Source organism: Spea bombifrons, chromosome 3, assembly GCF_027358695.1.
Source record: "Spea bombifrons isolate aSpeBom1 chromosome 3, aSpeBom1.2.pri, whole genome shotgun sequence".
Taxonomy (NCBI): Eukaryota; Metazoa; Chordata; class Amphibia; order Anura; family Pelobatidae; genus Spea; species Spea bombifrons.
The window spans coordinates 112,198,983-112,271,071 of record NC_071089.1 but is presented as its reverse complement, the minus strand read 5'-3'; the positions used below and the strand labels follow the sequence as shown (position 1 = coordinate 112,271,071).

At 38.2% G+C, this 72,089-nt stretch overlaps 1 protein-coding gene across 1 annotated transcript; it reads left to right on the top strand.

Moving 5' to 3' along the window:
- Positions 1-36,721: 36,721 nt before the first annotated feature.
- APOB (apolipoprotein B) lies at positions 36,722-64,224 on the top strand. Its single transcript, XM_053460238.1, has 29 exons — positions 36,722-36,857; positions 37,832-37,870; positions 40,072-40,187; positions 40,293-40,438; positions 40,747-40,891; positions 41,182-41,337; positions 41,833-41,957; positions 42,425-42,510; positions 43,414-43,627; positions 44,518-44,745; positions 45,168-45,285; positions 45,390-45,536; positions 45,722-45,933; positions 46,486-46,726; positions 47,005-47,181; positions 47,902-48,093; positions 48,330-48,497; positions 48,974-49,185; positions 49,298-49,480; positions 49,959-50,080; positions 50,179-50,380; positions 50,568-50,740; positions 51,437-51,636; positions 51,754-51,893; positions 52,014-52,387; positions 52,853-60,469; positions 60,771-60,885; positions 61,361-61,544; positions 62,178-64,224. The coding sequence occupies exons 1-29, from the start codon at positions 36,800-36,802 to the stop codon at positions 63,972-63,974; spliced, it is 13,887 nt and encodes a 4,628-aa protein (XP_053316213.1). The 5' UTR covers positions 36,722-36,799; the 3' UTR covers positions 63,975-64,224.
- Positions 64,225-72,089: the final 7,865 nt, after the last annotated feature.

Here is a 72,089-nt window from a genome sequence, read left to right as displayed (position 1 = left end):
CAGCCGTATGACTTTACGAAGCAGACACATGAGCTCACACACTCCTGTATGCAACCGTGAGTTAAACTCGTATACATAATAGCAATGCCCAAAAAAATCAAGAAATCAACGCTGCGATCGCGTAGTTTTATATCTCGGCAGCTCAGTCCCGGCTGGACTTGGCAAAAAAAACATTGCACAGGAAGAATACAAAGTCATATTCCCAGAACAAAAAATGTATCTACCGTATTTGCTTGATTATAAGACGAGGTGTTTTTCAGAGCAAATGCTCTGAAAAATACCCCTCGTCTTCTAATCGGGGTCGTCTTCTAATCAGACCTCAAATAGAGGTCTGATTAGGAGACTAAGATCCAGATCCCCCGCACCGCTGCAGGGGACCTGGATCCTCCTGTCTCACCCCCTTCCCCATCATACACACACTTACCGGTGCTTCCTGCTGTATTGCCGGGGCAGCGGGTTGACGTCTATGCGATCCGCGTAGACAACGTCCTCTGCAGCCGGAAGGAGGTGTGGCTAGCAGTGGGGGTTGTCTGCGTCCGTCACGTAGACCTTCCCCGACTGTCAGAGATCAGAGTTCCCCGCACCGGTGCGGGGAACTCTGATCTCTGACAGCCGGGGAAGGTCTACGTGACGGACGCATACAAACCCCCGCTGCCAACTCCACATCCTTCCGGCTGCAGCGGAAGGCGACGTCAACCCGCTGCCCCGGCTGGAAGCACCGGTAAAGAGGGCTGAGAGGGGGGAGAGAGAGAGAGTGTGTGTGTGTGTGTGTTAGTTAAATGGGGGTATAGGGTGTGTGTGTGTTAAATGGGGGCATAGGGCATTTCTGGAGTGGCGTTAAGGGGGCATTTAATAGAGCACTCTGCCTCCTGAAATGCCTTATACCTCCCTATATGCCACTCTGCCCCATAATATGCCTTTTAACCCCCTAAATGCCAGAGTGGCATATAGGGGTATAAGGCATTTCTGGAGGCAGAGTGGCACATAGGGGGTCAAAAGGCATACCATGGGGCACAGTGGCATATAGAGGGTTAAAAGGCATATCATGGGCCACAGTGCCATATTGGAGTGGCAAGCCTGGGGGTAGATGTGCGTAACTGGGGGACAGGTTGGAAAATACAAGAAACAAAAACAAAATATTTTTCTCAATCATAGCTTTTATTAAAAAAAATAGTTTACATGAATTAACATCTACCGGTAAAACTTTTTTCCTTTGGGGTCGTCTTGTATTCAGGCTTTTTCTTTTTTTCCTAAGTTAATATTCAGATTTTGGGGGGTCGTCTTATAATCAGGGTCGTCTTATAATCGCGCAAATACGGTAATCTTCCTCCCTATGTTCTCTGCCATTTATACATAATGTATCTGCAGAGTCAAAAAGAACACTAAACGAGACTTTAAAATAAACTTTTTTTTTTTTTTTAATAAATACCATCAAATGCTTAGTGAGGTATCCCGCAATATGCCGCCAGAAACATCAGGTCCGACCGCGGCTGGTAACCTAGGAACGTATTGTGTGCAGTTAGACTCGCACAGACTTACCGTAGTTACAATACAGCAAACTTTCACAGAAGGTCCTTTAAGCAAAAAATAAAACATCAGATCAATGGGAAAAAAAATAACAAGACATAAAACTACAATGTGCTGCCAGGTTCTAGAGTTGACAACTAATAAATACTCGCCACAACAGGCTTGGCGTTACGTCAAACACACATATATACACATAAAATCAGTCGGCGGTCTCGTGTTAGATTCAGGAGCCATATGCCTATCCCCTGCATGTTTTAAATCCCCTCACTGTATTAGCATCTACCACATCTGATGGGAGGTTGTTCCACTTATCTGCCACCCTAAGCAAATTATTGTCACAACGCGGAACAACAAAAATGGATGTAGCTGTACCGGCCCAACAGATGATAGGAATGTTAGTTAACGGCGATACCTTATAATTGCCCAATATATAAAGAAATGGAGTCACATGAGGTTCTGGGAACCATCTGAAGAGGCCTTGTAGATCCTGTAAGCGACTCAATGAGGTCTATTCACTAAAAGCGGAGTTAGCAGGAGACTTGTGGCCTCAACTCCTTGCCTTCACTATACACTGTGACAGTCCAACCCCAAGGAGCTCTGGCTCCAGAAACAGCTTGGCTGGCCCTGTATAATGTAGGGTTAAATCAGTCACGTTTATCCCCACCTATTAAAATTATACATTACACAGGGCTCGCCCAACCTTTTCACTGAAAAAACTTGCAATGGCTGGCCCTTCATAATGTCTACCGAAATCACAAGACTCGCTTCAGTGAATAAACCCCATCTGCTCTATGATGGGCGAATACAAGTTAAATTGTAAAGCTCATGCGATTTCCATTGATACATAACCCCTTCATTAAAATTAAAAAGCAAAAGACGGGGCTGCCATTACGTCAAACGCCTCAGCAGATGCATGTGATGTGACCACACGGGGACCCTAATAAATACATTAGAAGCACTACATTCCCCTCTACCCGCCATTATACTCAGAAGCGCATACATATAAATTAAATGAGACGAACATTAGGATACTTAACACACAGTACCCGGTGACCGGGGCCCCGCACTATACCGCTTGGACAGCCGAAGGCGGGAGCTCTGCCGGGGAGGGACAGCTCATCCTGTCACACGGCTGACACGCTACGTCATCCACTGTGCGCCACCCGCAAGATCACGTGACACGCACACAGTCGGCTGAATGCCAGAAACAGGGAACCCGAATCAGTGACGCGGTAAGTGCGCGCCGGTGGCTCCCTAGGCCTGTGAAGGTGGTGATCCCCGGTGTAAATGCTATGATGATCAGCTAGTCTTTTGTTAACTAGTAGTTACAGGCATTTGTCGGATAACCCTGCTAGCGAGTGCAGTTCAGTCATCTGCAAAGACTCAGCAAAAAAAAAATAAAACTAAATAAATAATTGAAATATGTGCGTATTGTACAATGCGCAGTTATTATTATTACGTGGGGTAACTAACTGATGAACAATTAAACTGTTTGTGTAACTAACTGATGAACAATTAAACGCTGTTATGTAGAACTAGAGCTTGGTCATTGTTTCAGGTTCCTCCTACTCGTATTTGTGTCTGAGGGTCATGGGATTTGGGCAGCTAACCTGGGAAACCCCGATGAATAACTCATTTCCTATTGTGGAACAGTAAAGACAAGGTGATGATAATGCCTTACCTGTGTATATGTAGATGTGTGTTTTTTATATATATATATATATATACATATACTATATAGGGTATTCAGTAGCTACTGATCAGTTAGAAGTCATGAAATCCCTTGAATACGAATTATAATAAAAAGCCATCCCGCCACAGCTGGTTTTTATTTTAATTTTAAAACCTTTTGTTTTATGAAATCTTTGTCCTCCAGCAGGTGTCCCTAGCAATACATACAAAGTAGCCAAAGAAAGATCACATGTCTATCAACATTACTTGGAATGATTAAAAGCCACAAAAGTAATTATCCCCTTACTACTAGTCCAGGCCACTCAGTATTTCTTTTTGTCTCTTTTACATTTGTGACTCATCATAGGGTGGAAATGCCAACGTTGTGTGTTACCACTTTAATGACAAGCACACTATCAAGGACCCCATTGCCAACTACTCCAAATAAATGGGACAATCTAAAAGAATCCTCAGCCCCCCTTGCTGTGCCAAGCAATGCCATGATTTTGCTAAGTTGCACTGATCATCTAGTGGATGAATTGGCACGGTGCAAACTGAGACGGTATATAATATGGATGGGCGGACATGGATAGCTAGATAGTAGTCATTAGCAAAGCTGACCTTTGAACTCAGAGAATCAGGGATTTACTCTAAAGCACAGGTAAATATGGCATATATGTAGGTGGGTGTCATTTAATGCCATAATATAAAACTCTTCTCTGATGAGGCTGGGTATTAATGGTGAATGTTAACTATTAGTACACATGAGCACTCAAGGGCTGTTTTTATTCCAATACTATAAACAAATATTCCTTAAAAATGACTTTTAAACCGATTAAGTGCGACATGGCTGGCTATTATATTCCCCCGGAGTGCACTGGCTACCTGGACATCAGATTGCGTTTTTTTAAAGGTTCAGAATGTCCAAATAGCTTCCCTCTAGATCTAATACCGCTGTAATCAACTCGATCTATATTAGGACCGCTACTATGTTAAACTTTAGTTAAATGGTTTCCCAGGTTATTGTACTTTGCCCTTATTTTGTCTAATGCTGGGCAGCTGCCATGTGAAGCAATAGGAAAAATTAGAAAAAAAAAGCTTTGGTTTGGTGCGTCGTTTCATTTTTGAAACCTTTACTTAATTTAACATTAATTAAGATGACTTATGATCCATTTTAAAGCAATATATCACCAGTTTTGTACTTTTTCAGACATGTGTAAGAGGTACAATCACTACAAAGGAAGCCCATTTAGTGTTTACCGAATGCAGCTATTAATAGAGTTTGATTTGGAAGGCAGACCCTACCAGTAACTTACTTCCCAACATTTCAAATGTTCAGAGACGGCCGCATTTGTCTAACGGGGTGTGATTAGATGCTTTTCGGGAGACCCAATAACATATTTTATTTACACAATTTGATTTAGAATTGTAATAGGAATCAGGGGGTCTAGCAGGGGCGGCATTTTAAACTTCGCTGACGCCATTATTCCCCCCCCGGTACTTACCTTTAAAGAGTCCTGCCGGCGAGTCTCCCTGCTCTGCCACGGTGCCGTTTTGTAATGCTGAGCGCCGGAAATTGACGTCACTTCCGGCGCTCTGCATTACAAGCCGGCACCGGGACTGAACAGGGAGACTCGCCGCAGAGGAGAGAGGGGCGCCGAGCGGGTAAGCGAAAACCACTCGGCGCCCCTCTCTCTCTCTCTCCTCCGCTTCAAAACAAACAACAACAAAAAAAAACGCTTGGGGCGGCAAAGTGCCGCCCCTTCTAAAGTGCCGCCTGGGGCAATTGCCCCAGTCGGCTCCATTGTAGGGCCGGCCCTGTCTGAGCTGGAACATTACAGGAGTTAAGGAGGGACAGAGGGATTTGGGTTCCAAAGAGAGACTGTCTATTGTAGACAGGAACAGAGATCTAAGGCTGCCGTCTGAGGTTTACGATGTCTGGAAAAGTTAATTTCTATAGTAACCAACATTTTAAGAAACACAAATTTTTAATTATGGAATTAGTTGGTTTTTTGGGGGGTTTTTTTATTTATTTTTTTAAAAAAGGACAGAAGGGGAGAGCAAAAACATGTAAAAAATATAAAACAGCTAAATGAGTCATCCATGTCTACAAACTGACCAAAGCGATGTTATTTTGCTTATTCCAGAATCATTTTTTTTTTTTACTGTGAGTTTTGTTTGTTTTCGTGGGCACTCCTGATCTTCTGAATACATAGAAAGGAAAACGGTTAATCATTAGGAATTTCTTGTGAATCTTTCACCAACAGTCCTTGTTTATAAACAGACCAACTGACCTAGAACAACTTGCTTTCATTTGTCACCGGCCAAATAAATAAATACAAAGAAGCAGAATCGATTATGTATGTGTGTATGAAATGGAGAAAAAACATCCATGTAAATATTTAGGGGGAAAAAAGTACTGAAATAATGAAAACAATTATAAAAATTCGAACAAACAAAGAAAAATACTAGTATATGATGGAAATAAGAACCATCTAGTCTGCATTTTTCCTGATGTAAGAACTCAGACCATAATCAGTCCTTGATCTTGTTTTAGATTCAGGAGCCATATGTCTATCTCATGTTTATATCCCTTCACTGAATAATTCTCTATCACTGCTGCTGGAAGGCTGATCCACTTATCTACGACCCTCCCAGAGTTACAGTACATCCAAGTCCCTAAAACTGTTTTTTTGACTGTGACCCCAGCCCTAACATTTCTCCTCGTTTTAACTTTTAAACTTTCTTCCTGTACTTTAGTGAATGCATTTGATTGAGTCTCTTATTGAATTCCAAAAATATATATCCTTCACAGAGGCAATAAATGTTAGTGCTCCAAAATTGTGCATTACATTGCAAATACATTTGCAGGGACAGATGACAGCCATGACATAAGCAATTGAGGACCGTCAACATTTGCATGCATTGCGTCCATCATTTATATCATGTTTTATCTTAATGCCCTCGATAGCTAAAAGCCAAAAAAGAAGCTAAATCTTCCAGGTACAATAACTCTTTGTGCTTAAAAGCAACCTTTTTTATGACAGGTGGACTTTAAATGGAAAATAGCATTAGGAAACCAGTGTTGGCTATTTTATGGCCAAATGCCCAATGCTCAGACCACCTGATGTGAACTGGTCAGCATATGTAGAGAACAAGCAGATCTCTGTAATTTGTTGTATGTTAGAGGGGAATGGAGGTTGATAACATGATATATATACACCGATCAGCCATACCATTATGGCCACCTGCCTCATATTGTGTAGGTCCCCCTTTTGCCGCCAAAACAGCCCTGACCCATCAAGTCATGGACTCCACTAGACCTCTGGAGGGGTGCTGTGGTATCCGGCACCCAGACATTAGCAGTAGATCCTTTAAGTCCTGTAAGTTGCGAGGTGAGGCCTCCATGGATGGATCCCGGTGCCGCGTGTTCTCCAGGTAAGTGACGCACCTGGCCGTTTACTGGGAGCACTTTGGCCTTCGCGCTTCACATCTTCTTTAGTACATCCTTCAGGCCCTGGTACTTCTCCAGCTTCTCCTGCTCTTTCTTCACTTGGCACCACTACATCTAACACCACCGCGCTCCTCTGGTCCTTGTCTACCACCAAATTGTTGGGTTGATTGGCCAGTACCTCCTTGCCCATCTGGATCTGGAAGTATCGCAGGATCTTAGCCCTGCTACACTTCACAACCTTCTTTGGGATCTCCCATTTGGACTTGGGAGGGTTTAGCCAGCTGCTTGGCATTATATTCAATAAACTTTGGTATACCCCAGATGAAACAAGCTGCTTTGCATAGTCTTAAAGACCTTATTTTAGAGCGGTCATTCGTGATAGACCTGTCTTTGATGTAACCTAAGATTCCCCGATGTGACAGCACTTTGAGTCCTGTAATTAAGCGATCGTGGAAAGAGATCACCATCAATAATTTTCTGTAGTGTTGCAGCCCTGCCCATCTGCTGAGAAGGACATTAAGATACCGTTTCCCATTGTATACACATAAAGTGGGGTTTAATATGTTTATACTGGTTACTTTAACTTGTAAACACAGTTACATGGTTTTATTTAGTTTAAATAAGGGAGATATTAATAAATCGACTGTAGAGACAGCTTACTATACCTGGCACCTCCATTAAGGAAGAACACATATTAAACTAGCATTAAGCTAGATGCTGCAGCCCTACTTCTGCAACTGCTTTCGGTCTCCTCTGTGGTCTGTCAATTTTGTCACTGATTGCCTGCTCGAAATCAATGGAAGTTGTTTCCGTCCGGAAGTATATCACACGCAACGAGATGTACATACCTCCTGCACGGCCGCTAGCTGGGCTGGGAAGGGGACAATACATCTTTCATAACGAGAATAATGATCAAAAGAAACTCTATTTTTATTTCAAATATTTTGATGTATTCTTTGGAACAAAGTAACATAGTTTACCTTTTTTTCCCCAATGGCTTGAGATTTTAGAGAATTTATTTAGCTTTTATTTTACTTTACAAATGTCTTTCTTAGGGATTTAGTGTACTCTTAAGGTGGAAAAGTACCAAACAACTGCTTCTGTTAAAAAAAGATTGAGTAATTACTGTTTTATATTTTAATCGTGTGAACATATATTTTTAAGGTGAAATAGTTCAGTTGTTGTGTTTGCCCATTACTGACCTGTATCGGAAAATACAACCTAACAGCATATATCAACATTCCAAACAAACATGGACAATGGTTCTCTTTTATTTATTTTTTGTACGTTTTGTTTTTATGTATCTTCCAATATTTTTTCTGCAAATTAATCATATGTGGAAAGCAGCTTGGCACAGGAGGCCATACTCCTACAAGATTTACAAATGAAAAATAATCATATTGTTGGTGGCACAACAAAACAAGAACCAGAATGGCCTTAAAGAACCCAGATTCAGTTATGGAAACATTGCGCAATCAATGGACACAGTGTGCGGGCAGCCATAATAAACAGCTCCAGGCGGGGGACACGTGTGTGAGTTGTGGAAGTGTGAATAGATGTTTTAATGTGAGTATACATTAGTGTGATTGTGTATGTGGAAGTGTGAGCTGTGTCGGCGTGATGAAGTTGTGATGTGTGTATTAGTGTGTATGAGAGTCTGAATAAGTCTGCATGTGTGCTTTTGGATGAGTGCCTATGTGTGAGTAGAGTGACGGATACTGGCCTAGGCTTGCCGGTCCAGGGGGTGACAGTCTCCTACAGGCCAAAATGGGGGCTCATGACACTCTTCGGTGATGAAGCCCTCCAGGTGCCTGGCTCCACAATGGGCCGGTTACATGGGAGATCTTTGATCACCTCAGCTGGCCTATTAAAACTATGAATGCTTTGCCAGCTCAGCATAGACCACGTTAAAGGGCGCTGCATGCCTAATGTATTCAGAATGGCGGCCGCTGACATCATATCCCTAGGCGCTTTATCTTAAAGCTGAGCCGGTTGATCAAAGATCTCCCCTGTAACCAACGTATTGAGCAGTGGGATACTTGGGGGGGGGGGGCTTGATCGCCCAGGAGTGTCGTCTGCCTCCATTTTTGGAACGTTTGATTGCATGAAAATAACAGAAGCCTTTTTCAGCTTCTAGGGCGACAATCACCGGCAATGTGTGTGTCATATGACAATTAAGTGTTTCCATGAAAAAACCTGGAATAAAGTAGAATGTTATTTGATTATTTAGTTATTTTAATATTTTAAATAATATATTTGAGTCCTTAATATTACTAGGAATACAATACCCAAAGTCACTTTTTTTATTGCATTACAGTAAATTTTTGACCATACTTATAAAATAAAAGTACTGTAAAATAAAAAAATAACCTAGTTGTTCATCGTGTTCAAGAGAAACAAGAATTATTATTATATCACAAACCTAATTCAGTTAACACTAAATAAACAATAATAAAGTAATCAATGAATTGGACTTTACACAAGTCAAGCAAATCACACCAAGTGCTTTATGTGTTATTTCATAAAAAAGGCTTGGCGTTTTTTTTCATTTTGTTTTATCATTCTAGAGACCATATATTAATAGCATTGCTTGGCTCCTGATAGTGTGAATTCTTTAACTTTGCATGGCTTGAAAATGATTTAGATGTGATGTAAGAAAGGTTTACTTTACCAGGAAGGAGGTAGATAAATGTAACAAACTCCCAGCAGAAGTGGTAGAGGGTAATACACTGAGGAATTTAAACATGCATGGGGCAGGCATATGGCTCCTGAATCTAAGACGAGACCAACGACTGATTAGGGTTGGGTTTTTACATAAGGAATAAAAATACTAGATGGGCCAAATGGTTCTTATCTGCTGTCAAATTCTATGTTTCTATCATTACAGTTAGCTCCATCTCACCACACCTACACAATTACACATCCATGCTCACACACACACACTCAAGTATACACCAGTGATGTCATGATTTCAGTGTTTTCAGTGTTCTTGCAGCAACTCTTCCTATTACTATAAGGTTTATACGGTATGAGATGGTAGTGTCGCTTTAAGTAGGGACACCATGTATATTTTAATATTGCAACATATTCTGAGTACTGCAGAACAGTACTTTTTTTTTCGTAACGTATACATGCGATAGTGAAAATTTAGCAAAATGCTGATGGTTCCAGCAGTTGGATGAAAAACAAGTTGTCGGGATCACAGGAGGACACCTGATTAGTGTAGCAAATATTTAAAAAAAGAAAATGATATATACCATAGATGTGTTCTGCCGACACATACCTGGCATCTGATGTATTGCCTCTGGAATTTAAGTTAATGATTGATGACAACATGAAATGCATCTTATGTTAATCTTTCTATACATACTTTTATGTGACATAATTACATTCAGTAAAATCTTAAAGGGACATTATTAAGCATTCTTTGTTCAGGGAGCTGTGTGGGACATGGGGTTGCCCCTTTTATTTGAGTTCTACCCTACTAGATAGTCCCATAAACATTTTTTACATACATTTTTTTTGTGAAATATTATATATTTTTTTTATTATTTTTGTCTCCTAAATCAACTTCTAATAATGCCTTTTAATTGCCGAATATATGTAAATGGAATTATAAACCTCCAGCACCTCCGTAGGTGTAATAAAGTCTCAATAGACTTTATTTCTTTTTTCTTTGTGATTTTTTTTTGTCTGTATGCCATCGTGATTTTGTGGATTAGTTTAATCTACTGTAAAAGTGATTTCTACTTAAGCCAACATATAATTTGTGGATCTTTAATTTTGCAGTCCACTGAACATGATCATTCTTGGCTAATTGCTGCAATATGTAATGCATCCAAATGCATGTGATCTACCAAAAAATACAGAAAGGGAAGCACCATAACAAAATCAGATCCTAGGGTGCTTCTGAAATAAACAACATGTTCACACAACAAAGTAACAAAGTAAATATTGGGGATTCCGTCACTCTGTATGGACATATTCCGCCAGTACGTCAAAGTACCCCAAGTTTGGTGAGTCCTATCTAATTTTCCATGGCTATATTGCTTAACAAGGAGCTGAATCAGTGGGACTGCCCTGCTTCTTAACCTTCTGAGGCTCTCGGGCCTGTGTGGTAGGTCTGGGTTTAACCCTAAGATTTGGTCAGAACCTTCTAATCTCTTTCAGACCCATTTCAGTTCTTAGAGAAACTAACCAGGGTTAGCCTTCCTTTTTCCATCAAAATGTAATCGACTCAATACAACTTGCCGACAAATCAAGGTTGTAAACCCAATGAACAGAGATTGTGATTACGCTAATACTCTATGATTCATTCTGTAATCAACAATTCTCATTTGTGGTCATTTTTAGTACTATTGGCAAAATCTGGAAGCAATAATATTACGTTACAATAAGATGTTTAGACACATTAGCCTTATGATATTGAGTATGTTTAGTGAACAGAGAAATAATGTTTAATGCTAGTAATGGCAATTCTTTTTTCCCCCCAATGGCCAGAACACGTCAGCCTTTTCATGGCTTTATAAAAAGAATGAATAACGAAAGTAGATTTAATATACAAAAAAAGTCTAGCTTCCATAATGCCTTCCGATAATCTGTTTACCGACGTCGATTCCCCATAGAAACAAAGCAACGGCTACGTCAAGTGCGATCAGTGTCATGGAGCCCGAAGAAGTCTCTCTAGATCTCTGTGAGTAATGGGGGTTACGTATGTTAGATCAGCCATAGTCCCATGTGCTATGATTATTCGCTACGGTGGGTCACACTCAAATGTATTGTAATAGCTCTTAAGGTTTATAATTATTGTTACGGGCAAGTGATGTATGGAGTCGCTGATTAGCGGTTACCGTCCCCGCTGTTCTATGCGGTTCCGTGATTGATATGCATGGAATTTTGATTGATATTCTTCTATGTAGCAGGGGCGCAAGCCATTTTCTCATGTCGCCATTTGTTTACCCCGTTATAAAGCTTGAAGGGAAACTGTCACATTCAGAAGTCTGTACCTATGTGCGTACTGTTTTATGGACAAAATGTTGTTAAAATGAAAGGATGATAGGTACTTGGGTAAAAGTAAAATAGATGACTATTTTTATTCAACCATTGAAATGGTCGCCTGCTCCTCCGCATCCACCCATTAAAAAAAATATACCGCTGGAGTAGATCCCCTGATTAAAAAAAATATAGATTTTCAGGTGCATGTAGCGGGGATGGGAATTTTCAGGTACATGGGGATAGGTCCACATCACCGGGGCTGAGGATGAAATTACAAGAATTTGTACTAACAAGATATTTAAAATACGTGGAAATTAGGTAATATGTATTGTTATTGTTATATAGCGCCATCATATTCCATAGTGATGTAGTAAGTGTATATAACTTAACAATATGACTTGAAACAACAGGTGAGGAGGGCCCGGCTCAAACACGCTTACAATATAGAGGTAGTTAATGATATTCATGCGTATAGACAGATCAGTGGCACAGTATACAGGGCACACAGTTGTTAAACAAAACCTATATCCTTAACTAGATCCTAACTGACTAAGCTTATATCATACAGGCAATAACATTGTTTCTTGTTAATTTTAAGAGATGGGTTTTTCTTGAGTAATAGTTTTGAAAGAACATTTTTTTTTTGCATTAGTATAAAACATTTTATTTATAGATTGCCAGCAGAGTATGTAGGGAAGGGTGAAAATTAACGATAACACACTAACACAGACATAGGTCCCTGCTCTTGCGAGCATACCTGCCAAGTGTCCCACTTTTGTGGACAGTGGGAATCAAGGCCCCTTTGAGGAGATCCTCTGATCTCTCCTGACTGTCCCATGGGGCTGAAAAATCAACCAGGCCTCCATCATGGCTCCTACATGACCACCTTTCAGGTGGCCCTGTGGCTGATGCCCCCTACTCTCACTTCTTGCCCCCCTCATAAGGGGTATCTATTTTCATTGTAGCTTTTTTCTCCTTTGGTAGTTACGGTTCGGTTTGCCTGAAAGTTTATCTGAATTGTGCAATTTTAATGGTTCTTCTATACTTCTGAGTTCAAAGTAGGTTTTTGACATGGAGAAATGTATCAAGGACTGTGCAGAAAATACTAAAGGAGTCAACACAAAGATCCGTTTGGTTTCCCATTAGACATTACTCCGCATTTAGCAGTTTGCCCCAGAATTTTTATTACTAATCCAATCAACAAAAATCAGGAACTTATCAACTGGTGAGAGATAACACAATGGGGTAGAATAATCATACAGATCTAAGAAAAGGGAGCTTAGGCACCTTTCCTTGTGGCGTACCCATTAGGTTGTTGGTTTTTTTTAAATACATATAAAACGCCATCACATTTTCTTGGAGTATATAGAAATTGAGAAAAATGACATAACTGCTTTAAGACTAAATAAGCAAGAATTCACAAAGGCTAGAAAGAGAAAATACGATGAAAGATTCAGAGAAGAGATGGAAATAATGAGGGCGAAAGGAGCGGAAGGGCAGATAAGGTCAAAGACACCAAGATAAGGAGCAGCACGTACAACAAGGAGGAAAGGAAGGCAGAGTACAAGAGTCAAGAGGGTTTATTCACTAAACTGTGAACCGTAGATTTGAGGAGAGATACTTAATGCATAAATTGATGAGATTCCTTGAACGTCGTTTCGTTGGTTTAACTGTGTTGTACGGGCAAAATCAAGGACTAATAAAGGTTTGAGTCTTTACATCTGGAAAAATGAGCAGACGTGATGGGCTGAATGGATCTCTTTTGCTGTCAAATTCAGCTTCTAGATAATTCTATAAATACTGTCAAGTTAAGCTGTTTTGTTCTAAGTATGAAGAATTATCTATACGATGGCCTAAAAATATTAAAGCAATTGTTATTATTAATTTATAATTATTACATTTTAGTTACAGAGCACCAATTCTGTAGTGCTTTTTACAGTATGGGGCAATTTAAATTGACCAATAATGTTAAAAACTGACAATATTGAGCAATAACATGAATACACATAGCAGATATTGGTAAAGAGGAGACAAAGGGCCCTGCCCTGGCGGGTCGACATTCTAAGGGGAATGAAACAAAAGGTGAAGGACTGTTTGGGGAAGGACTTGCTTGTAGTAAAGGTTTCATGTAGGAAGCGTACGGCTGGGGCATATCCAGCCAGTGGCCGCAGGAGCAGTAGTTCGGATGGATGTTGGTCAGTGGCCCACAGAGCATTTGCCCAGTTTGCCAGATGGCCAGCCCAGGCCTATGAAGAGAAATCAGTGACTTTGACTAAGGTAGGGGATAGTTTGGATGTTAGGAGGATGAATTGCACCTAAACAAATGGGGCACGCCTTTGCAACCAGTGATGTGCCAAGTACGTCATGAAAATTTGGTCCTACAGGACCCATGACATACCTGGTATGTCAAAGATTGCCACATCTCCACAATTTCGGCGGAACCACTGTTGCTAACCTCTCCATGGCCCAGTCAGTCAGACTACAGCAGGTTCCTGGAACTGCCTCCGTCTCTGTTCTGTGTCTCTCTCCTCGCTGCAATCGTGGACTGTATATACTTTTTAGTTTCTATAGTTAGTGTGATGGGGGTTAGTTTGTGGGAAATGTATTAGATAGGGTTAGGGTTGTTTACAGGCTTAAAGACAAAAATAAAAAAAAATAAAAAAATTGAAAATAAATGCAAATCACACAGGAATATAGAGTAGTTTGCAAATCAGGGAAAGTTAACAAATACTTTTAGTATTTTTCCAATTTATATTTGTTGTTTATAATTTTTTAATTTTTTATATATAATTTTTTTTTAAATTCCTACTTTTTAAAATTCAAAATTTATATATATATATATATATATATATATATATATATATATATATATATATTTATATATAATGTGTATATGGACATTTTTTTTAATCCATACTTATCCTTACAAAATAGATATAATGTGTGTGTGTATGGGTACAGATGAGTACATTTGTATGGGAAATAATAAAATTGAAGAAAGACATAGCAAAAACATGAAATTTGCTCCTGTAGACTAAAATAGCCCTTAAGTGGTTAAAGTAAGAATTATTAGGGAAGAAGTGATAACAGCCGAGGGCAAAGAGGGAGGTTTCAGGATCATTAGGAGTTAATTGTAGAAATGAAGGTGGGTGATGTGCTCTTACAGGCTCTTTAGGAGAGAGTCCGGAGGTAAAATTTAATAACGGGTACGGGGAGCCAGCAGAAGGAACCACACTGTCAATGGTGCCCGGAGTGGATTGTGGTGGCAGTCAGGAAAGGAGGTAGGCCAGTTAGTAGGGAGTTAAAGTCACCCTGATGAGATATGGCAAAGGTCGTTATTTTAGCTGTGAGTAGAAAAGATACATAATCTACTAGTCAATTTGTTATGTTACATACTACTTGTTGTGTCCTGTCCACCCATTGTACAGCGCTACGGAATTTGGTGGCACTATATAAAACAATAAATAATGATGATAATAAGATGAATTATCAATTATGAACAATGGAGTCAGAGCTGTTGACAATAAAATTATTTCATAAAAGTAATTTGTGTATTTTTTTTTGTCTATTCTACATAAATCAACCATGCGGTATTTATATACTGGCCCTGCCGCCACCATGACATCTGATGCTCCAGCAAGAAGAGTTTGGTTGTCCCGGTATAGATTGCATTTAAATAAATAGGATTTTTTTGGAAGTCCCCTTACTGCGTTGCTGACTTAACCCTTGCAAGAATAACTTGTCTCTTGAAAATACCTATTTTTGTGAATGCCCCCCCACACACACAATTTCTACGTTTTTTATCAAATACCTGTTATATAGTCACAGCTGAAGCATGTGATATTTGCAGATGGTAAAGAGTCATATATCATTGGGGCTGCTGACTCAGACACTATTTATCAGTATTGGAAGAGAGCAGGCAGGTTAAGGTTAGAAAGCCCAAGGTGGGGGCAGAATAGCATTAAAACTGAAGTCACTGGACAAGCTGTTTTCCCCGCATTTATCAGAGAAGTTGTAAAGAGACAATTTTATCTCCTCTATCCTGGATTATAAAGATCCTGGGAGAAAAAAAAATCATAGCTTTTATTACTAAATACGGACTTTGCTATAAACAAATCTGTTGGCTTCGACCTTTGGACGATGTAATAAATGAAGTTGCTGCGTGGCACTCGGTTTTTCTTAGCACCTGGAGAACAAAGAACATTTAACTTAGTCATGCAAACTACTCATTAGAACTACGAAAACAAGTCAGATGCTTAGGGCATGCTTTTTTATTATAGGAGGGGGGAAAAAAATCATAAATAAAAAAACTTGTCCTAAGAAATCCTCAGACATCACTATATATCATAAATATGTTTACAAGAAAACAGGCCTGTTCTTCTGCTGACACCGCGTGTGCTTACCACCCCACCAATACCGGCTTAATAGCGTCACTCTGTATTGCTTGTCGATTATTGCCACATACTCATTATCACTGTATGCGGTATAATCAGTATTACTGGGTGCATCGATACCGCTTTTAATATTGATGTCGTCATTTTGGAATATTTTTTAGCTTGTAAAATAAATATGTATTCCCAGGATCACGATTATGCTATCTTTCCTTTTTGTTTGAAGAGTTTTTTTTGTTTTTTTTTTTATATTGTAAAAACAATGTCCTTCATTTAAAAAAAAAATTAAAGTAAAATAATAATAAAAAAAAGTAAACTTAAAAATTGGCAACAAAATCAAACTCTCTCTCACGTGATGGGACCATGACATCATAAGAGATTGCTGAGGTATCTCAAAGGGATCTCCAGTGGGGGGGGGAGTAAAAATTAAAAAAAGGTTATAAGACGTAAAAAGAGGTAGCCAAACACCTTATACCTCTCCTTTGTAGAAATATACCGGTAAATTAAAACAATTCCCTGCCCCCCGCTCAAATGTTCAAAAGTAGTATAAGATCTTGCAGTATGTAAGAAAGCATTCTATTAATTAAGAAAAAAAAACTCAAAAACAAAATAGTGGGGGCTATTATTCTATTCAGAAAATGTTGCTTAACATAAATATGTTTTTTCTTCAGTAGCCGCTAAAGCTGTATACGGCATAACGTGTGTGTGTGTGTGTACACTACATTTACAAAAGGGGAATCGTGACTAAATAAACATAATAAAGATGTCAAAAAAAAAAAAAGCTTCGGTCACTAGAGTGGAAAAACCTCCAGCCATTAAGGGGTTAATCAAAATGGCGCTCCGGATTACAATAAGCAATATGGGATCAATGCCCTGCTTCCACACGTAAGGATCCCCCTCTCATGCACTGGATGTAACATATTTTGCGGAAGCGGTGAGATGTCCCCCCGCTGCTCCACAGCGGGCCACCCTGTCTGAAGACGCCTTGGAGTCTCCTCTGTCAGCTATTGCAAAATACACCATCTGATGTCATCCAACAGATATTATAATAATTCTCCGGCTCTGAGACTCCATAAAATAATACGGGTACAGCGATAAGTATAAGAGTTCAGTGAGAGAAATGTCTTCAGTCACAAACCCGAGGGAAACCTCAAATATTCTAGTATCTTTGCTACACCTTTTTTTTGCATTTAACCTAATTTCTAAATATATTTGTAATTTATAGGCTAGTATATATTGAAGAAAGCAATTTTTAATTTATTTTTTAAAGGTTAATGAGGGTAAATGCAAAAACTTGAATTCAGGTATACTTAGGGTTAATGTACCCGAAAAGCCATTCTTCTCAAGTTGCCAATGCTAATAATATGCTTTCAAGTAAAATCGGGTGTCCTTTAGATCAATGGGATTGTTCCATTTTTATTTAAAAAAGCAGAAAACTCATTATGGTGACAAAATTGTGTAGTTCTGCTGGAAGAATATTTCATGCATCCACTACCCCTCACTGCCAGGACCAACCGGCTGCCTAGGGATGTTTATTTTTATTGCTGGCATATTGTGGCCTATTAGGTCTAGGGTGGCAGTTTCACTGGGGGGGGCAGATCTGGTCTCCCAACATGCCACTTCTTTATGAGTCAGATGGAGATATCAGAGATCTCCCTTGTAACCAGCCCATGAACGCTACGGAGCCCTGTACCGGACTCCATGGTGAATTTACATAGCATAGAGGATAGTGGCCGCCGAGGTAAGTGCTGGTTGATGGATGGGGTTCTGCCCTGGGACAGGACTAGGGCAGTGCCCAACCAGAGTTCACCTAGTATGCAAGAAACCGTAGGGTGAACCCTGTGTACCTTTTCTGTCGTGCCAACACTTTGTTTCCACCTTTGAATACCGACTGTCCTAAACTGGTTGTGTATGAAAATCAGCCTAGTTTTTCTTCTGCTTAAGGTCTTCTGCAGTAGTCCATGTGACCGGTCCCCTCCTCCAATACCCCAACAGGCAACTTCTAGACCCTGTACCAGCAACCCAAGACATGTCACCTATGTGGTGGCCATACCCTCAAGCTGTATGGAATCCAACCACTGCCAGAATGAATCAGTGAGGTTACTACAATGGGTGCCGTCCCAACATTCACCCCAAGCGAACTTGTTAGTTTCGTATCCTGCATTCACGCTAGGTGCGTGTACCGTGTAGCCCTCTCGGTGGAAGTGCGTTAACAAAGAGATTTCCCCATTGTACATACCTTACCAGAAACTTTTGTTTTTGATCAGTTTTTGTCTTTTATCAAGATATTTTCCGTGTCACGGAGCATTTTTTTCTAAAGGCAGATAAATGGTAGAACTTAAGTTCTTAGCGGCTCAGAAGTTTAGTGGCAGAGGCTGAGAAGGCGTCTAAGGAAAGTATTCTTCGCTTAGAGAGTGGTGGATAAATGGATTAACCTTAAAAGAGAAGTGGAAGACTTAAATACAGTGAGGGAATAGTTGCTATTCTATAAATGTTTTATTTCATTTTAAGTATTTTTTTTTAAATAACAAATCTTTTCAGAAAATTGAAAAAGTTTAATTTTTGCTCAAAAATAGTGTTATTAAAATTAAAAAAAAAAAGATCAAGATGTCCTAAATCGCATTATCATTTTGCTGTTCTTTGCAGACCAGGCACACCTTATCTATTGGAGATAGCACAGCCAGGGATTAAGCGCTGAAACTCATCGCGCTGTGCAAGGTCATGATTTAAGCTACCAAGTTTTGTTTTTTCCCGGGAATTATTAGAAAGGTATAAATAAAAAAAAAAATTCAGTTACACTATAAAACAAATAAAAAAAAAGAGACAAACTAATCCTATGTACAATCGACACTCATTTCTTCTATTTGGCTTTTCTATTTGAACTTACCATATGTTCCTTCGTTCGAGGGACGGTTTTCAGAATGTCTCATCTGTCCCCAGTTCCTATTAACCCTCTGGAAGAGTACATTGACATCCTTTAAAGCCTTATGGTAAATTATATATCAAACATAGCTTGTTCTATTACTTTAAATGTCATACAATTGCATTATAGTATCTGGTAACAGCCCAAGCAATTGTGCAACTTCAGCCTTTTATACAGCTATGATATCATATTATATCTGTAATGTCAGTTCCGCAAGTGTTAGCTGCCATTTGTAATTGGTGTTTTTCAGAAAATACATTTAAAAATAAAAGAACTTTGACCCTTCTTTGTGTGCATCATAAAGATTATTTTTTTTTTCTATAACACCCATTTATGTTATAAAATATTTATAGAGTAAAATTAAATTCTTTCTATGCTGATTAAAATCTTATTAACATTTTGATTTCATAAAAATACCCAGGTTTTAAAATATTTCTATGCGCTCTTTCTCTTCTTGTTTACAAACCTTTATTATCATTATTATTATTATTATTATTATTGTTGTTATTATTATTATATCTATTTACTAAGCTTCCGAGCTTTAGCTACTGAAACGATAAATAACTTAGCATATGATAAATATAACAGAGTTCCTTCTAGATTTATACATTGGATGCCCCAAGGGATAAAGACTGAAACTTTAGCACCTTACTCCTAGCAAATTATAGAATGAACAGCAGTCATATAAAATCGATATCCCAAACAAGCTAAGAATGACAAACTTAAAAAAATTACAGAATAACCATATTTTAAGGTCCAATTATTTTAGTGAATGGAAGATCATATAAGTCTTTAATTCCCTTTAGTATAATTACAGTGTCCCACCGCCAATGTTTGACCCTTTAAGGAATTGTCTAAAAAAAAAATAAAACATATAATAGAGTACTGGAAATGGCCCCAATCTACCGCCACAACGATATTGGCGAGACAAGCAACTTCTTTCCCCAAATAAGGTCCTGGCGATAACTTTGACAATACTTACTATAGATTCTTGAGTATAATATATTACAATGGTGTGATTGATTTGATTTTGACATGCATGTTAAAACATATTTTTTTGGCTATGCATGTAGCATTAAATGAGGAATACAATACCTATTTTACATAATTTTGCCGTATTATATATAAATTATATATTTTAATGTATTTTAACTAACATGAGAAAGTATGCAGTTTTCCTTGGGATATTTAGGTTTAGGCAGGGTAGGCGGATGTTTAGCGGTGGTGACGCCATGTGACATGGCACCACCAACGCTGCAGCTTCCACGGCATGCAATAAGGAGGTTAATCAGGCAGCTGATATGTATGTGTAAGGGGGCCATGAAAACTATGTGTAGGAAGCTCAAGGGGTCTTAATCAAATAAGAAAGGGGGGGGCAAGACTACTATGTATATGACAATGTACACAATGGAATATGACAATTTTCCTCTAGCTTGGATTCTAGATTGGCATGGAGACATGATAATGTTCCTTATTCCCAAATGCAACCCATGTGATGGAAACCAGCTCTTCCTTCCACGTGATGGAAACCAGCTCTTCCTTCCACATGCTCCTGGTATACATTTGTCAATGGCTTAAGTCTTGTTTGGTCAGCTTGTAAAAGAATACGCTAATCTTGGTTATCTCAAAGTTGACCAGGATCCAAGGTTAAAGGAAAGACCTTCTGTTTTAGCGGACAAAGCGGATTATCTTTGAGGACGTATTTGGTTTCTATAAGAGATTGTAGCAATTTTAATTGTTAAACGTTAAGTACAAAAAAATATATTTATGAGCTTTTGAGGCTTACTCAGTTTATATGCGTAGACTTTGTTTTGAAAGACAATAAATTGTAATTATAACATAATGAAGCACTGCTTTGAAACAAGGCTGGGGTGCAAGTTTGAGATCTAGCACACTATTCTTAAGCGCCTTCTTGAGAGACCTTAAAAATTCCATATTTATAATGTTGCCCAAACTCTATTCCGTTGTACAAAATTCCATATGTTTCTCTGATTCTACTTCCTGAAATGGAACAATTTTGTTCTTGTTTCTTTTATAAGCAACTGAACATCTGTTGTAAGAATTCCGGGCAGTTCAGTAAACCCAATTCTCCCGTAAATCTCAATTTTTTTTTTTTTGGGTCTAAATTAATTGGTTTTATGAATTAAATTGCGACTTCCTGTAGCGACGGTACAAGGGATATCACCGATGGGGCCTGAGGATCTTAACGGGACCTTTCTTTTAAAGGGACGCATATAATCCAATTTGCTACCACATTAATTAACAGTGCACGTGTGCATGTGAACTGATGAAATCTGTGGCATCTGATGACTAATTGCATTAATTATGCATAACTTCAAGGGCTAATTAAAAGGAAACCAAGTAAATAGTAATTAATTCAAGAATCAGGCTTCCTTAGTGCTTAACCTTGTACCAGCAGCGCATAGAAAAATATTACTTTGAACAGTAAAAGTATAAATTTAACTCTAAATTTCAATAATTGGCACATATATATATATATATATAATATATGCATTTTTGAATGAGCAATACGTGTTGCCATATTGATGGTTGGTTTATATTTTCCACTTGAGAAAATATTTTAGAATAAAAAAAAAACCTAACGCGATTCGCGGCTATACTGGCGCTTACTCATAAGTCTAATGAGTAAGCATCTTTATAGGCGCGAAACGCGTTGTCTCTCTGGCCCTTTATCCATCCAAATAACCATGTACGTGCGATGTCATGACCTGTGTTGATGGAAGTGGCAAGAGCTGGGGACTGACCTAAAAGTGAGCAGAACGGGTGTCAGGGCCACTAGCTCGCCTTAGCCACGTGCGACTTGTAGATGAGGTCTGTGTTGCCACAGCACAGACCACCATTGAGTTTACGGTTCCCCGGAAGTGGTCAAAGGAGATCAGAGGACCTTCCCAACTGGCCTATTACCCCGCTGCCAGCAAAAGCCGGACCGTGGGCAGCTACCCGGGGTCCGAAAATCAGGGCTGTCCTGAAGAAGCACCTGTTGGAAGGTATGCATTAACATGCATGTGGAGGGGCATCTGCGTCCCTTGGTTCTTTGCATGGGCTTGGCTTCTGGTCTGAGAATTATTCTAATTTTCTGGCGTGCTATAATCTTAAAACTTGCGATAATATATCTTCAGCTTTATTTTTAATTATCTCTGTCAGCAATGATCGTATCTTGTATAAGTCATGGCAGTGCTCTGACTCGCTAGTTTAGATGAAGTTCAAGCACAGATTACTCCTAGCTGACCGGTTTAAAGCCACCCAGATAAAACCTGTTATGTCGATTCCAAGTATGTGATAAAGACAAGCAAGTGCACACGATATCATGATGGCTCTGCAATGGACTTGCAATCAAATTCGTTTATCGGTGCAAACATTTCAACACCATCTAAATATGGACACTTCTATTCTTTGAAAATTATTAAAATTATTGGGAAAAAAAACTCTTTTACCTATAAAAAAAAATTCCATCTTCAGTCTCTGTTTGGCCATTGTATATATGGAGTTATAGGTCAACAGTATTGGGCAAATATATTGCACACATTAAGGTAGAAAGTGGCTGTGCTGGCAAACATTGTGTTGGTTGTATTCTTTTGTGAATACCGGTGTGTGTGTGTGGAATATGTTGTGTGTTATATGAGTAAATGTCTACGCACCGTGAGCTGTGTTGCTTTTCGGTTCATTGTGTGTCTGAGAGCTCTGTAAGTTGTGTTCTTTTGTTAGTTCCTGTCTCTGATTGTTGTGAGTGGTGATGTGTGTGTGTGTGTGTGTCTGTGAGCGCTGTGAGTTGTGTTCTCATGTAAATGCAGTGATTATGTGTGATTGCTGTCACTTGTACAGGTCACATGAAAGAGGCATTGCAAGCGATAATGGCCAGGGGTTAACCCTTGCTACCCCAGTTCCTGTCACAAGTGTCTTCTGCAAAAGAACATACAAGGTCCCTGGAGCTCTAAACTTAAACCTCTAGGTCCAACCATCATATGATAGGAAAAGTGAGCTGCAGTTGATTGAAGCTTGGGTTGGATTTTACCCTCCCAATGACATGGACTTTGTTACAGATAAAACCCCAACCACAGATTCTAGCTGATGTATCGGTTTTTACTCACGCCCATTCTATATGTATGCTGAAACTAGAAGACTGATTCACATATTCCAACGAATCTACCATTCATATACATCCCGCCATTTAAAATATTTGTGGACCGATGTGATAGAACTCAATGCACCTAAAGACTTTTCTTTTCTGAATGAGCAAAGAACAAGTCCAGAATTGGCTTCTCACAACCATTAAAGAGAGAGAGCGTTCTGTGAGTTGAAGCTCTGAGACGCCATGCCACCCGTAATATCTATTATTATAATTATTATTAACGGGATGTGGATAGTAGGTCCCACCATGTTTTGTGGATGAAAAAAAAGGTTGAACGCCGCACACTTGCAAATAAAGATTTATTAAAAGCCCATAAGTTACCAGAACCTCCAATTATTGTTTCGGGCCTAAGAACATGGCCTTTGTCAGGGTTGGGCTTCAAAACGGCAAACAGGCCTGTTACATTGGGGTGCTCGCAGAGGAACCTCAAACTATATTACTTCTACATCCTTGTAAATGCTTTTTTCCCTTTTTTAGATATATAGAGCTTTTCAATTAGAGATCTTTCTCGCCACAGAGAGCTTTTTTTATTATTTTTAAACCATGCCTATAAGTGATCACAAAGTTCTTTAATATGCATTCCGTCCCTTTAAATTGTGTAACTAACAAGATCTCTAGCAACAATTAACCATCAGCAGAGAAAAAAAAATCTTGGCTGAAGAGTCTCCTGATCTCAGCTTTGAACTCTTTTAGGTCAAGGATGGGCAGCCAACGGGCCTGAACTCATAATTCAACGTTTAGCAACCTCTTTAGCTGGCCGACCATTATGGGAGTCAAAATCCATGTGAACTTGAAACAATTACAGGCTGGTTTATGTAGGGACATTTCTATTTCAACGTACACTACGTTTTAAATGACAGGTTATATAAAAGCAGACCAGTTGGGCGATTGATCCTGAACGATACGTAATTTATAGTACAGCATCCACGGGGGGGCATTCAGCTCAGCCGGTAAGTCTGATCCGGTGGCCCAGTAATAAAGCAGCCCGTGAATATATTTGACAAGACACTCAGTGTGCAGTATCCAGATTCATCCAAAACTAATTGGGGACGCATAGAAAGCTCGTATAGGGAGCACAGAAAGGATCCAGTATTGTGTAAATGTTGCCTAAGGTCCAAGGTGAAGTTGTCTTTTTTAAACCACAAGGTTCAATGAGGTTGAAGAACCCCCCCTCCCCCCAAAAAAGGGCATTTGCAGGAGAGTTATGGTTTAATTTCCAGATCTCATTAAGCATGATCGAGGTCCAACCCTGGTGAGCGTCTCCTGCAATAAGGGTTGAGTTGCTTCTGTATATTGAATAGTATGAAACGTTCAAGAATTCCTGTTTTATCTATAAATTATACAGGTTAACCAAGCTCTTTTTAAATTCATAAAAAACATAAAATATCATTATTAGATTTTTTTTTTCTTCATGAATGACATGGTCTTTTCAATAACATGACAATGAGCTTCCAATAGCATTGACAATTTGTGGCATGACTGTCTCTTGTTTGCTCTCTCTGTTTAATGTTTTCAGATAAAGACTGGGGAAAAGGGAACTGATAATACTTGCTGAAGAGTTTGCCAGTTACAGTACATACTGTATCCCTGATCTTCGGAATAAACCGTAGGAACTGGAAGTGGGGATGGTAACGTTTTCTCACAGATCGTATAGTTTAGATTTGAATATAAGGCTGTGATTAGGCTAAAAGGAAAAAATGCCCCTCAGTTTATACTTGGGAAGCTGTCGGGCAGAGGCATGTCAGAGCATCCCAAAGCCTTGTGAGATAGGAGCATAACCCCATAGTGTCGGCATGCAAACTGCTCATACCCTACCTGAAAAAAACCTTTCCTAGTTTTGGAGACATCACCTCTAAAGACCGCTTACTGCCCTCTAGCCCTTAATCTCCTCCAGCTTCCGCCATACTGGAGACCCTTAAAGTTTAGTATATATCTATTTAATTAATATTCAGCCATCTTTCTCTAAACTCCTTCTAAAGTTGACACAACTTATTTTATTTTTCCAAAGAGTGTAATATCTGCACTTAATGACCAAAGGTATGTAGATACCTGACCATCACACCTATATGAGGTCGGTGGACATCCAAAACTAGCAGTATTAAATTAATATGGACCCCCCCCTTTGTGGCTATTACAGCCTCCACTCTTCTTTCACTTGGTCACCCCCTCTCCAGTTTTTGAGGACCATACAAATTAGGAGGAAGGTGATATGTTCTGGGTCTTCTTGGCTTTTGAAAAATGTTTGGATAGGCCGTGTTTCATGTTCTATATTACCTGTCCTCTTCCAAAATATGTACTTTTTACTGTATTCACTCATACATGAGATGCCTCAATTGTTAGAGTTAATATATGGGAAAAAATGTAGATGCTTGCCATATAATTAGGACATCATCTATATATCTAGAGTATAAGAGTAAGTTTCTTTTCCATTCTACCTTAGGCCAAATGCACATCTTTTCCCAACTTGACATAAATACATTTGCGTAACTAAGTGAGACTTTTATGCCCATGGCGGTCACTGTCACAAATCAACTTTGGAAGTATGGTGTCGTTCAAAAAATGGGTGCCCAAATTGTGTTTAATGTTAGTATACAGGTTGAGTATGTTTGGGGACCAAAAGTATTTCACATAAGAGATAATGTCAGGTAACGGATCGGTCTTCCCACCTGTGTCCGCTCCGTTAAGGCTTCTCCCCATGGTCTCTTGTTTAGGTTTCCCCAGAGCACTTCTGGTCTGGAAAAGGGAGCAGAAGTACTATAGGCAAGCCTAAACAACCGACCAGAAGTGCTCTGGGACTGCGGAGTGCAGCCTGAACCACCGAGCCAACAGCAGGGAGGAGAAGCCAAAAAGGAAGCGGGGAAAGGATCTAGTGACTACAGGAGAAGTCAGACACATTTTTTTCCTGCCCCCATCAGTCGTGAGTATCCCTTATCTGAATTTCCTTCTAGATCATTTCGGATAAGGTATACTCAACCTGTATAGTGATTCCACGTTGCTTGTCACCAAGATGCAGTCCTTATTCCATTTCATGGTAGCCAGTTTATTCAGTATGTCTATGGTATCTTGTATATTCGATTTCTGTGTGGTTACCAAAGGATGTAGGAGGGCATTGGCATAGTTGGAGTGGTTTGTGATTAGGGATCCTTTTCCAGATATGATAGGTCTGCCTGAAAGTTTTTGCAGATTGTTATCTATTTTAGGTAATATGTATATTATTGATATCTTTGAATGTTTGATGTTAATAAAATGATGCTCCTGATTAGTGAGAATACCATTTTCTTTGCCCCAATCAATTAGTGTCAATAATTCATTTCTAATGATAGGTAGGGGGGTCTTCTTTAGAAGATGATTGTATTTAAATAATTTAATTAATAAACTCCTTTATTTTGTTCCTATAAACATATTGGGACATTTAGGGTTCTAAAACACTGTGATGCACATCGTTCTGATCTCCTACTAACGAGGGGAGTGGGAGGAAAGAGGGAGGAAAAAGAGCAAAGACCTTCTTAAACTAAAGAAGTAGTTGTGGAAGAAACATTTTTGTAAACCAACTAATTTTCTTCTACTGCGGGACTTAACAGTAAACGTGTATTTTGATTTATAATGTGATCCATCAAAATTATGCGCTATTTAAATTACTGCACCAAAAATAAATCACTTTCTCCAAATCCTGGCTAATTATCTTACATATGTTAACTATATCTCCATTTGACATGTATCACTGGTGAATTAAGATGCCTATCTCTTTCCTCAAGGCGCTGCTTCCAAGATAAGTTACCCAATTATCTTTGAAGCTTACTTATTTTTCCACTTGCTACAAAAATCATATATCAGCCTTAGAAATTACTGAGCTCTGGCGTTACAAATAATGCGTTTCTTCATTATTTATTAGACTCTAAGATCATTGCTTCAGAGATGACCTGACTTTATCTATAATAACAGCCACGGCGTGTCCCCTTGGCATGTTTATAGCTGATCGTGCTGCAAATTACTATTTTAAATGCCCTTATCAGATTATTATTTTTTTTCCAAATGAAAAATAAAGCAAAGTATAACCGTTATGTATTGTCAGGGAAGTTCTGTATTGCAAGTGTGCAACATTTTAACACTGAAAAATAATAATAAAACGGGTTTACAGTGGCAGTTAGATTTATGAAATGGGTAAATATGTTATGGGTTTTTTATGAAAATGAATTTTCTCACATCCATCACGGTGTTATCCAAGGATATCTCGACAGTTTTATAAAAGCAGAATTGACATCACTCAGTGTGCTGCTGTGTAGTGCATATAAATGCTGGGAACCATGGAAAAAGAGAGAAATAAAGACTGAAAAGGCACAAATTGGGGATTGCCGGTTTGGTTAACTGGGATACAGGATGGAATTAATGCGAGGGGATGACTATGTGACCCCGCAATGAAACAGAGGCTGCACGGTATGCGAGCAGCTGGCGATAAAGCTAAATGTGTTTGTATATATGTATGTATGTGAACATGGATGTGTGATTTTGTGTCAGCATGGATGTGTAATTGTGTGTGAGCATGAATGTGTAATTGTGTGTGAGCATGAATGTGCAATTGTGTGTGTGTGAGCATGAATGTGTATTTGTGTATGTGAGCATGGTTGTGTAATTGTGAGAGCATGGATGTATAATTATGTGTGTGAGCATGGATGTGTAATTATGTGTGTGTGCATGGATGTGTATTTATGTGTGTGAGCATGAATGTGTAATTGTGTATGTGTGTTTGTGAGCATGGATGTGTAATTGTGTGTTTGTGAGCATAGATGTGTATTTATGTGTGTGAGCATGGATTTGTATTTGTGTGTGAGCATGGATGTGTAATTATGTGTGTGAGCATGTATGTATAAGTGGACAAATGGAGTGTGTGTTATAATGAATGTGTGTGAGAGTATGAGTAAGTATGTGTAATTTGTGTAAGTGTGTTTACATATGTGTGCCATAGTGTATGTTAGAAGGGGGTGCAAGGGGCAAATAAGGCATAGACATGTTGTGAAGTTGGGGGGCCCCCGGGACAATTTTCGCACCAGGGCCAGATGGTTAGGCCCCTGAATCCACACTTGCCCGAGCAGAAATGATAGCATTTTTGCAATATTTAATTGTTTTATCTTAGCAGCCACTGGTGGGCTAGATAACTGGAATCAGGTCCATACTGGGTATTTAGCGCACTGCCCCACGCTGACCACACTGGCCCACAGCACCCCCATACTTACCCGGTCTGCCACTTCAGAGGCAGATCCAGTGCTCCAGTGTGTGGCTGCTTGCTGGGTATGCTCAGCCACACGCTATGTGAACATAAAATGGAATGCGGGCCTGTCATATTCAACTGCGGGTCACATGTAAGCTATTAAGTGGCCACCGGCCTTAAAGTGCCAGGACCATTTCCTTATGTCAAGTCTGGCCCTTACTGGAATACCTCGTTTTCATTTGTACCACCGTGAAGGTTCCTTTTTAAAATAATGCTCTTTTGTAAAAGCTTATAAAACTAAAATTAGACCATGTCGTATTGAGTACTATCAAAGCCAACAATCCAGGTAATTGGCCTGCTAACGTCTGTCACTGACATGAAAGTCAAAATGTGGCTCTCTTTAAACTTCCTTTAAATACTTTAAATAGGAAAGGCAGAAAACTAAATTTTTTTGCAAACCCCACAATTCTTTTAATAATAAATTGAATGCATTCTAAAGCCTACTTCAATTATTTACAGCTTTGGGCTACTATCTTTTTTAAAGCAACAGTGATAGTAAAAGGTACAGCTTGACATTAACCAACATCATTTGTTTTCTATTAGAGCATGATTGTGATATTCATGGTTGACGTAGAGTCTGGCTTGGAAAGTGGTCTTATCACCATAGCAACCGATGGGATGGTTCAATCATCAAGACCATTTACATAGTGATAGAATCCAGAACATTAAAAAAATGCAATTACTGCATACCGATACAATACGTAGAACTACAGAAAGTACTGTAGATGGACACATCATGTCCACCAACAGAACGTGTTAAAATCGCCTTCAAATACCATCCAACAGTCCTGTTTTTTGTGAGATGGTCCCCATTTTCGGCACTGTTGCAGAACTCTTTATTTTATTTTACTAATTAAAAATGTTATTTTATAATTAATCAAAATGCTATATAAAAATGAGGCAAACTAATAATTCTATACATTCTACTAGAAGAATTCTAAAAACATTAATATGTAAAATTCTGGCATGTTCCTGGCCGATAAATACAAGGTTGGCCATCAGACATGCTTAGACTATGCTGAACACAAACTTATCTAATAAAGATAAAATTATTAAAATTTGAAAGCCATTTGAAATCAGCATAGCCACAGTCCACATCTGATCCCGTGTGCCTTGACCTTTTATCGAGTGGAGTCATCACTTTAATTCTGATTGCTCTAATCAAGCCATGAACATAACATGCCCATCGAAGATGAGTACTTCTTAGTAGTACTTGGTACTTCTAAATTTTAATCCCCTTATATTTGGAGGGTCTCTTGTCACACTACCCTCATGACTCGACGTGCAGGAGTGAACAAGTGTATCTTCGTTGTCAGTAGATTTTATGTTTTAATACAAGGATTTGAACCCAGATGGTGCTTGGATGAAAATGTAATCTAATGTGGTATACAAACTAGGCATTAAAATGATAAAATAGAGAAACAATTCACTAATTCACAGATAATCATTCACTCATTCAGATATTCATTCATACATTTATACTCATTAATTCCTCATTCAGATACTCATTTACATATACTCATTCACAAACATTCATTCACTCACTCCTTCACAGATACTCATTAATTCACTCACTCTCACATACTCCTTTATACAGCCTCCTCCACCCCCTGCATTATTACACATTTAGGCTCTGCATACGGATTGTCAGACACTTCAGTTGTCTAAATCAAGACACTTGTGTTTGACGAATAAGACACGGAGAGGTATTACAGCAGAGACCTCCATTGATTTTACAGCTCTGCAGGCTGGTCAGGGGAAGTCAGAAGATCTCTTCATCGGCTCATATACCCCACTGCCTGTGGGGTACATGAAAAAAAAAAAAAGGCTAATTGTTGGCTACCCGGGACAGATAGTAGCTACCCAGTCATTCAAAAACAGGTAAAAGCAGATAAATACTGGTAACTCAGATTTTTCAGCCCCATGCAACAATGATAAAAATCACCAGCAGCGTTAGCCAGTTAATGGGGCAAAAAAGGCTATGCCGGTGGAAACCAGTACATAATACTTTGTGGTGTGAATCCAGCTTTTATTGAAATATGATTAAAAGTAAATGGCAGAAATAGACAAGACACGAGTAATAAAGTACACTCAATAGCTAACACATGATGCATATCAACCTTGACAGGTAGTCATTTTCTGATATTTGCATCCCATGGAAAGAGTCTCTAGTTTCTTAACTTTATTTACACCTTGCTTTAGCCTTGTTTGGCCACGTCTTGCTAGTCATGCTTCCTTGCCCAAGGACTTTAGCATAGGTCCTGAATGCCCCTGGTTTCATGTTGTATCCCTGATTTTCGGGCTCTGTCTTGCAGTCCAACATAGCTGCTCCTCTCTCTCACTTTTACCAGTGGTGCGGAAAGGTCTCACCTCCATTGCAGCACCTGCATGGCCATCTTGCGACGCTCTGCAGCTTAGTGGCTCTTGTGGCCCTGCCTGTTGCCCAGATCCTACTTCTAGACACCCCCTCAACACAGGTGTCCTGATTTGGACGCTTGAAGTGTTGGACGGGGGTATGCAACAGGATATCACATCTTATTGTTGAGCTTGGAGTCAGTGTTACTGTTGATCCAAACAAGTGAAATAACCTGAAGCACAGATTCCCGCTAGACTAGGGCTTGATATGAACGGTAAAAGGTGCAATCTTCAAGACTATATATCTATCAACTTCTACCCCTGGTGAATCAGGACGGCGGGGGGGCAGACCTCAGGAGGAAGAATGTCACCCAAACTGCCAGCGCTATTGTGCATGCGCACTATACACCGGAGAATAAAATAAGGACCGCGGAATTGCGGTCACAAACCCCGGTGTCCTGACGAAAACAGAACCCAACCTCTTATTAAAGAGGATGATTTTTACAGATGTCAGCACAGTAACCACAACAATGAAACAAAGTTCAGGGTATTACTTTGCTTCCTGTAATTCCTCTGTATGAGTCTAAATACAGCAATAGCTCTGTGTTAAATCTAATAATATTTCATGTCGCCCTCGGAACCAAGTTATTCCAGTAACAGAAAATGGGATAAACAAATGGAGAAACAATGTGTGAAGTTACTGGGCTATGTTTGCTCCTGGTTTGCAAAGAAATACATTTCGTATCCAATGTAGCCTCTGATTCATAAGCTGGGACATGTCATGACACGTTTCTCACCATGTTGACTTATGGAATGTATGGGAAAATGTAAAGGAGTCTCTTATTTGGTATCTTGTGATCAAGGATAGGCTTCAATCACTGCTCCCACTCGGCCTCCACACCATGTACTAAAGCTGCGCGCCAGAATATGTAATCGTATTGTAGGGTTACTGTAGATGCCACTGGACCTGCCTATAGAGCCACTTCCACCCGTCTATAACTGCGTATTGTCTTGGAGCCAACGAAGGTGTCCCAGTTTAGACAACTGAAATGTTGGGGGGTATGTATCTGGGGCCATCACTTCCCCAGCAGAAGCTTTTCTTGTTTTCTTGAGGAAGGCCTCACTTTTAAGTAGTTTTTGTTACTTTTACCATTTGGTTTGATATAAATGGGGAAAAAAGGTGCTTTTTGGGGGTATTACTGATAATGGCCTATTTTGCCTTATAATAACTCCTTAGTCATATCTAATGATAGGGCAGACTTGTTATTCAGAATTGCTGGCAGCCAGCGTATAAATAATGTACTAAGCTCTGAAAATATTCAATGACTCTTAGATAAATGTTACAGATATGGCTTTATCATTATTACACTCGTCGCATTCTATACTTTGTTGTTGAACTGTGTTCATTGGGTTTGCGTAATATGCAAACTCCCAACCTCACGCCGATGAGTCTTATATACATATTATATTCAGTAGCATTATAGTTTTGTTTATCTGATCTAATATTACAAATCAGGACAACAGAGAAGTGCGTAGAACCACCACATATGCGCAAGTTCCCTGGCACGTCCACTTAACCTGTGATATCAGATACTCTGTTACAAGTAAATACAATAATAGTTTATCTCACCTAACTGGGAAACAACTATTGTGATATCCCGTCTGGATTACTGCAATCCCCTACTAACTCGCCTCCCCATCGCCTTTCACCACTTCAGCCCATTCTGAATGCCCGACTAATTTTTTTCACCCCGTCATGCTGTCCGTAGAGTCCTCTTGTCCTCCTGTTAATGAACGTGTTACTGGTAATTCTGTATATTGTCCATTTTAGTGTTAATGTTAACCTTTCCTCTCTCCTATTGTAATACCGCTATAGAATCTACTAGTGCTCTATAAATGTAATGTAATAATCATAGCTGAGACCTTCCCGGGGCAGGCCACCCAGAATCATCGCTCCTCTGGAGGAATGGAATCATTTGGAGGCACCGCTAGCCATTTGTGGGGTATGGGGCTGACCTCAAAGTGCCTTTTTGGGAGGGGATGTGGGCAGGGGTTAGGGAAAATAGTTTGGGGGGTAGGCAAAATGTGGAGGAGGAGAGGGCATAGACCTGAGGGAGAGGGCTTCACTCTGAGACTCTTGGTCATACCCAGAGAGTTCCCAAGTATGGTAAAGGAGCCATATTACTCAGAAGTGTAAGAGGTTGACAAAAAATCACTTGAAATCAACCAATGAACTGTTAACTGCTGTATTTATCAAAAAAGTTTGTTATTGAAATCTAATTTCTAAAGATTATACATTGGAACTCTTCACAAAACCTGTCGTATCACGGATCTGAACTTGAATACCAAATTGAACTTGTCAATGTATAAAGGATTTTAATACATTTAAGGTAGATTCGTGATTTGAAAAACAAGATGAACAAACAATCTGTCAGTCTATATAAAGTGTGTCTTACGCATAACTATTTGTTGGATTTTTTTTTTTTGCATACTAGGCTTGGAAAAACAGCACTCATCTACTTTTATTTGTACAATTCCGTTAGAAATGTTACCAGAACCAGTTTTCACCAAAAAAAGAGAAATAACGTTAATGAACAATCATTTTGGAGGAAGAATTAAGAGAATCCCAGGAGCAAGCTTTCCAGAAGAGAGACATGACCTCGACTGATGGAGGTGAAAAGCTCAGAAAATGGAGGGAAAGTCAGGGGGGGCAGTAAGTTCCGTCCTCAGAGGGGCAGGAGAGTTTGAGGGGGTTCTTTATATATATATATATATATATATATATATATATATATATATATATAGGACTGAATTCTCCCTAAGGTGTTCATTTTTATTTAAGAAACTCAAGATTCCCACCTTCCCTCCCTAGACATGTATTAGGTTTAGGTTTAGAGCATGTTATAGGCGTGTGGCTCCTGTCTCGTAGAAGGATAATTTGGGGGGTGGCAGCCTTGATCAGACGAAGTTAGTTTTGGGGGTATCATGGAGTTTTATTCATGGTACAAGGGATGAGAGTTGTTCCCGCGGTGGCATTTGGCAGGACGCTGATCCAAAAGTTGAGACAGGGGTTACCGTCTTTTTACTGGTGGATCTTAACGGTTAAAAAAAGTCAAATGAAGTTGTTCAAATGTTTTATTTCACAATATTAATAAAGAATAATTCTGATATTAATAAAACACGTGGCAGGGTTTGGTATAGCGCCGTGGCCTTTAAAAATCCAAATTGGAGCCTGAGTCTATATTGTCTGTTGAGTTCTTTCACCGGTCAACATTCCAAATCCTCAGATCGGGAGGTTGAAACGGATGCTTCCACGAGTTTCTAATGCATGCATCTTGCTTACTTTACCCAGTAAACACAGATTGGTTTAGTATATAGAAAAGCTAAAAAAAAGTTTAAAAGTATTTTTGTTATATGTAATATAATTTAATACATTTTAATACATTTAAAAACTATATATAAAAGAAAGTTACAAAAGTGACAAATCTATTTTTTTGTGTATTATGTATTAGAATTGAATTAAATTGAATACATATAAAAACAGTGGCTGGCATGGACTTATTCCAGTGTGAGACTGTAAACTTTCTATGAACCCATTCTTCTTTAATGATGAAACCTGGCTTTATGCCATTGCTGATAAGCCACCAGCATGACTCTACCCAGTACTTATTATAATGATCATGACTTTACTTTTCAATTTTGCTATTTGTCATCATACATATAATTATTATTACAGTATTATATTATTTTATATGTTTTATTTTAGGAGAAAGGGGCGCTCCTGCTTTTTCCATTCTTTGTTTCACTGATTGCTTTTTCTACATTTTTCATTTTCCAAAAAAAAAAATGGCACCCAGTCTACAAAATGGGTGGCCCACAGAAATAATGAATAAAGCAAAGCCACAATATAATATATAATATTTTATTTAATTATAATATAACTTATTGTATAGAGTGTATCTGAGGAGTGCGCTTAAATATGTAAGAAAGCATTATTTTAGGAACGAGTGATTTCAGATTTTTAGGGAAAAGTGACTGTAAATTCAAATGGAATGGTTCCGGTGCCCTTAAAAATAGTTACCGGAGCAGCATCTTACATTAATACATGTTGAATGATTGTATGTAAACTAAGGAAGATTGGGTTAATATCACAAATTTATTAGAAGGAAAAAATACCATGACCACGTCGTTTGGGACACAACTAAAGGTGATTTTTTTTTTTTCCCTCACAGCCTTAAGCTTAATTATTAAATATTCTACCGTGTGCTAAATAATTAATTTTAATAAATGCGTTAGAATTTCTCAGACAGATTTTTTAATATTGTAAAATGGATACATATTCTGTATTATAATTACCCACTTAACAAGCCATTAACTTGAAACTTCACCACAGCAAATCTTAATTTTAATTATATATATATATAAAAAAATGAATAGCTTTTCCTGAACAAATTCAGACAAACAAAGAGATCTAATACATTATTAAATCTATTTAATCCCGTATACCTATATTTCTCTATAATGAATATTACCCACATTTAAATACATACAAACAGATCTGTGATTGTTCAGTCTTAAATTGTTTACCTTTTTGCTATATATATATATATATATATATATATATATATATATATATATATATATATATTATATAAATAACTATTAGGGTCCGTCTGATGATGACGGAGTAGCATTGTCGCTTTAAGGCCCGCGGCCGCCTTGTCATCTTCAGGGCTGTAGAACACCCATTCATACATAGCAAATAGAATTATGAGCCCATAAGAAAGAGGGACCTCAGGGGAGGGAAGAGGTGACATAGGCAGTTGAGTCTCGAAGAGGGGCATCAGATGATGAAAGAGGGAGAGAGGTGTTTTGTGAGCTCTCCTGAAACCTGACGTTGTCCTGTTCCCTGTACAAAATCTCTATGCACTAATTCCTGAGCAGGAATATGCCCAAAACATGAACACCCGCAAAACATTTAAACCACCATTACTTCTTCTCAAACATTAATCTGTTTTCTTACCTGGATATTAATCACTGGAAGCAGGGCTATCTCGTTCTTTCAGTAACAAGTAAGCTTCTTCGGCTTAACATCTTCTCTACGTTGACCCAATAAAATGTGTCCACTGAATACTCAAACAGCGGGAATGCCTTGGAGATCATGGTGCTATACATTATACAGGGCCAGATCTTTTGGCGTATTTACCTTCGTTAGGTCTAACCCAGGGAAGACTGCAAGCCACCCCCTCTGCGCTGCCATCTTTACTACTGAGCGTCGGGATATGATGGCATATCCCGGTCCTATGGAGCACGGAAGTAAATTATGGAGGACTGTGCCAACTTGGCAGAGCCATCTATAGTGTTAATAGGATGGTTGGGGAGATCAGTAATCTGTTTTAACCCCTCAACTGAGCAGCGCTACAGGCAGCCTGATTGCCCAATAGGGTCATTGGCTCCTTATCGCGTGGCAAAGCGGCTACCGCAACCTGAACCTGCCACCCTGGGCCTACTTGGCCTAGGTCAGACTACGCTACTGTTCAAAATAATGAGTGACGTGAGGGAGCAAACACCCCTTGGAACCATCTTTAAATCCCAATTTTCTCCCATTTTAAAGGGGTAATTATTTCATATATTTGATGGAGTGATATAGTCCCCTTTAAAACTATCGACTAACTATCCTTTCCCACCGAAATCCAACCACATTTCCGGAATGGTTTATTTTTTGATTGATAACCCGCAATAATATTTAAAAGTGCAATTAACGTGACTTCTCATATAGCTCTGACGCACGCCTTGCAGACAGCGCCGTTATCGCTTCTGTGTTGTTCTTTTCACAGTTCTAGGTCCTAGTCAGCTCTCTCTCTCTCTCTGTAATCTCAGAGGTAAAACTTTAACCTTTGGACCTTTTGCAATTTGCTCTAAACTTCTAAACAGGATAGCCCAGCTGTTTCCCCAGCTATATAAACTGAGGTCCAAAAGCAAAGGCTCAGTCTCTCTTTGGGATATAAGAAGACAAAGCCAATATTGGAAGGACCTCAGGAGCCCCAGAGAGCTTCAGTAGCTCACCATGGGCACCAGGAAGCTTGTGCTCCTTGTGCTGATTTTCAGCAGTTCCACCTTGGCTCGTAAGTAATGGATTGATTCATCCAACTGGATAATTCTACTTCGGAACCTTCTATACCTTACAGAGTAATGGCATCTTTAGCAGAAAGTTAAACGGCGTTTAATGGCACCTTAAAAAGAAAGTTAAACTGTACATAATGGGAAGGGAATTTATTTGGGGTTATTTTACAGGTAACAATAAAGTCATGGATTCACTATGGTATAGTTAAAAATAAAAACATTCAGCACCACTGAAACATTGAAATTAATATAAATACGTTTATAAGTTTGCAGTAATTATTTGTTACATAATAATTATTTTCAATATTAGCAATATCTGATAGCAAAATATTGGCTTTTATGGACAGTAGTTTTGGTTTTCTATGAATATTTTAATTGCTGCTGACTTTTTACAGTGTAATTCTTTGTAAATAAAGGCATTAATGAATATTATTATAGTATTACTATTATATCATATTCACACCACAAAGTGAATGTATTAATATTATTATTATTACACTATGTGTTGTTATGTGATAGTTGGCATTAGTTAGACATAGACATGATGAGGTTAACAACATCACATCCCAATTCAGTTTTAGTGAATAGACCGTACCATACCTGAGTCATTTTAGAGAGATACCTATAGAGGAACTTAACATGAGAAAAAAACCAAAACATTTATGATACTTAATATAATTGAGACTAGTATTGTCTGTTTAATGCAATGTTTTCCACCGGTGCATGTTTATGTATCTGAATTATATAACAAAGTGATGGAGAACATAAAGCGGAGCTCAAAGTATTTTCTCATTTAGTGCCATATGGTTGTTGATGTAGTTAAATTTTTGTCCTTTAAGCTCATTCTATAGAGTACTGTATAAAACTTTAGCCTATCCCCAGCATTGAAGAGTTTAAGAATGTTTTTTTTTGTTTTAATGTTTTTAGTAATTTTAAATGCGTACAAATCTGACAATTGTTTTTCTTCTCATTGCAGAGGAAGATGGGTCAGATAGTCTGAATCCAACCTGCTTAAGTAAGATTTTATTCCCGTTATGTTAATGTGTATGATTTAATATGTACATTAATTGACTGGGGGAAAAAAAATGGAAATATTGTTCTTACCTAACCATGCAATCTAATGTCCTGGACTCACTGATACTGTGTTACCTTGTACAGCATTATGGAATATGTTGGTGCTATATATATATATATATATATATATATATTCTGAGATTATTTTTAAAGCATTAAGCATATTTCTTTTCTCTTTGGAATATATGTTCTCCACCTTAAAGTTGTCTACTGCCATTAATTACCAAGTAATATTATGTTATTATATTATGTTAGTAATTATTATGTAACCTTTTAGTAACTCCCTAGTTTGCGTAGAGCTGCTGCCTCCAGTATGCATCCTATACGAAAAAGATTGTATCTACAGCTGGCTCAGTGTTATGGGAGTTCCAGTTCTCCAACAGCTGGAAGGCTACCTGTTTGGTACCCCAGCAGGGTCCTTACCCACATGATCACTGTGATGGTGAAGGGGTTAAAGTAATGAGGTCAACTGTTTTCCACCGTTGCTCCATAGAGAAGAAAATCATTATCATGGGTGACCTATGCTACTAGTCTTGGAGTCAGCATATACAGAGCTGACTTCATACCAGCCGTATCAGCGTGGATAATAATTTATAACTGATAATCTGCGCAGGGATTAGGCACAATGTACTGTGTATTTAACCTTTGTATTGAAGGCTGGAGTGCATCCTTTTAACTGGAAGTGTTGCGTGTTGTTCCTCTAATAAAGGAACTGGAACTCTGGACAAACTATGGAATTAACCTGTTTATATTCAGTTTATCTATTATGAGTTCACAGTGCCCTCTAATGGCATTTTGGTGTATTACACGCTACAATTTTAACATTATATTATCTTTTATCTATATAGCGCCAATAATTCCCGCTGCGCCTCTTACAGTCCACAAGTTCAAAGGGTCTGACAAAACTAGAACTGACAGGCTGTGACGATCGATACATTAGATAAAGGGGGCCCTGATCACAAGCCTACATACAGTATACTTTAGCCCATGGTTCATTTTTTTAGAAGCCATTGGGATTGCTTTTTTTTTTTTTCTTGACTATGAGTTATATTTTTAATAACCGATAGTCAGCGCCGTTACACACAGTTTTAATAGAAGGTTCAAGGATAAACAGTACATTTAGGTTTCTGTGTGACACAGAACTGACCCACATTTCACTTTTTTACAGAAATCGTTAATCCTGTTGAAAAAAAATAAATGTTTTGTTGGTTTTGCAAAGAGACGATTGTAACATGGCGCATGTTCTTTATGAAGGATATTTAAGAATGCATTTACCTTTTTCACCCCATAAAAGAATAGCAATAACATCAGCTAGTTGATTCAATATGAAAAGATGTTTTCGAACGATGCGTAGATCTTTAACATGATGTCATTAACGTCACCTCTGAACTAAAAGCTTTCTGTGTTCTGTTTTGTTAAAGTAATCAAAATCCATCTAAATCACACAAGCTTTAGCCCGCAAATTAAAGAAAATAAATAAAAAAAAGATTTTCAACCCAAATCATGTCTACAAAGAGACAGCTAAAAGAATCGACAAATAGTTTAGAGCACTAGAATTCTTCGGTATTGACAACTTTACTCCTTAAAAGAACCGTGTTGACACCTACTAGCAATAAATCACCTTTTCGCATCAAAAACCCTTTGCTTTAATTTTCGTTTAGCTACATACGATATGTAAATTTGTACATTTTTGGTAACTCTTATCTTATTGGCTGGCCATAAATTCAACGATATTATATTCCTAATTCCCAAATTCCTAACTAACAAGAAATTGTAATTATTTCTTATGTATTATCAGGGCCGGACTGGCCAACTGGCACACCGGGCAAAAGCCCAGTGAGCTACTGCCTGACGTTGCTCTATACACACCCGTCCAGCAGATCGGGAGCTATAGTGTGCAACGTCCAGCTGCATGTGCCTGATGGCATGTTATGTGATCGTTTTAATGTGCGGGCTGTCATATCCAGCTCCCCTGACACCATCAGGGGGCCGTCGGCCCTAAAGGGCCAGGACCGCCTCTTTACCACCAGTCATAGCCTTGTGTATTATCCTTTCATTAAAGATGGCCAAAAATGACTATTATGTGATAAAGCGGATGAGAAGACGAATATTCACGCAAGGTTAATTTCCTTTATATTTTAGAAGATTCAAGTAAATTCAAGCACCTTAGAAAATATGTATATAACTACGAAGCCGGAACATCTACCGGAGTCACCGGAACAGCCGACTCTCAAAGCGGATCCAAGTTCAACTGCAAGGTAGAAACCTCAAGGAAAATGATAAGGCACAAAGTATAACTTTGGCAATCGTCCTATACCATTAAGCCCTAACTTGTTCTTGCTTATACATTATGACCACCACAGGTAGAACTGGAGGTCCCTCAGCCGTGCAGCTTCATTCTACGGATCAAACAGTGCACCCTGCGAGAGGTGTACGGCTTCAGCTCCGAGGGCAAGGCGTTGCTGAAGAAGTCCAAGAATTCGGAAGAATTCTCCAGTGCTATGTCCAAGTTAGTAAACATTCTATTGGATTTTTTTTTTAACCCCTTAAGGACAATGGGCGGTCCCTAAACCCATTGAAAACCCATTGAGCCTGTACATGTTTGGGCTTTGTCATTAAGGGGTTAATGAAAAATATTTAACAGGATTTTCTATTTTGGATGAAACATTTGATTGTGATTATTATCACTGTTGTTTGTTTTGTTGTTCAAGACCTCTGAACAGATTTCTTACTTTTTACGGCTGCTATCGCTCCCTCTTTTCTCTGTTTATCTGCGTCTGGCCGGGAATAACTCACGGTTCCCTCTGTCGGTAACAGGAACGACGTGAGTTTCAGTATCTCCTACGGGAAACAGATCGTTTTATATCCGCAAGCGGACGAACCGTTGAGTATTCTGAACATCAAGAGAGGCATCATTTCAGCGCTCTTAGTTCCAGAAGACGCACAGAATGAGGATCCAATGGTAACATTCTATTATTGTACATTTTTTTAAGAAATATGATTATCCTTATTTATATAAAAGGCGAAAACGATGATGTTTAAGTGGGTATTTAATTGACGAAACAGAATTAAACCTTTTGAGGAGCGCAGAACTCAGCAATGTCTACAAAAGCATTAGAATCATCCCAATCTCCATCCAGATATGCTTTATGTCACATGAACACAATGATTAATTTTAAACATTTTTTTTTATTTTTTTTAAGAAAATGGGCTTTAAATGACACGTAACCTCGTTTACATCATCTCCTTTAGGACACCGTGTATGGGAAATGTTCCAGCGAAGTAGCCGTCTCAACCAGCAAAGGAACGACAGTAGCAGATGGCACAGTTGTCAGAAATCTGAAGAACTGCGACCGTTTCACTCCAATTAGGGATTATGTTAGCCCAATCGCACTTTTCAAAGGATTGGTGAGTAGCGCAGACTTCTTCATCTTTTTTTTATTTATTTTTTTATTTATTTTTTTATTTTATTATTCCAAAATAAAACATCACTTCAGAATCGTACAAAATATAAATAAGATATGAAACAGACAATAATCATAAAACATCCACGGAATGGATGTAAACCATTTAAATACAACTCATGATGCGACCATTTACATGGCCTGGTCTAATCCCCCAAAGAAAAAGAAAAAAAAATATATAATAATAGAAGCAATATTAGAACAAGAGGTCGTACTTAAAAATAAGAGCACCAGGTGCTTGGATGTTGTGAAAAAAGAATTGAGCGCATAGAATAACCTTCCAGCAGAAGTGGTAGGGTTTAATCCCGTGAAGGAATATGGACAAGCTCTTCTGCATATAAGCTAGATATTACATGATTCTAAGCAGATAGTTAAGATATTGGTTGCATGTATTATTAATGGAATGTATGTTTTTTTGTATTTTTTTTTTTTTTTACAGAATGCCCCATTATCCACGCTAATCAAGAGCAGTCAGTCCTGCCAGTACACCTTGGAAACTAAAAGAAAGCAAGTCACGGAAGTCTCCTGTGCGGAAAGTCACATTTTCCTCCCCTTCTCTAACAAGTAAGAAAAGTATATAAAATATATTGTCATATTGACAACATAGACGTTAACGGTTTTAATGATAATTACCGGGAGTGATGTCAGCGTATGAGAGAAAAAAGAAAAAACCTCCTTAATTATTATTTATGGCATTTATTGGCCATTGGCCGTAAAGTCCTAGGGCCAATTTAAATTCTTAAGTCCATCAAAGTCAGAAAATCAAGGTGTCCTGGATACTGAGTATTTACACCCAGAATTGGTCCTACATTTATTTTAGTAAATAAACAAAATAGTGAGATCCACTAGGCTAGAAGCCAATTATCAAACTCACACCAAACGGGAAAACAATATTGATTTATATGGAATAATATAAAATATATGGAATCTCAATGGCATATAATATATTTTATATTTTTACACCACATATCAAGTGTCCGATAAATCATTCCGGTTCTTGGGGATAATAACGTATTCCTTATTTTCTTCAGAGGTCAATATGGTATTACAGCAAAGGTCACACAGTCGCTGAAGCTGGAAGACACTTCTAAGACAAACAACAGAGAGTTTCTAGCAGGTACTAAGATGTTTTTTTCTGTATTGGAAGTACGGCTTTTGATAACGTATTCTAGCTACCCACCGTTTTCCTATCATTATTTATTCAGGCACCGTGATTAATATTTTAAAAACAGTAATTTAATCCTCTTTAATACGGAAACAAATCACAGAATGTTGGGCACAATGACAACTTTCTTTTCTCAGTTATTTTCCCCAATGTTGCATTTTTTTTTCAGTTTTTCCATAAAACATTTCCTGTCTCCATAAGCAGAAAAAAAAATGATAAAACAGCAAAATAGGACTGATTTAGCAGCGCGCCGACACTAAAAGACTGCATGGCAAATAGAAAATAAGGCGCATGGTAGGGTCCTTTTAATAAGAACGTATACTTGGCTTATGGTGGGAACAGCGTGGGTTGTCCAATTAACGTGTATGGGACCCAATCAGCAATAGACCCTCCTTCAAGGAGCCTAAAGTCCATTGCATGCCCCTGTGTTGGGATTTGTAGCATCCCTTTTGCCAAGCTAGAGAGTCGAAGCCCACATTTGGTCCAAAGTCCTGCTTGTTCACATTAAGAAGAACATAGACGTTATGGAAACTGTGCATTTAAGGAAAGTGTCAATTGGCCCATCCGGTTCAGAAATTTGAGCATAAATATTGAAACAGGGGCGTTCAGAACCCTACCCACTGGCGTCCAAACTCATCATTACCAAGGAATATCTAATGATCGATGAAGACAAGCTTGGATCTGCCTAGTCCCACCATTGTAATAAGGCTTAGTTTATATTATTAAGGCAGTGATTGATGTGAAACATTACTGTTTTTACTTTGTATTTTCTATTTTAAAATGTGATATACGTGAGGATGGATCTTGTGATTGTGTTGCTAAATTTTTTTTTGTGATTTATTCATTCGTTCATAGATCCATCTTTGTCAAGAGGCCTGGCCCTAGAGGCTTCTGATTCCGTTACCGCCAACGAAGACGTCTTGGAAAACTTCGAGGAACTGAAGAAGATGTCAACGTCCGGGCAAAACCAGCAGAGAGCCGGCCGCTTTTATAAACTTGTGAGGTCCTTGAGGAGTTTAAACAACGAAACTCTGGGTCCTCTTGTTCCAAAAATGACAGCTCTATCAAGGTATATATTATTGAAGTTTACCTGCGTGTATTTTATAGAAGCATTGTGCATTGTATTTGGTAGTAATAATGTATCATTCAAATTATATCATTATATGGTATTATATGGTAAAAAAAAAGAAACATGAATATAGTATACCATAGGTAATGTGCAGCGCCTTCAGTAATGATACAGTGATAATAAAGACTGAGTTTATCTGTTAAAAATTAAATGGTCACCAATAATAATAGTCATTTTAGAGAAATTAGTTAGCCGAAAAGTTAGGTAAATGTAAAACACTGTGTGTGGCGTTATACACAGAACAGATTTTTTTCCCCTTCATTCTGATGGAATTTCATGTTCTTAATTAATAAATTACTAAAAAAAAATCAGATCTGCGCAATATGCTGGTTCTGCATAAATCAATAAATCATCGTCAATAAGTAATTCAATGATTTAATGAGCCAGAGTCAGTTCACACAATTACCACTAGGTGTCAGTATGGCACTGTATAGCATGTTATGTACCTTTGCTTTTACAGGATACACGCATTCTTCTTCTTTTATTATTATTATTATTATTATTATTATTATTATTATTATCACCTTTTATAAAGCATCAGCAAATTACAAAGCACTCACAAATATATAACACATATACATTAACACATACAGAGACGACAGGAGTCGAGAGCCCTGCCCGTGAGCCTTCTGGTACTTTTATACAAAGTTTCGGGCAGGAATGACAGTTGCAGGCTTACGTAATCTAAGGATCCTAAGATATGAACGTATTAAGTTACCTGATTTTGTAGGAAAACAAGGAAAAAGGTATATTCGCTTATGAAGCCCTATGAATACTGTTTGTGAGTCTTGCTTATTAATACAGTCTCTACCCCAATTTATTGATTTCAGCCCGATTGCGCTGCAAGCTCTGGTCCAGTGTGGTACCGCTGAATGCTTTGGGGCTATACTTCAGATCCTCAGGAGTGGATATGTTTCACCGATGTTGACCGACGCAGTCACATACAGCCTGGGACTCCTGCCTTCCCCTTGCACCAAGCGAGTTCGGGAACTTCTCAACATGGCTCAGTATCAAAAAAGCAGAGCAACTTTTTATGCTTTAGGCCATGCCGTCAGCAAGTAAGTGTCTTGAGCCTTGGCGCTGCACAGACCTTAAGTTTAGGTTCTATGAAGTCCGAGCCGTTAGCCTTTTTGTATCTAAAGCCCAATTAAATAAACGGGTTGAGTTGTTCTTATACAGTATATACTATGCATGCCTATAAACATGTACCATCTGCCTCTTAAAAATAAGGCTGTCTATAGAGAAGGCCATCACTGGTGAGGGTATGCGAGTCTAAAAAATCAGTTATTCAAATGGCAGAGAAAATGATCCCATTATCCTCATTTACCTTATTCCATGATTATTACAGTGAAAAGTTAGATGCGAAGAATCACCCAACCAATAGCAGCCGCCATGTAGTGTGACCGGAAGAATTAACGTTATTACTAATGCTAATCGACTATTATGTTGATGGTTTCTTATTTTTATGATAACATTTTAGTTTCTATGAAGACACAAACACAGTCACAGAAGACCTGAAGGACGTTGCCGATTACATGACATCACTCATTGCAAATGAATGTAGCGGAGACAAAGATCATACATTCCTTGCCTTGAAGGTATATAAAATTCATATTACATGTCTGGAATAGGGATATATATATATATATATATATATATATATACAGTTACTCGTATATTTAAATTTGTTTTCTTTTTACAGGCCATTGGCATTATGGGTAAAGCCATGGAGAACGCTAATGCCGAGATTAAGTCTTCCCTTTTGCAATGTGCCAGGAGCCGATCGCCATCAGACGAAATACAGAAGGCTGCAATCCAAGCATTCCGAAGGATGACCATTACCCGTGAGGTATGTTGGACCGAGTAAAAAGGTTTAACCCTTTAAGTGGACAGAGGACCAAAAAATGATGGATAAAACTTTGGTTTTGGGTGAATCCGATGAAAAATGATAGTTAACGTAAAGTTCCCCTACAGAGTAGTATAAGCTGCGTTTATAAAATGCGTTTATAAAAACATACATTATAATTTGTCTAGGTCCAGGAAAGTCTAGTCGGGGTCTTCCAAGACAGTAGTTCTCCAGCACAAAAGAGACTGGCAGCGTATCTCATGGTGATGAAGGACCCTTCGGAATCCAGCCTCCGCGAAATCACTAACACCCTGAACACTGAAACCAACGAGCAAGTGAAGAATTTCGTGGCTTCTCATATTGTTAACATCCTGAAATCGGAAGCGCCCGAGACTCAACTGTAAGTAAAGAGTTTCCAACTTTCAAAATGTAAACAATATAATAAAATTGTAATTAAAATTCAGTTCTCTTTTCCGATTTACTCCAACATTCCATCAGCTAACTGGCTGCCATATTATTTGACTGTTTTTATTATTTTAAAGATCTACGGTAGGAGGAGCGGGAAAAAAACAGGTTGAAAATATATAAAATAGATGTATTTTGAAGAAACACAGAGGTGGTGGAGTAAACAAATCTAAATTAAGTCCAGACAAAAATCCATCTTTTTTTTCACTTTTTTTTTAATGATAATTATCAGTATTGCAACAAAAAATTCTGTGAAAATTAGTAAGCAATTTACCATTTCATGTAATGAAATGATTTATGTTAAAAAAAAGCATTTTGAAAAAAGACAATTTTCCATCTACTTAATATACTTTTATCTGAGATGTTTTAAACTCATAGATTTATTGTTATAATTATAATCATTTAATTGTGTTAGATTTTATATCCTGTGATGTAGGCCTGTATCATGTTAAATCTTCATAATGTGCATATCTCTCTTTTCTTACAGGCTTAAGGGGAATTTGGAAGAGCTTCTTAAGGACATTGGGGTACCCGAGGTTATTGGGGGCTTCACTAAATTATCACGCAACTACCAAATATCCAAGAACGTGCACGTTCCAGGAGCAGATGGCGCTCTGGGCGCCAAACTTGAAGGAAATGTCATTTTTGACTCGGGAAGCTACATGCCCGAGGAAACCATGCTAGAGGCCACCCTCGATGTTTTTGGACAGTCTTTTGACATGTTTGAGGTTGGTGCCACAAACCATTTAATAAATATGGATAGATTTGTTGGAATTGTTACTAGTTCTGGTTAAACGAAGACATATTTTTGGCCATGATCTAATTTGAGTTCATGAGTAAGGTTTTTAGGAGAAACAAAAAGCTTTTAAATAGAAAAATAGTGGCCATTTTTTTTTATTTTTATATTCAAACTTTTGTCTAGCCTTATAAATGCCTGTGAATAAATAATATTAGAATTACAGTTGTTTAAACCTTACTTTAGTTTCATTTAAACCTTACGTTATAGGTCAGTATAGAAGGAAAAGGTTTCCAACCGACGCTGGATGCACTGTTCGGGAAAGGAGGTTTCTTCCCGGATTGCACCATGAAGGCGTTGTACTGGGCGGACGGCAAAGTTCCCGACAAAGTCACTGAGATTTTGTTCAAGTGGTTTAACGTCCCCCGAGGCAGCAAACCAGACCAGGTAAGGTCCATGCAACCACACGCCAAATCTGTTTGTATGTGAATTTTAATTAATAATTATAAAAATAATAATAATAATAATTATTATTCTTGTTATTATTATTATTGATATTATTATTATTAATATTATTATTATTTGAAATATTAATATAAACAAACATGTTTGAAAAATAAGTAAGGAATATGAAGGTTTATCTTTAAGGTCCATGTTGGCTTGCGTTTTTATAATTCAGTAAAAGATGTATATAAATCGCAAAAACTTTCACTCCGGTCTGAGAATTCAGCTCTTGTTAGGGCTTATACACACAAAAAAAAATCTCATTTATTTACAGGGTCTGTAAGATAATTTTGAGAACAGTATTTTTTGAAAAATGCTACTTTTTATCAACCCCTTGATATTGATGTATTGGCCCCAAATGATGTATTGGCCCCATTTAAGTTGACCAACATTTACTTGTTTTCAAGACCTCGGGGATCTTACATTGGAAGGTGAGACCTCTGAGGTCTTGTATGCTAACGTGACATCTTACTGTGTGTACTGTGGTATCGCACACTCCCTTGGATGGCCAGTTTGAGACTCTCTTATCTTCAAGTTATTAAAATGTCCTCTAAGTGACGAGTTAACGGAGGCATCTTCTCTTTCTGCGTGAAAAATTAGTACAGGACAAGGACCACCGGTTTTAATTTTTTTTATTATTATTGTTGTTTTCCCGTTATCCAGGACTTCACAAAAGCCATGTTGCCTATCCTTGAGAAACTGATAAAGGATGTCCGAGCAAGCGATGCCCCCGAAGCAAAGGCGTACCTGGAAATCCTTGGGAAAGAACTGGGTTACATCAAACTGAGTGACCTTAAAATCATTGAGAACATCTTCCCGACGACCTTCCAGACCCTACGAGAGCTACCTGCGCGGGTACGAGGAAAATATTCTATATTCTATGTAAACATTCTGATACATTGTAAGATGCTGACATCATAAGGAAATGCATAACGTTATGTTTTGGGGGGCATTTATGACAATTATAAGAGAAAAACGTGCTGATTGGTAGGGTCTACTTAGATGTTAGACCATGTGATGAAGAGATTGGTCATTTTTAACCAAATAGCACGGTATAATTCATTGAAACTCGGATTTTGTTTTCTTTTTAGATGCTAAAGGCGATGTCCAGAGGTATTGATGAGGATCTCTTCCTTCACTACATTTTCTTGGACAATGAATTCGACCTTCCCACCGGCTCGGGCCTTCAGCTCCAGGTTTCTCTATCTGGAACGGTTGCTCCAGGCGCAAAGGCAGGCACAAAGTTTAGCTACAAAAATGTGAGTATTATCTAACACTTGGTTTGTGTTTTGTAGCCATTTTAAAACTTCAAGAGCCAGAGCTAAATTCCACGGCCTAACTTTGCCAACAGAATTGTGAGAAACCACAAAAGTTAACATAATCGGCATTAATTTGCCCAAAAACGCTTAGCTTCTGTGGAGTAAGGAATAGGACAGAAATCAACAGTAGGACGGCGGCACAGAATGAAGTAAAGATAAAAAAAAGTATTGTAATAGGCAAACCAGGTAACCTAGAATTCTTTAACCCCTTAAGGACAATGAGAGGCCCCTAAACCCATTGAAAACAATGCATTTTGAACCTGTACATGTACAGGCTTTCTCATTAAGGGGTTAAACCTCTTTTTAGTTTATTTTTAATTCCGGTTGAATGGCAAAGACATGTTCCACGCCCCAAAGATGGATTTCTCCCATTTTCTGTCATGCGCTTTTATTGGTACATTTATCGTCCTATACAGGCGAAGGCAGAATTCAGTCTGAAGCCCGCCATTTCCCTGGAATTTGTAACCCAACTGGGAGTGCAGATTCCTGGGTTCTCTAAGCACGCAGTACAGATGAACTCCAACCTTTTCCACGAGACAGGAGCCGAGGCCGCAGTTTCGCTGAAGGATGGCCAAATTAGGTTTTCAATTCCAGCTCCCAAAGGACCAACAAAACTCTTCAGCTTTAGGTACATAATCTCTGACAGAGAGCTTGTTGGGGGGGGGCAACTCCTATTTAAAGTATTATTTTTATTCTGTAAACACAGTAAAATAAAAGTGAGTTATTTTATACTTTCTCAGCAACAACTTTAACCTGGTGTATGCAGCGAAGACAGAAGTCATGGCTTCTATCGCGGAAAACAGAAACGAGTGGTCATCTTGCCGACCATTGCTGACCGGTTTGAAGTATTGCATCAACACGGCATATTCCAACGCCAGCACTAAAGATGAAGCCCCATACTTCCCGCTAACTGGACAGACGAGGTACACAATATATGACTTTTCCCTCCTCACTTATAGGTTGAAATAATAATATTGTATTACATCCGGGAACAACTGTGCCTCTACGTTCATGACACTTCCCTGAACATATCTTTATTGGCCACCAGGGGGCGACGTGGACACATAAGTAGATCTTTAACATGTATAGCATTCCGTGACACGGCACACATATGTATGTATCATTTTGACATATCTGTATGTCATCGCTAGCAGACGACGATGAGACTAAACCTGTAAACGCAATTCAAATGTATAAGTTTATGTTTTCCCCTCTATAAAGAGCCACCTTGTCAGTTTTTTTACCTCAAAATTTCTTTTAAAGTTGTAGAAAATCACACACACACGTCATTACTGATGTGTTAACCCTTATCGCCTGACAACCTGACCCATACAAAAGTATTTTATATTGGTATAAATATAAATTTATACAATAAAAATAAACATATGCGTTTGTTTTAAGATTTGAATTAGAAATTCAACCAACTGGAGATGTTGAGGAGTATTCCCTGACGGCCAGCTACCGGCTAAACAAGGATGGACGAGACCTTGTAGACACCCTGGTGTTTTCTGCTCAGGCAGAAGGTAGATATTTATTTATGGTTTATACAGATTTTTGTCTCTTCCGGTGATGTCATGTATACTCATTTTAACTAAACATAATGTTTTGGGTTTTTTTTCAGGTGCAAAATCTTGTGAAGCAACGTGGACCACAAAATACAACCGCAACAAAATCACCTTTTCCAGCGATGTCCAGATTCCAAAATCCGCTGTTGACTTTGGTGTCGGTGTAAAAGTCGATGATCAGTCTCCAGGATTATATTCCGTCGTCGTTGATTTCCACAATCAGCAAATTTCTGAAGTCACGCTCACCGGAAAGCTAAGGTAATTCATGGCCCCCCGATATTCTGTCGCAAATAAAAAATTTTCACTTTTTTAAAAAAAAACAATGTTAGAAAAAATATAGAAAAAATATTAAAAACTATAAATAAAAAAAATTCAGTTAAAATATGTTTAACACGCAACGTAAATTTAGATATAAGGACCTAAAAATGTGTTTAATATTTTTCAGCTCTGCCGAGAATGAAGCCACGTTGAGTGGAGTCCTTTCTATCCCGCGCTTGCACTCCGAAGCAAAAGCAGAAGCCTCCGTTCAGAACTTACTCAACGTGTTCAAACTTCAGTTACAATCGTCAGCCAATATTTGCGCATTTTCCGGATCACAGAATATAGTTTTTACATATGGTAGGTAACCATACAATCGAATCATTTGCATATATAGCACCCTTTTATTGTAATTTAAAAAAAAAATGTATCAGCTTAATCACTTATTTCAGTCAATGTAAGCATTTTTGGTTAAACTGGATGAAAGCTTTTGTACCCTTTTAAATGTAAGGCGCACTTAATTTGCAACAAATATGGCTTTCTCTATAGAATGTAGAACGATAGGCGATACTTCCACATCCCATATGGAAAAGGAAAATACATATGTCATTGTTTATATTCACATCTGTATTTAATATGGATTAATAAGCGCTGCGTAGATTGTTGGTGCTATATAAATAAAAGATAATAATAATAATAAAAATTATATTATTATGGTATTCTGTATATAATATAAAACCACATATTACGTATTATGGAGATTCATGATATATTTATATTTATTTATATAGCACCAGTAGGTTCCATAGCGCTGTTACAATCATTCACACGCAATAACAAACCGGTACAAAATGGGAAGAAGGCCCTGCTCTTGGGAGGTTACAATATCGACTTTAGTATATGAGATACATTAAAACCTTAAACATAACATTATACTTTTATACATTATACTTAGCAAGCAGTATGCTGATTGCTGCCATTTAAAAAGGTCTTGGTTCATTCATTGTGTGTATCTTTCATTCAATATTCTCGGACTGATGCATATTTTGGTTATAGACAATGACAAGATTGAATTAGAATGGAGCACCGACTCCAATTCCAACTTAAAGAAACTGGTTTCCAAGCTGCCTGATATTAGATTTGAAGATATGGCCAATTATCCCGAGTCCATGAAGAACTATGCAAACGACGTGCTGGACTATAAGGTTCCTCAAACCGACATGACCCTCAGACACATTGTATCTCAGTCATTTGTGGTGAGTCCTGCGTATATATTTTCATTTTTACTATTGCAAACCGGAGCAACAGCGCTGATCTCATTATTTCATGCTTTTATTTAATGTATTTCTTACCATTTTATCGTTTTACTGCAGGCTGCCAATAACTGGCTTCGTACCGCGTCGAAAGATATGCCTTACGCAACAACACTTCATAGTAAATTGTCAGCTTTAAAAGAGCTAGACTTCCAAGGACTCGGCTTGCCACCTTTCCCAGAGGAATTATTCTTAAACAGGTAAACAATATCACTAACAATGTAGTCATTTTTTATATTCTGAAAAATATTGCTTTTTGAGATTTTTCACAATAAAAAAAAACATGTTTTAAATTGTATTTTTTATTTTTTTTTGTGTAGCGATGGAAAGATCAAATATCTACTTAATAAGGATGGCATCACCATAAACATTCCATTACCCTTCGGAGGAAAATCAAGCCATCAAGTCATGATGACAAGTAGCTTAAGAACGCCGTCGGTAGATATGCCATCAGTCCGATTTCGGTTACCGTCCCAGGAGTTTAAGATCCCTGCCTTCACCATCCCAGAACATTACCAACTGCGGGTTCCTTTAATCGGAGTTCTAGAGCTCTCCTCTAACATCAAAAGCAATTACTACAACTGGTCGGCATCTTACACCGGTGGGAATACGTCCAGCGATGCCACCACTTTCAGTTCCAAATATAACATGGGAGCCAAATCAGTCTTGGATATTCTGTCATACGACATTGATGGTATGTAATTTCACTAAAACAGGATGTAAAAAATATCTTAATATGGTAATTATGTACAAAAAAAAAACATTTTTATAAGAGTAAAATGGTATTATTTTTTGATTGGTAGCAAGCATAGGAACCAGGAGGGAATCCTTTTATCTTTCTGTGGCCTGTAACGCAGAATAATAGATGATTGGGAGACACAGAGTCATAGAATATTAACCAGTGTTAATAAAATAGAATAAATTACATAGAATAATAAAAAAATATTTTGTAATAAGTAATACAAAATAATAGAAAATAATAAAAAAATAGAATAAAATACATTTCTGTCCAGATCTACAACTCAACTGGAAACTGCAATATCATAATTATATATTTTTATATTTTGCCCTCTGCTTTTTTTTGTGCTGATCTCAATTGTTCTTGCTTTTTGCTCATTTGAGCTCGATTATTTACTCTTTGTTTTTTACTTTGCTGCAGGTTCGGCACTTATATCTTATGATCCCGAGCAAATGTTACGCATGTCCTATGAGGGATCTACTAGTCACAGTCTCCTTGAGTCAAGTATCAAACTTCACGAGCTGTACAACTTCAGAAGTAACGAGATGTTTAAAGGATCCTATTCTTACACGATCAGAAGCATCTTGGGCATAGAATCTTCACTAACGTCATCAATGAAGTCAACAAAGAACAACAAAATAGTGATCACAGAAGGCGACGCAGCAGGGGAGCATAAACTGGCCTCTCTGTTTCTGAACACTGATTACAACACAGTCCTCACATTAGATACCGAAAGCTTGCAAGCAAAATCAGAATCTAATTTCAAGATGGATTCCTCTTACTTAAAGGTGACGAATAAAATAAGTGGAATGGCTCTCCGAGATGCCTTAACGATAACCTCAACGACTGACATGCAAGATGGGGCTCTGTCCAACACAATGACATTAGATTACAGGAACAAGCAGCTTTCCTTTAAATCCGATACAACCGGCAACTACTACAACTTGGTCGCCCTGAACAAATTTGAAGCCACTCTTTCGAGCAAAATGGCAGCAATCCGTTCCGAATATCAGGCAGACTACAGGCGACACAGACTGTACACCTTACTTTCCGGATCGTTGAATTCCCTTGGGCTTGAATTGAACGCCGACGCAACTCTCAATAATCAGCAAAACCGAGGTGCCCACAAAGCCACCCTGAAACTCAACCAAGAGGGCTTGTCCACCAGTGCAACAACCAATATAAATTTCAGTCCTCTAACACTGGAGAACGAGTTCAACGCTGGAATCGGGCCATCAGGAGCTTTAATGAAAATGACTGCAAACGGCAGATACAGAGAAAATAATGCAAAAGTAACAGTTTCCGGAAAGGCTGCCCTGACAGAACTTTCCTTTGGTAGTGTGTATCAAGCAACCCTTCTTGGGCTGGACAGTAAAAACATCTTGAACTTCAGAATTAGCAAAGAGGGCCTGAAATTCTTTAATAACCTAATGGGCTCCTATGACCAAATTAAACTTGAGAACAGCCATGAGCTCAACATTGAGAGGGCCTCCATACAGTTCACCTCCAAATTTGACAATACATTAAGCTCTGATAAGTCCTATAAGCAAAGCTTTGAACTACAGATGCAACCATACACCGTGACGGCACTGTTAAACAATGAATTCCAGTATGGCTTACTAGCACTAACAAACAAAGGACAGATGCAGCTTGAGGGTTTCAAGATGAATTTCAATGGTAATTTGCAAGGAGCCTACGATAAAGACGAAGTGAAGCATTCCTACGCTTTGGCATTGAATGGTCTGTCGACAAACCTGAACACGGACACAGTTGCAAATATACAAGGCACGGCTCACAGTCACAGAGTCAGTATGGAGATTGCTGGTCTTTCGGCATCATTTAGCAGCAACTCAAACTGTGAAACCAAATCCGTGCGTTTCACCAACAGGATTCAGTCTGTTGTGGCTCCATTCAGCTTTAAGTTTGATTCCCAAACTACCGGAGATGGAAGGCTTCAGATCCTTGGAGATCACACCGGTCAACTGTATAGCAAAGTCCTCTTGAACGCTGAAATCCTTTCCTTTAATTTTGTTCATGACTACAGGGGCTCAACAAGGCATCTACTGGATAACGGAAGGAAACACGAAACTTTACTAGATTATCAAATCGCTACATTGTTTACTCCTTCAGAACAGTTAAGTTCATGGAAGTTGAAAAGCCACCTGGACCAGAACTCCTATTCTCACAGTTTCAGAGCCTATAATAATCTCGACACCATTGGAGTGGAACTGAGTGGGAAAACGGCGGCAGATATGTCCGTACTAGATAGACAGATCCAACTACCATTTGCCATATTTAATCCCATTGATGCTCTTAACCTGAGAGATAGTGTCAACACCCCCCAGGAGTTTGGTATTTCTGGATATGTCAAGTATGACAAGAATAAGGACATGCATGTGATCAACCTACCGTTTATGGAAAGCATGTCAGCTTCTTTTGAAGAATTCAGAAATGTTTTACTAACTTCCCTGCAAGCTGTGCAGAAATACCTGAAGAACATTGACATCGACCAGCATTTGAAGACATGCAAAGCTACCTTGAGCAAAATCCCCCAGAAAATGAACGACTACATCAACAGTCTGGATGTAGAAGCAAAGCTTCAGGAGGCCAAAAAAGTAATACTATCCCTAACAGAAGAATATAAAATCACAGCGGAAGAGCTTCAATCTGCCATAGAAAACTATTTTAATCTCATGCAAGAAAACTTACAGCAGTACATGACCAGAATGGAGGGTTATATCAACGATTACACCAGATGGTTAGAGAGAAGGATTCACATACTAGTCCAAAACATTTTTGAGCAGCTTAAAGCTTTAGACGAAGAGTATCAAATCCGTAAGAAGTTTGCCGATACCATACAGGACCTCAGGAAAATTGTAGAAGAGATGAATATCGATGACTTACAAGACAGTGTAAAATCCTGGATTCAGAATGTTGATGACATGTATCAAATCAAAAAGAGTTTTGCGAATTACTTACAGCAAATCCAAGCCTATATCCAGAAAATAGATATTCAGGTAATCGAGAAAAAGGTAGAAGAGTTCCTAAAATCTGTCGACTGGAGAAAATACGCAGAAGAGATCAGCAAGGCGTTTCCCCTTAAAACCTTTAAATATATCATTGAACAGGCAGAAAATGTTGTTGTCACAATGTTTGAGGAATATGAGTTAAGTGAGAAAATCACTGCTGTTGTAGACAAGCTCCAGGACATCGTGACAGAGTATGAAATAGACAAGAAAATCCAAATGCTCATTGAAAAGTTCCTCCAGTTCCTTAGTCAACAGAATGTAAGAGAAACAATACAAAAAGCAGCAGACATGCTAAATTCTATCGACGTAAAAACACATTTCAACAAAATACGATCTTCCGTTGATGACGCGGTTAAGAAAGTGAAAGATTATGACTACAAAAGCCTGATCGATGACATCAACTACTATCTTGATGTTGTTATTAAGAAGATTAAGTCATTTAATTATGATAAGTTTGTGGATGATGTCAATGAATGGATCAGGGCAGGAACTAAAACAATAAATGACCAAATGAAAGCCCTTGAATTACCTCAAAAAGCAGAAGCTCTGAAACAATACTTGGACGATGTAAGAAAAGTTGCCAAAGAATATATTCAACAGCTAGGAGAAACTAAATTCTCTGCCGTCATCCAGTGGTATCAGGAGATCATGAGTTCAGCTGTACTTAATGACTTCAAAGTAAGAATAATGGAAAATCTGGAAGATGCACGAGACCGAATATATTCTATGGACATAAAGAAGGAATGTCAAAGATATCTAGAAAATGTGAGCCAGGCCTATCGTCGATTGGTGACCTGTATTTCAGAGAAGTGGAACGCCCTCTCGGAGATGATCACCAGTTTTGCCGAAGAAAACGATATCCGAGAGTGGGCTGAAAATGTTAAAAGGTTTATAGAAGAAGGTTTTACCGTACAAGGATTTAAGCTAGGGTTCCTCAACATTCCTTCTTTTGAAGTAAGCCTCCGTGCACTTAGATTAGCGACCTTCAAGACGCCCGACTTCGTAGTGCCATTCACCGACCTGCAAGTCCCCTCTGTGGAGATCAATTTTAGGCGGTTAAGGGAGCTCGAAATTCCCACAAGAATTGTAACCCCGGAGTTTACTATTTTCAACACTTACAAGGTACCTTCCTATACAATTGATTTGAATGAGATCAAAGTGAAGGTTGCAAGGACAATTGATCAAATACTTTCGAGCGACTTTAAATTGCCATCTCCAGAAGTATATTTAAAAGATCTAAGGCTGAGTGACCTGACGATGAATGACATGGGATTCCCAGCGTTTTCTATTCCCGAAATATATGTCCCCAGTATGCAAATACCTGAACTACGGATACCAAAGTTAAATCTGATAAACTTTGACTTTTCTGATATTTCGATACCTGAGTTCCAACTCCCAAAGATCCCTCACACAGTATCTGTCCCTACATTCGGCAAGCTTCACAGTTCATTTGAAGTGACATCGCCATTCTTTACCATGAAAACCTCAGCCGAGGTAAAGAACGCCACAGTTTCGGAAAACTCGCCTGAATTTGTTGCCACTCTGTCATCGGAGGCCACATCCATGATGGAAGCTCTGGCTTTTGTGCTAGCGGCCGACGCTCGTGTATCTGCTCCTCTCCTTGAACAACTGATTCTTAAGGAGTCTGTGTTGCTTTCCAACAAATATGTTAAATTTGATCATAACGGCGAAATGACATTCTCCAGAAATCAGATTCAGACCAAAATAGGGACAAAGGCCAATCTAAAAACAGAGAAGAATTCAGCTGAGTTCCAAAACGACATGTCCTTTAAGTTACAGAAAAAGTTCACAGCCGATATAAACACTAAATATTCTCATAGACTGAATGTTCCCCGGCTGGAGATAACAAGTCAGCTGGAGCTACAGAATGATATTGACTCGACGGTTGAAGCTGGTAGAATCTTGTTCACATCTGCAGGCAAAGGAAACTGGAAGTGGGCCTGCCCGCTCTTTACGGATGAAGGTACACATCAAGCCGACTTTAAATTCAACCTAAGAGGACCCCTTATTGAGATTTCAGGAGCAAACAGAGTCATTGACAAGTACCTTAAACTAGACCAGAGCATTAGATACGATTCCGGTTTCTTAAGCTATGTAAATCTTGATATCATGTCCAAAGCAGATTGTCCTTACGTTGGAAACAGCATCGTGGAAGTTAAAGGAAAAGCACAAGTCAGTGAAATGAAAATTGAACTCACTGCTGCCCATAATGCAGAATTATCCGGACGGGCGACCGGAACAATAAGCAATAGCCTATCCTTCTTGACAAAGCCATTTGAAATACGCCTGTCTACTAACAATAATGGAAATCTAAAGGTTAGCTTCCCAATGAGACTGACCGGCAAGATTGACTTCCTCAACAACTATGAATTCATACTCAGCCCCAACGTTCAGCAAGCATCTTGGCAAGTCAACGGCAGGTTCAACCAGTACAAAGCCTCGCATGCGATTTCACTGGGCAACAACGAAGAGAAAATCGGGGCTTCTGTAGAAATGAATGGAGAAGCCAACCTAGATTTCTTGACCATTCCAATAACTATTCCAGAAATCCCTGTTCCATATACCACGATGAAAACACCTAAGGTTACTTCATTCTCGTTGTGGGAAAGAAGCGGTCTGAAGAATTTACTTACAACCACTAAGCAGAATTTTGACCTGAACATCAAGCTTCAGTACATGAAGAACAAAGATGTGCATTTAATCCCACTGCCTCTAGAAGCAATCTACGATACCATAAATTCTAACATGGTGACGCTCAATAAGAAATTTGAAAAAGTGCGCGGAGCTGCAGTTAACGTTCTAACAAACTCATACAACGGGGCAAAGGCGCAATTTGAAAAGTACAAAATAGACACCCAAGCAAATAAAATCCCAAGAACATTGAGAATCCCTGGTTATACCATACCTTTGGTCAATATTGACGTTTCCCCGTTTGTAGCTGAGCTTCCAGCATTTGGCTATGTGATTCCCAAAGAAATTAGGACACCAGGCTTTACATTACCTGTACTTGGCTTTTCCATCCCAATGTACACATTAGTTATGCCGTCACTAGAATTTTCTGTGCTTCATGTTCCTAATACTTTACGTAGAATAAGTCTGCCCAAGTTGACATTGCCCCGTTTGCAGAACAGCATTTCTATTCCCGCCATGGGAAATCTAACATATGAATTTGCCTTCAAATCCAACGTAATTTCATTAACCACAAGTGCAGGGTTATACAATCAGTCTGATATCTCTGCTCGCTTTAGTGTGATCTCAACCTCTGTGATCGATGCTCTCCAATTTAGCATTGATGGAACATCAGGACTTACAAGAAAACGAGGACTGAAATTAGCGACTGGCTTGGCGCTGAAAAATGCTTTTGTGGAAGGAAAACATGAGAGTTCCATGTCTTTTGGAAGGAGAAACATCGAGGCATCTGTTGCGACCAACGGCAAAATAAACATACCTATTTTACAGCTGATATACAACCATGAACTGACAGGTAACACAAAAACCAAACCTACAGTCTCATCAAAAATGACAATGAGCTACGATTTCAATGAAGCAGCATATGGAAATAATGCTAAAGGATCTCTTGATCACAATCTGAACCTTGAAGGTCTCTCATCATACCTATCTCTGGAGAGCCTCACAAAGGGACACGTCACTGGAACCTTTATGTCCCATCAACCATTTTCTGGAAAGCTCAGTAACGAAGCAAGCACTTATTTGAATTCAAATGGTTTGAGATCTTCCATGAAAACAGTGGGCAACGCTAAAGCCGATGGTTTCGCAACTCTTGACGTTGCTGAAAACCTTGCGGTTGAAGCATCAACGAGCCGCATTTACGCCGTTTGGGAGCACGTTGGAGAAAATGATCTAAGGTACACCCCTGCTTTTACCACAAGAGGAAGTCAAAAGTGTAAGGCTACTATCGAGCTTTCCTTCTGGAGTTTGCTCTCGAACGTGCAGCTGCAGTTTGAACAGCCAAGTTCCTTCTTTGATGCCGTATCACTCAGCGAAGCTATGACATTAAACCTTTACCCCGAAAAGCAAGAATTTGACTTCAATGGACAGGGTGTTTTGGAGTATTTTGTTGTAGCACATAATATCAAGCTTTCCAATGACCCAACGGACGCCAAATGTGAGATTGGTGGATCACTGCAAGGGCATGTCGATGTCTTGAAGTCCATCATTCTGCCGATCTATGAAAAGAGTGTATGGGATGTCTTGAAGTTTGATCTCACAACAAGTGCTAAGGAGAAACAATACCTTAGTTTATCGACATCCCTAGTATACACAAAAAACAAAGAAGGCTTCTTTTTCCCCATTCCAGTGAACAAGCTTTCCGATGGGTTTGTCATTAAATTTCCAGCGCTGACTTTGAAATCTCCAGAATGGATCAAAGATCTTCCAAACAAAATAAGCAATGTGGAGATGCCAGATATGCCAACAGAATTGAACATTCCATCTTTTAAAGTACCGTTTACAAATCTGAACGTGCCATCATATAACATTGACCTGAGCAATATCAAGATCCACAAGAAGCTAAGTACCTTGCCATTCGACCTGACCTTACCTTCACTGCCAAAAGTTAAGTTCCCCAAAGTTGATATCAATACAAAATATATTACATTAGAAGAGTACAAAATACCATTCTTTGAAGTAACCATACCTCAATATCAGATAACACTGGCCAGGTACACACTTCCGAAAAGTTACTACGGCTTGGATTTCAATAGCTTGGCCAACAAAATTGCAGACATCGATCTACCTACGATCGAAATTCCAGAGCAGAACATAGAGTTTCCACCCGTTAAACTAAATCTACCTGCCGGTCTGTTCATCCCAGCATTCGGGTCTTTGTCTGGATCCGTGCAATTGAACTCACCAATATACAATCTTACATGGACCACCAAGCTGGCAAACAGCTCTGAATCCCTAGTTGCTTCTATTGATGCTACAAGCAGTTCAACTCTTCAGTTTTTGGAATTTGATCTTGAAGGTTAGTATACTTTTTTGGATTTCTACTACTCTGATAATAGCTATAAACGTGTTTCGGGCAGAGGCAGACATGGCATAAGCCACCTTGGACAGGCAACATGAACGTGCCTCCGTATTCTTGGCATTCTACTTTCTAGTGAGTTATATATTTTGGGAAGTTACTGTGCAAACAATAATGTATTATATGCTGCCTATTTTTGCCAAATACAGTGTTCCAAAGTGTATATAAAATCATCTGTAGCTATAAAAGGTAATAGAATATTTCAGAATATTTTCTCATAAAATCTTATTTTCATTTTCAGCTTCCGCCACAAGCTCTCTAGTAGGAAAAGCTTTAAATTTCATTGGGAAAGGAACTCTTGCTCACCCGGACTTGAGCATAGATTGGCAACAGGATATTTCCTTTAATGGTCTCAGGTAAGTACGTTTTTGTAAATATCAATTGACTTATATTATAGTAAAATTGATATATATATATATATATATATATATATATATTATATTTATGTTTTTTTTAACCGTGCTATGTAAAATGATAATAAACCAAAATGTTAATAATTAAAACATTTTGTCACCATGCCTTTAAAAAAAACTCCTTTGCATAAATCTGCCTTGCTTATCGGTTCCAAATTATTTTAGAATTCATAAAGTATAGTATAAGACACTTAAAAAAAAAAATGTTGTAGTCCTATAGCTGGAACTAAACAATATACCACTTATACAGATTAAAAAATATGAAGCATTATTGAAGTTCAGGACCTTATAAACACACAATAGTATACAATGTATAATAATATGTTATTTTTTAAAATACACGTGACTCTGCTGCAAAATGTCCATTGTAAATATTTAGAACACCATTTTTATGGATATATATTGCTTCCCTCCTTAGGTTCCCTTCTCATAATGTTCTAATAGACGTAAGAAGCCCAACTTTCACAAATGTACAAATACGTTGTCAGCGGGAGAACAACAAGCTTTCCTCGTCTGTGACCTGTACATCGACTGGGACTTTGGGCCTTGTGATTGAGAAAGAAGACGCAATAATTAAAGGCAAAGTCTATACCCGGTCTTTGGTAAGCCTGCTTACAAACGTACCCTGTTATATGAGAACTTCAACCTAAAGATGTATTTGTTTTTTTACTCCTTTGGAGGAACATATATTCGCGAATTTAAGACTTAAATTAAATGTAAAGCTAAAAAAAGGACAATCGCGTGCAGTATCCTTCACATGTAGCATTTGTTATGTCCAGTATCCCTTATCTTAAATGAGTCAAAACTGAAAATAGCAATTTGTAATTATTATTTCTCATCTGAACTTATGTGTCTTTTTTTCCTACTTTTTTCTAGTCAACTACATGACTCATTAATATAGATTCACATCGTGCTGATGCCTTAACCATATATATCCCATTATAAAACACAATATTGCACTGAAATCCATTTATATTATATTCTATTTTATTCAACATTACAGACATTATATTTATATTATACATTATTATTTATTATTATTAATAATAATAATAGTATTAGTAGTATTATCAGTATTACTATTATTAGTATTATTATTAGTACTAATATTAGTATTAATATATTATATACAGACTATTATAATTATTTTATTGTGGGTTTAATATTTAGGTGTATATATGACATTTTACTTTCTATTTATGCTACATTTTGTCTTCTATTTTCAATTTCTGTAGACATCTACTGGAAAAGATAACCTGTTGATGAAAGGTGAAATATCGTTAAAAAACCCTGAGAAGATCCAAAACAAGTTTAACTGGAAAGAAGATGCAGTTCAAGAAGCACTTTATGGTTTGAAAGAAAGGCTTCCAAAGATGTCTGATGCGGTCTATAACTGTTTCAACAAGTACCACACTGAACACTTTGGGATGGATGTCAGTGATGCCCATCGTAAAATGAAAGAGCATCTCCAGTCCAAGATCACGTCGACCTACAGGTCCACTGTCAACCAGATCGATAAGATTGAATATGAGCTTCAGTCTGCTGCCAGACACGCCAGCAGCAGGTATTCAGACATCATGAAAAATGCTAAAAAAATGTATCAAGATCCAGCAAGTACATTTCCCAATTACGATGACGTGAAAGCAAGGTTTTTGGATAATACAGTTCAGGTTTTGAGAAGGTATCAAAACACAGTAAAAGACCTGATTGATGCGGCTATTGAATTTCTCAAGATGACGAGGTTCCAGCTCCCGGGACAAACGCAGAGATACACCGGCGAAGAACTCCTGTCCATGGGTGTGCGAAAAGTAATGTCCTGCATTGACCACTGTTACGAGAAGATCCAAAAACTGTTTGACGCATGCATTCAGTCACTCAATAATGTAAAGTTCGATATACCTGGTACGCAAATAACCATTGAAGGCACGCAGATACTTGCATCAATCAAAAACTTCTTGAAAGAGCTCAATACTATAATCAGGGATGTGTTTACCGATATTCAGAATGCAAGCTTAGAAAAAACCCTCAAGCAGCTTCAGAATGTACTCCAACAAGTTGGCCAGAAATCAGAAAAACTCATTGAAGCCATGCAGTTCCGGAACTATGAAGAACTGAAAGCTCAAATCGAACAAATGTACAAGGATACCATCAGCTCTGAGTACGCAAAGAAGCTGAGTTATTATGCAGATAGGGTCAAGAAGATTCTTCAACAGCTCCAGACGGTTTTGCAGAGCGGATACGAACAGTTGTCGGAGAAGTTAGAACAGCTGCTCATCTACGGCAAGGCCCTTCGTGAGGAATATTTGGATCCAAATATCGTCGGATGGTCGGTTAAGTATTACGAAATTGAAGACAAGATTATTCAGCTAGTGAAAAACATCATTAATTCATTAAAGGAACTGCCTTCAAAATATGGTACAAGTGTATCTGAAGCTCTAGATAACGTGAGAGGACTTCTAACCGAGTATTACCAACAAGCTGGAGATGCCGAAGACCGCGCAAGAGAAATGTTCAATAGAATGTCCGTATCCCTTAACGAAAAAATCACAGAATTGTCTAATAGTGCGAGAAAGGTTGCAGTAGAACTTAACCAGGTTCTTAGTTCTAGACTGCAAGGCGCCTATGATAAGTTTGCTAATTCATATGAGAAGTTTATTGTTGAAGCAAATCGGCTAATTGACCTTGTCATCGAAAAGTACAACGCCGTGATAGAATTTATCATGCAGGTTCTCCAGGACTTGGAGCAGTCTAGCAATGAAGTCGTGAAAACATATATATCAACTCGTAAAGGCGAGCTTAAAATTGACGTTCCTCATCCGTTCAACTGGAAGTCGTTTGACGAAATGCCTGAATTAAGAGACGATATCATAAATAAGAAACTGGAAATTGCACGTTCAGTGGTAGTCGATGGCATCGAAAGAGGGTCCAAAAAGTGGGAAGAACTGCAAAGCTTCATTGAACAACAGCTTAAAGATGGAAAACTGACCGCACAGCAGATCATCGAAAACATCAAGAACTGGGAAAAAAACTGAATGGACATTTTGTACTATAGTAGCCAAAATAGATTTTTACGCTGAGAAAAAAAAATAACAATCAGCCTATATTAACCTTTTTAATACTTATGTTGTTTCTTTGTAAATGAAAATAAAATTGTCTATTTCTTTGCGGTTAAAATGAATAAACAAAAACGAAAACAATACATTTGGCATTATTTTTAATGATGATCTATCCCCGTTGATTGCATTATGCAGAATCGTGATTAAAATGACACATAATTACAAATGCTTTTCATGCCTTTTCATTTAAAACTTCAAATGAATATATAATATACAGGTTATTCAACTAACACAGATAAATGTGTAACGGTTAATAGTATACTGAAAGAAACCTAGAAACCAGAATAAAAAAAAAACACATCAAGAATTCCGAAGGGTAAATTCCGGGGTACAAAAGTCCACAAAATATTACTTCATGTGCTCACTGGTCGATGCATTGTTGAATGTTAAACGTTAATACTGTTTATTGGGTCGAACATGGAGAAAGGGACTTCTATATCAGATCCGAAGAAGACATCTCTTAGGTCCCCAAATCTTCTCCTGGGCTCATAGGTTTTTTTCAAGGTTACAATTGGTCACCACTTTGCTCTATATACACTATACACTATAATCGTGGTAATATTGTTGTTATTATGTATCCGTAACAGTGCTTATATGCATTGGTTGGGAAAGTTGACTTTTTGTGCCAAACCTTGTGAGACCATTCCCTGCAACTGGTCATTTTTAAAGGTTTATAAGAGTTTCTGTTGTCTTCAGTCATTTACAAACCCTCTTAAGATGCACTTTTTAGGGAAGCCTATCAACTAACAGGTTAAATCCTTCCCACCCATATACCAATAACTTGCCTTTCCTAGTCCTACTTCTGCTATTGGGTCTCCTGAAATACCCTATTACCCACCTTCTCTTTTTATATAGGATTGGTACTCAATAGGAAGAAGGCACGAGCGCTTTTCATTGCGGGCTTTGTCATTAAGGGGTTAATTGTCGCCATTGCCCTAATCGTACAGGGCAGCACTCCCTATGTCCCACTCGTCTCTCGTCATCTTTCTTCATCAGGATATGATCAAATCCCGGCACTCCACCTTTTAAAATCCTTCCAATGCACAACGTTTATACTGAAACAGATGAAGATATGTCACGCACCAAGGGTTTTTTTAATTAAAAAATATGACTACATGGTCCGGTTATACATAAGAGGAACTCAGATGATTTTATTATCGTTAAGATCAGTTGACGATTGCAGTGCACTCTTGTAAAACTAGCCTCTATTCCCACAATAATATTGTTTTTGGGTTTTTTTTGTTTTTTTTTTTTACGAGGGACCACCTCAATAGTGTTTGACATTAAAAAGATGTCCAATGCAAAAGGGAAGAACAAGAGAAATACGTCATATACTTAATTTTATGACTGTTTTTGCATTTAAAAGGTTTCATTTTTGGCAGAATAGAAACATATGATAAATCTTGAGACAATTTGAAATTGTACTTTTGACAGTTTGGAGGCGTTTAAAAAAAAAATAATAAAAAAAAAAGCATATTGGTATTAAAATTATATTGTTATTGTGCTTTTAGACATCATTAAAGGTTGATTCATTTGAATAGAACATGCTGGAATTATTCATCTACTTCAGCACAAGAAGTTCTGTCACCAGAAAAATAAAACATGTTTTTAGGTTACTAAGCAATGTAAAAAAAACTGTTTTTTGGTTCACACGGCATTAGGATGTTAAGAAAGAAAATAAAATCCAGTTCACATTCAACAACTTTATACAAAACTATACGAAAATATTAAATATACAAGTATATCTAAAAATAAACTATATAAACTATATATAACCTTGTTAAAAAAAAAATAGTCTCAATGCCTAATAAAATATAAAAATATAAAATTTATATTCTTAAAAAAATATTCTTAAAATATATATAAAAGCCTATTTTATCTGGTATTATTTGAACTATACGATGTTCCTTCTGCTCTTCTGTCCTTTGTAATTGCATAAAAAACATGTATTTAAATTTAAAAATTAAAAATGTTTTATAAAAAACAATATTTTCGGCGAAATAGCAGTTGGAACGGTATGCAAATTCACTGGTAAAATAAATAATAATAATAATAATGTTACATATGGTGCTGGATAGTGGTTCATGCTCTTATTATACAGCCAACAGAATATATCTGTACCCTTGCTATGTAATCTGGTCTCTCTCTTCTTTCTCTGGGACATGCCTATCCCCCACCCAATATCCCACCAACTCCCAGTCCATTCAGTGCTATCTGGGGCTGGCTCTCCCTTAGTTAGCTCTGCTCCTCCATCAGCAGTCTGCACTGTCTATTCCCACCCTTGTATGTTTATAGCCCCTCCCTTACGAAAAAATTATTGCAGTTTTTCTGAAGTAATACTGCAGTTTTTTGGACATGAAAAAACTGCAATACTGCACTTTTACTGCAGTATTACTGCACATTTACTGCACTTTTTTTTATATTGCAAACCTACAGTTGTGCTTCAATGTGCTGCAGCTTTATTGCATTTGTACTTCCTTACAAAAATAACTGCAGTACAACTGCAGTACAGTGAAGTACAAATGCAGTAAAACTGCAGTAAATGTGCAGTAATACTGCAGTAAATGTGCAGTATTGCAGTTTTTTCATGTCCAAAAAACTGCAGTATTACTTTAGAAAAACTGCAGTGATTTTTTCGTAAGGGCTCGTCTCACAAAGTCTCTCCCTCAGCGCTCCAAGTAGTTCCCATGTATACTACATACTAAGGGAGCACGACCTTTAGTAAATGTATGTCCAGACCTGCTTCCTTTTCTTTATTCAACTGTAGTATCATCAGACCTCCAGAAATACCCAATATATAATTGTATCCAATCAAAGACCTCATATACTGTTATAATTTTTCATATCCTCGTATGCTCAATATCTTTGTACAGCTCTGCATTTTGTTGCCTTAGAATGCTGGTGGATCCCTAACCCACGTGGACTGCCGTTAGATAAAACATTTAGAACAAAAGTCACCATAGTTTCTTTTTTAACCTTTAAAGATAAGGAAATACCTGGACAGTTTCGTGATCGTAGCAGCTGGGTATGAGGTATTAATAAGACACAGGAACACACACGCTCGTTGTCTGCCTTATATGAACAGGGCACATTGTTCCTCGGATCTCTTGTAAAAATATTTTATTTGATTTCACATTTTACAACGTACTCTGTTCTGTGTTAAAATCTTGAAAGCACCATTAGAAACACTTTTATGAGCGTGTAGACCAATCAGAACTCTCAAGGAGTGACTATTGTTATCTATGTGTTCAAATAGCTTGGTATACTAACTCCATTTGTACATCGTTAACAATAAATGTCAACTTTTAAGGGTTTTGTAACTACTTCCTTTAAAAATAGATTAATGTTCTAAAAGATTACATGAAAAATATCAAGCATGTGTTGAGTTTAATAATAATTTTTTTTCATTATGCTATCGTATCACAATTTCCTTGCGTTTTAGTATTTTCCTTTCCATAAGGTCGGATGAGATGCTTTTAGTAATTTAACACATATACAATAATATGAAAATAATAAAATGATATAGATTAATCCAATAGGGCATCACTTAGGATTGCCACCTTTTGCTGAGCTCTTTGATGGTTGTGTCTGTGGTGGTCAGGGCAAGATGAGGCTTGTAGCCAGGGGCATGGTATTCCCTTTGGGAGTTAAATTTTAAGTTTGGCAGAGACAAAACAGAGGAGAAAAAAAATGGAGCAAAAAGAGAGAAAGGATACATAAAATAGGAGAGGAGGGAGAAATTTACCGAGAAAATAAGAACTAAGGAGAAAAAGAAAAAAGAGGTAAAAATAAATGAGAATAGAGAGAGAAAAATAAAAGACAAGAAAGAACAGAAAATAGATGAGAAAGGAGAGAATAAAGACAAGAAAGACAAAATAGAGAAAAAGTGATGATATTTAGACCCCTGGCAACTGCATTAACAAATAAGAAAACCTGCATTTTTAATCATTAATCATCGCTTCTTTTAACAAAATCTGCACTGACAGAACCGTGGATCATTATCTCTTTCTACTAATCTCAAGATCATACACATTTTGATACAAGAAAGGTCTGGCACGCTCTGGCACGCATGTATGTACACTTCTACATACATGCACTTTAAGACATACATATTTAGCCTAACACACACACTAACACACATTTTACTTAACCCCATATTACTTAACCCTATTGCACCCCAATCTCCACGAATGGGCCAGTTAGGGGTGCAATTGTTCTTGATACTTTATGAATCTCCTTCTCGTCTATCGTACACGCCAGTTCCCTCATTCACCCACTAAATATCATCTCTCTCCCTCTACGTGCATCCCAAGCGTGTTTAAGGCCCTGCTGGGACTGCCCAGAATTTTCCTGGGCATGAAAGGGTAAATCCAGGCCCGGCAGTACCGCTTTCTTCCGGGGCTGTCGATAGGTACGACCAAAGTTTCACGTTCCCTACATTTTGTAGCATGCAGAACAGATAAACGAGACACAGCCTGTTTACAATATATACGTTCCTTTTTTGTAAGCGCTCTGAAAATAATTTAATGTAAATTACAATAAAGAAAGGCACCAAACAAAGGAGAATAGTTAACAATTTGTTAACAGTTTAACTTTTATATTTCATTATTCTTTTTTTTTTTTAAACATTATTTGGAAGAAATTAGATTTCTAATAATTGATAAATGGTATACAGAATGCTGTATACTGTATATTCATGCAATGATTTTATAGAAAATGGATCAATGTATCAGCCAAGTTTTGTTTAAAAGGCAGACGTTAAATGGATTTACTGTAAATGTTGATGCTAATTTTCCTGGTTGTTTTTTTTTTTTAAGACCCTCTAGGTGGGGAGATACTGAAGGATGATGATCCTCCAGGAATGTGAAGGGAGATGAATGTCTATCTGTTGGAACGGCACATTAAATCTGGATCAAGAATTACCTTTTGTGAAATGACTTCCTGAAGTTAAGAAGGGCATTCTCTTTCTGACGGACAAGTATGTAATTCAACAAAATGCTGGTTTTGCCCACACAGTTTGCTGCTGCAACATATTTCTTTGACAGACTGGGAAGAATTGGGTAATAATACTAGTTATGTGCAAATTATTATTATTATTATTATTATTATTATCTGTCATTGTATTTGTTTATCCTTTATCTATGTCTCCTTCTTGCCTTGCAATTGTTTGATTTCCTTGCCACATCTTTACATTGTCCTACACCTTTATTGCCTCATATTCCTATATAGGCCCGGACGGGTCATGCGGCACACCAGGCCAACATCGCTCCATATATATATATATATATTTATATATATATATATATATATATACACATATATATATTGTGTTTGTATCAAGCCCTAATTGTGTACAAAAAAAAACAGGAGGTTACCACATACATGATAAATTGATACATGTATGATAATTATTGTTTGTTGGTTACATTCTCTAAATGCAAATATTTCACCTGACTACCTTTCTACTAGGAAACTGTAAAAATATCATATAATATGTGTATCCAGACAGCCAGCGGCAAACGTTGCTAAGCAAGACATTGCTTCGTGCGAAGAATCCATGCTTTGGGAATCGGTGAAGTGCCCGGTTTTCCCACAGTCGCTCTTTAAAAGGCTGTAGATAATGTGTGCATAACAGGCAGAACATTGGGGCACTTGTCTCACTTACAACAATAATCCGTTTTGATATGGGTCAGATTGTCACAAAGACTCAACCCCTGGTAGCTCCATTCAAGAAACACATCTCCTTTCCCTCAAACTAATTAAATTCTTAACTAGCGGGTACTTAAGTTAATAAAGTGTGCCACACATCTGCTAAAAGCCATTTGTAGTATAAAGCAATGGAGTTTGGTTTTCAGGTCCCTAACAAAGAGCGTGAATGGGTTCCTGCTGACACACAGCTGGCAATCAAATTAAGAAAGTTAACACAATACGTATATGAGAAAGCCCTTCGTAACCAGAAGAAAGGCTACGCAAATCTCTTTAGCCAGGACAAGTAGATTGACTCACTATCCAGCTATGACTAGACACATCTCATTGAAAAGAATCTAATGGATGAGTTTAGAGGAAAACCAATTACTTCAATAAAGTAATAGTCATTTTTTATTGCTTGTCTTCATTTTCATCTAAATATTTGTAGCATCTCACATGCATGTGCGTCAATTATTCTGGAAACTTTACTTAGCTCTTTGGAGTAAGAACGCAAGAATGCAATCAACACACAAAAAAACGTGCTCATTTAGTTAGTATCCACCGATCGCATCAAATCCTCTCACCTTACTCTCATACTTTTATTGCATGATGATGTTTTTTGTTATATTATTATTATTATTTTCTTTTATTTATATAGAACCAATAATTTACGCAGCGCTTAATTTATCAAAAACGTTTAAAAATGTCTGGAATATGCTTTTGTTTGATAGAGTGCTTTATATTGCATGAGAGTCTCCAGCTGCGACATTCAGATGGCAGGGTCAGACTTTAGCGTCAACAACATGAAAGCATGGAACCATCCTGCCTTGCATCAACGGATCAGGCTAGTGATGGTGGTGTAATGGTGTGGGGGACATTTTCTTGGCACACTTTGGGCTCCTTACTACCAACTGAGCATTGTTGAAACACAACAGCCTACCTAATGTTGCTGACCATGTCCATCCCTTTATGACCACAGTGTACCCATCTTCTGATGGTTACTTCCAGCAGGATAATGCACCATGTCACAAAACTCACATCATCTCAAACTGGTTTCTTGAACATGACAATGAGTTCACTGAACTCAAATGACCTCCACAGTCACCAGATCTCCATTCAATAGAGCACCTTTGGGATGCGGTGGAATGAAAGATTCGTACCATGGATGTGCAGCAGACAAATCTGCAGCGACTGCGTGATGCCATCATGTCCATATGGACCAAAATCTCTGAGGAATGCTTCCAGCACCTTGTAGAAAGTCTGCCACGAAGAATGAAGGCAAAAGGGCGTACAACCCAGTACTAGCAACGTGTACCTAATAAAGTGGCCAGTAAGTGTTTAGATAGATAGGTCGATCGATCAGTGGCAAGAAAAAGTAAGTGAACCCTTTGGAGTTACCAGCATTTATGTATATATTTGTCTTTAAGTATCACATATTTATGTAGCATATCTTCATTTTTACAATAATAAACAAACACAATACATTTTGGATTTATTCTTGTCCATAATGAATACATCATTCAAACATTCACAGTGTGGGTTGGTAAAAGTATGTGAGCCCCTAGACTGATCACTTCAGCAAAAGCTAATTGGAGTCAGGAGTGAACTTTAGTATGGAGGTGTGTTTTTGAGCTACTTTGACATAAAAAAACACTTACACATTTCTAGTTTGCTATTCTCAAGAAGCATCTGCTGATGTGAACCATGCCTCATCTCAGAAGACCTACAATCAAGGATTGTTGATTTGCATAAAACTGGAAAGGGTTACAAAGTAATCAATAAAAAAGGCTAACACTCAAACATTTTAACACAATACATTGACATACCACACAGTCAAGCACTGTCTACTGACACCACACATACTCACACATACCACACAGTCAAACACTGTACACTGACACACACACACACACAGTCTAAGCCTGTACACTGACACACATACTCATTCTAACACTGCAATTTCACACCCCACACAGTCTAACCCTGTACACTGACATCCAGCACACGCTCATTCTAACACTGTACAATGACACACACAGCCCCTATACACTGACACACCCACACACACACACTCAAACATTGTACACTCACAAACATAGTCTAACCTTTCTGCTACACCTAGCTACTTACCCTGCATGCAGTCTTTCTTCAAAGCAGCTCTTATGAGCTGTTGTGTTTCTACTTCTGGGCCATATAACATCGAGTCCAGGTTCTGTGAGCATTTCTGTTAATGGTGCGCCTAGGTACAGAATGGAATCCTGCAGTATATCCTACTCAGAAGCCTCAATGCGGACCTGGTACTACGACCGGTCCTGTATCTGAGCATCACACCCCAGAATGTCT

Coding starts and splice junctions, on each gene's coding strand:
- APOB (XM_053460238.1), top strand. CDS start 36,800: ATGGGCACCAGGAAGCTTGTGCTCCTTGTGCTGATTTTCAGCAGTTCC. Junction 40,188..40,292: donor GATCCAAGTTCAACTGCAAG/GTAGAAACCTCA, acceptor TGACCACCACAG/GTAGAACTGGAGGTCCCTCA. Junction 49,481..49,958: donor CCGCTAACTGGACAGACGAG/GTACACAATATA, acceptor GTTTGTTTTAAG/ATTTGAATTAGAAATTCAAC.